The sequence below is a fragment of the Peromyscus eremicus genome, chromosome 16_21 (genome assembly GCF_949786415.1).
Source record: "Peromyscus eremicus chromosome 16_21, PerEre_H2_v1, whole genome shotgun sequence".
Lineage (NCBI taxonomy): Eukaryota > Metazoa > Chordata > Mammalia > Rodentia > Cricetidae > Peromyscus > Peromyscus eremicus.
Window position 1 is genome coordinate 51684503 of NC_081432.1, and position 68501 is coordinate 51753003.

Here is a 68501-nt window from a genome sequence, read left to right on the forward strand (position 1 = left end):
GAAGACGTGAGTTCAATCCCCAGCACCCATGTAAAAAGCCAGCCCCAGTAGTAAAGACCTTTAATTTCTGTACTGGGGAGAGATGAAGATGGACCTTTGGATTCTAGCTGAACCAGCAAGCTCCATGAGTTCCTCTTTCAAACATCTAAGGGAGAATGACCAAGGAAGACACCAGACATCAACCTCTGCCTTCATATCTACATGTGCACATGTGAATGCTCACCTGCACACAAGTTTAAAAAAAGTATCAAAGACATAGTTTCCAGTTTCACTTCTTCGAACTTTCTATTGCAAATGACTTTTTATTATTATTATTATTGTTGTTGTTTGGTTGGTTGGTTTTTGCTAGTTTAAGTCTAGCTTCCTGGCTCTTTTTAGTGATAACTTCAAGTTGTTTCAAAAAACAGAGAATGTCACCAGTATTGTATCCAGTATACTCATAAAGAGTTATAGCCGATAAAGACATTAAGTTAATAATTATCTCTTACTATATAGTTTCAAACAGGACAAAACCTCATTCTTTACCCCTCCCACTCAGCATGCCCACTAGGATGACAAAAAAGCACACTCAACATAAACTGAATGATCATAATTAGAAATATGTATGCACATACAAAGATGGCCTATATGTCTTGTTTAGGCAGATTACACTTAGGATTTTTATCTGCACACAAAGAGTCTCGTAGATCTTTAATGTAAAGCAATGATGAATTGACAGAAATTTTAAACATGAAGTTACCAAACGTCTTGCTGGACAATCTAGCATTTTAGCTTTCTGTTCAATAAAATTAAAACACGGCCGGGCGGTGGTGGCGCACGCCTTTAATCCCAGCACTCGGGAGGCAGAGCCAGGCGGATCTCTGTGAGTTCGAGGCCAGCCTGGGCTACCAAGTGAGTCCCAGGAAAGGCGCAAAGCTACACAGAGAAACCCTGTCTTGAAAAACCAAAAAAAAAAAAAAATAAAATAAAATAAAATAAAATTAAAACACATGCTAGATCAATGTATGAAATATGTGGTATTATTACTAGTATTATCATTATCATTATTATAATTTTGAGACATAGTTTCATGCATTCCAGGCTGGTCTTCAAATCAATACAATACAGAACAGTCAAGGATTCTCTTCTGATCCTTCTGCCCTTACCTCCTGAGTGCTATTATAACAGATATGCACTGTAGGCACTGTAGGACTGGTCCTATGTGGTGCTGGGGTTTGAATCCAAGGTTTTTTGCACACGAAGCAATCACTCTACTAACTGAGCTATATCTCTGGTTCTACCCATTATTTTATAAAATTTAATATATGCTAATAAAAAAGGGAAAAATACATGCTGGGGCAACAATCATGTTCTATTGTGTTCTGAGTGGTTACATAAGTGAACATTTATTGAATTGTACTTCTGTACATCTTAACTGTATGTATGTAAATTATACCTCATAAAATAAAACTATCACTAATAAAAATGATGGTCATGACTCACTACAAACAAACAAAAGCCCCTTGGGTGTGAACAGACCTTTTAACAATTATAATTTCAGACTTTTATAGTATCTTAATTATTAGTTGATATCAACTGTAGGAGGAAACATTTCTTTCCTATGTTAATCTTTTGGTAAACTAAAACTAAGTTACTTAAAGGATTTTTTAATAAATGTGTTGGAAACCTTTTTATTTGGTAATCATGTGGTGGTTTGAATAGATGTCTTCTATAAGTCTTGGACATTTGAACACTTGGTCCACAGTTTATGGCTGTGTGGGGAAGTTGGGGGTTATGGCCTTGTTAGAAAAAGTATGTCACTTGGGGGCAGGTTCTGAGGTTTCAAAAGACTCACCACCTCAAGTTAACTCTCTCAGCTTCCTGTTTGTAATTCCAGATTTGAGCTCTCCACTACAGCTCCAGCAGCCTGCTGCTATAGGTGGATTTTTTTCTTTCCCACCCACCAATTCCAAATAACCACTCAGAGACTTACTATAAATTATAAATGCTCAGCTAATAGCTCAGGCTTATTACTAACGGGCTCTTACAAGTTAAATTAACCTATTCCTATTAATCTATGTATTGCAACATGGTTTGTTGCTTTACTCATCCTCCAGTATGTTTTGTTCCCTCTATGTCTACTGGTGACTCCTCTCAGACTCCATCTCCTTCTCGGCATTCTGTCTGCCCTGAAAATCCTGCCTAGCTCTTGGGGCCAATCAGCTTTTTATTAACAGTGAGAGCAATACATACTTACAGTGTACAAAAAATTGTTCTATAGTATACTGCCTATTACCTCTACTCTTCCATCATGGACCCTAGCCCTCTGGAACCATAAATAAATAATAAACTAAATAAAAATAAAGCCTCTCTTTTGTAGTAAACCAAATAAATAATAACCAAATACCATAATAAACCAAAATACATCCTTTCTTTTATAAGCTGCCTTGGCCATGGTGTTTTATTACAGCAATAGAAAAGTAATTTAGATAAATAGCTTCTTTGTCTTCTTCTTCTTCTTCTTCTTCTTCTTCTTCTTCTTCTTCTTCTCCTCCTCCTCCTCCTTCTTCTATTTTTAGATTTCCAGATTTTAAAAATGTGATTTAAAATTTAATCACATCACTTTCCCCTTTCCCTTTCTTGCTTTTGATCCATCTCATGTCCCTTTCCTTCAACTCCTTCCATGCTGCCTCCCACTCCCTCTGAAGTTAATGGCTTCCTTTCCTTTAATTATTATTTTTCCATCATCTATATGTATAAATAAATGCATAAATACATAAATAAAACTTGTTGAGTCCATTTAGTGTTGCTTGTGTGTATGATTTCAAGGCTGACTAGTTCATACTGGGTAACCAGTTGTGGGGGTCACCTTCTTTCAGCAGTCATCAGTTGCCTGTAGGTCTTTGTGTAGGGGTAGGACCCCATGAGATCTCCCCTGCCATGTTAGCATGTGTTTTCATAGTTCAGGCTGTCTTGTTTAGGCAGTCATATTGTCGAGGTATCAATGAGTGTAGCTTCCTTACCATTTCTAGGAGACACAATCTCACAGCAGACTTCATGGTCCATTGGCTCTTACAATCTTTCCTCCTTTTCTTCTGTGTATTCCCTGAGCCTTGGGTGCAGGAATTATATACATGTCTCAGTTGGGGCTGGGTTCCCCACAACCAGTTGTTCGCTGCATTCTGACCAGTTGTAGTTTTCTGTAATGGTCTCCGCCTGCTACAAGAGAAGCTTCTTTAGTGAGGGACGAGAGGTACGTGTATATGTGAGTACGAGGGTAAGTATTTAGAATGTAGTTAGAGCTATGTATCTCTGGTAAAGTGGTCGTGGTAGGTTCTTCTCTAAGATCCATGACCTCAGTCACCCTATAGTTGGTTAGATTTCTAGTACCAGGCACAATCTCCTTTTTGTTGATTGGGCCTTATGTGTTGTTGGTTGTTTTTTACTCTTTACTCTTTGGGGGGCCCACAACCCTACTCCCTAATAAATAAACACATAGGCTTATTCTTTCTTATGAATGCCTGGCCTTAGTTGGCTTGTTTCTAGCCAGCTTTTCTTAACTTAAATTATCCTGTTTATCTTTTGCCCCTGGGCTTTTACCTTTCTCTATTCTATATACCTTTCTTTATTTCCTATTCCATGGCTGGCTGGGTGGCTGGGTGGCTGGGTGGCTGGGTGGCTGGTCCCAGGTATCCTCCTTTCCTTCTCCTTCTCTTGCTCCCCATCCTTTTCCCCCAGATTTCTCCTTCTATTTAGTTTCTCTGCCTGGCAGCCCCACCTATCCTTTCTCCTGCCTCACTACTGGCTGTTCAACTCTTTATTAGACCAATCAGGTATTTTAGACAGGGAAAGTAACACAGCTTCACAGAGTTAAACAAATGTAACATAAAAGAATGCGACACATCTTTGCCTCATTAAACAAATGTTCCACAGCATAAACAAATGTAGCACATCTTAAAATAATATTCTACAGCCGGGCGGTGGTGGCGCAGGCCTTTAATCCCAGCACTCGGGAGGCAGAGTCAGGCGGATCTTTGTGAGTTTGAGGCCAGCCTGGTCTACAGAGCGAGATCAGGAAAGGCACCAAAACTACACAGAGAAACCCTGTCTCAAAAAACAACAACAACAAAATAATATTCTACAACCCTTTTTGTAACTCCAAGTGGCTCAAAGACCTCAATTTGAAACCTGAAATACTAAAACTGTTAGGAGAAAACACAGACAGAAAACACATGATACAGGTGTAAGAAAGACTTTCTAAATAGGCCTCCATTTGCCCAGGAATTTAGGCCAACAATTGACAAGCAGGACCTCATAAAACAAAAAAGCTTCCATACAACCAAGGAAACAATCCATCAGTGAAGCTGAAACCCACAGAGTGGGAAAGAATCTTTCTTTGCCAGCTATATATCTGACAGAGGATTAATATCCAGAATAAAACAGCTCAAAAAACAGAGCCAAGAAAACAAATGACCCAATTAAAAATGGGCTTTGGATCTGAACAGTGAGTTCTCAATAGAAGAAATAAATAGCTAAGAAATGTCTCAAAAAGTGTTCATCATCCTTATTAGCATTTGGGGAAATGCAAATTAAAAATACTTTGAGATTTCAACTCACCCAGTCAAAATGGCTAAGATCAACAAAGTAACTGACAACAAATCCTGGCAAGGATGTAGGGAGAGGGGAACTCTCATTTACTATTGGTAGGAATGTAAATTGGTGCAGACAACTCTGGAGATTAGTATGCAGGATCCTCAAAAAGCAAAAATAAATCAACTCTCTGACCCAGCTGAACCAATCCTTGGCATATGTCCAAAGGGTTCAATATCTATTCCACAGACAATATTCACTGCCACCTGATTCACAATAGCCAAGAAACTGAAACAACCTAATTATCCTTCAACAGATGCACAGATAATGAAAAGTGGTACATATACATAACGGAATAATACTATTCAGCTATAAGGAAAAATAAAGTCATGGAAGTTGCAGGTAAATAGATGGAACTAGAAACTATTAAATCAAGTAAGGTAACCCAGACCCAGAAAGACAAATGTTGCGTGTTCTCTCTCGTCTGCAGTTCCGAGCTCCCAATCTTCAGATGTGAATATGTATATGAGAGCAAACACAGAAACCAGGGATGTATAAAAGGAGTATGTCGGGGTGAGAGGCTAGAGAGGAAAATACAGGACATATAAAGGGGTAATGGGATAAAAGGGGAGGGGTCCAGTGAGGGAGGGGAGGGAGGTCAGTACAAGAGAGTGAGGGACAAATAACATAGGATGTTTAAGAAAGCCAACAGAATCAAATTATTTTATATTTATCCCAAACGATATACATACATGTGTGTAACACACACATACACACCTCTTAGATGAAGTTACACCATTTGGGCCAGCAATGCTCCCCACAGGAGCTGTAGACCATCTAACAAAAACTGCCGTACCAGGCATGAGAAAACTCCTTTGGAGTTAATGGTGGAGTAGCCCAAGAAGTGACTCCTAAAATTATAGGCTATTGCTGGTGCCTTTTGTTGCCTGTCAGAAGTCGAAGGTACGTCTCTGTTATTGAAGAATGCACACACTTGAAACACAGGACTTGGAAGAATCCAGCTGGATCTAACCTGAAAGCCTCCTTCCTGTGGCATCGCTTTCTTAATACCGGAAAGTGTTAGCACAAGCAGACAAGAGAGGGAAGTAATCAATAGTCCTATCCATCTGAGCCTCCCACCAACCACAACGACCAACATGGCAAGATATCACTAAAGGTAAAATAGTGGCATTCATATCTTCGCGGTGACCAGTGTTTTTTTTATAAGGTGAGAAACCTTTAACATACCTGTGTGGAACATGGTGTAGTATCCCAACCTTTGTGGAATAGCAGGAGATGGCCTCTAGGGTTACACACCCAAGAGATTCCTTTTACTTCAGGCTCCTCAGTGGCCTGATATTTTTACAGTGTACTCAGGTAAGAAATGAGTCTTCTATGAAGTAACATTTTTCCTACATTCGATTTCATTTTTCGTCTGAAAGAATCTCAAAAGACAATTTTCTGGAAAGATGCTGTTAAGGCCAGCAACTTGGATACATTTTAAAAATTATTTTCTTTTATGTTTTAACATTTTGTGGTTAAAAATTCTCTTTCTCTAACGTTTACTTCATTTTCCATCTAAATCCACTGGGGCGCAAAACTGGACAACTCTGTAAATCCTAAATTCCCACCTGACGGAAGGCCTACACTCAAAAATGCAGGAAAGACCACAACTCCCAGAATGCAGTGCTTCCTAATTTTCCTGTTGCTCAATGATTGGGGGCGGATCTTGAGCCTCTCCTCTGCCCCATTGGACAGCCTTCCTATTAGGGCGGAGAAAGCGAGGCCATTCTCTTCCAATCCAGGCAACCGAAGGGAAGGCCGGGATAAGAAGAACCTGGCTATTGGACAGTCACATTCCGGACGTACGAGAAATCAGCCAATCGTAACGCGTCTCGGCTCCCTGCGTCCTCCACCGTAAACTTCCGTGGCGGGAAAAGTTTTCGCGCCAGGGCGGAGTCACGCGGGTTTCTCGGCACGGTTTGGCGGCCGGCGATTTCGGGGTAGCGGCATGGCGGGCACCGTAGTGCTGGACGACGTGGAGCTGCGGGAGGCGCAGAGAGACTACTTGGACTTCCTGGATGACGAGGTGAGGCTCGGGCGGCCGGCCCGGTGCTGGGGTCCCTGGGGGTGACCCGGCCCGGCAGCTCGGGTTTCCGCGGGTGACCCGGCCCGGTGCTGGGGTCCCTGGGGTGACCCGGCCCGGCTGGTGGGGTCCCCGCGGTTAGCCTGGGTTCAGGCCCCGAGATCTCCGCGGAGGGTCAGGGCCATTGGTGTTTCTTTTCCCTCCGCAACTTTCTGATATCTTTTCCTCTTCCTTCTCCTTCTCCTCCTCCTCCTCTTTCCGCTCCTCGACTTCCTGATATCTGCTTCTAATTCTTCTTCTTCCTCCTCCTTCAAGTTTACCTCAAAATTAAAAAATTTTTTTTTCATGTCTTAAATTAGTATACGTTAACTATGCATATGGCTTTCACAAACAACGCATTTTGACCATATTCACTTCTCATCACTCCCTTCGTTTTCTTGCTCCCGCTGATCCCCTTCTACTTCCATGTTTTGTTTTTGTTTTTGTTTTTTTTTTTTTGAGTCAATTAATTTTCCCGTGGGAATTTTTAATTATTTTTTTTAAATTTTTATGTTGTGGTGTAGATGGTTCCCAGGGCTATGTGCTTGTGCTCTTCCCCTGAACTGCCTCTTTTTCTTGAAACCTCTCTTGGTTACTCGCTAGAGGTTTCCTCAGAGCCATCTAGTTTGTGTCTAAATGCATGTGATGACCCAGCTTGCTCAAGGAGACAGGTGTAAACAAATGGTTAAGCCCGTCTTAACTCTTACTTAGATAGAAAGGAGGTGCTGCCCCCCCCCGGGGGGGGGTGCACCGAGATCTGCACCAAGAGCTGCTGTAACTGGCTCAGAGTGCTCAGATTTTAGTTACTGACTTGCTTCCACCAATTTGGCTGCTTGTTTTATGTCAGATCAAAAGGATTTTGTGTGCAGGTAAAGTGGGGTTTCTGTGCAACCCCCCAAAAAGCTATAGGGTATTGTTGAGCACTGAAAGTTTGTTGATCAATGCAAAGCAATTTAAATTTGAGTTTTAAGAGTACTTAGTTTACATTTTTGTGTATTTTTGAAGTCTACATCATGCCTTTGAAATAAGACTGCAGTCAGGCATGTTAACATCCAGTTTTTAAAATGAAATTTTCATATTAGCAAGGCTTTTTACTTATTGCTCTTTAAGAGTTAAGTCATTTTAATTCCTAATCAAAATATAAGCATATAGAAGAACTGTTGCTGATCATGGTAGCGTGTGATAGGTGGGAAGAAAGGGCTCTTTGCAGCCATGTGCTTCCTGGGTACCATTTGAGACATGTGAGTGCCAATATGCTGGCATCCTCATGTGTAAGTGACATAATTGGTATTCAGTATCAAGTCAGTGTAGACTTCGAGTAGCTCCCAAGTCCCCAGGTAGGACTTTTGAATACCTTCATGTTGACGTCCTCTGATGTAAAATAGTACCCCACGGTCAGTAACCGCTTTACAAATCGGATGGCCAGTGGTCACTAATGCTCTGTTGATGTAGACAGTGGGTGTTTTTTCCTTGTCTGTAAAGGCCTAGATCTCATCCCAGGATGGGGAAGGCCTAGAGAAGACCATCGCACAGCTGAAAGACAGGAAGGAAGTATGTCACACCAGAGGATAAGAACTCAGAAATGACCACCCTTCCTTCAAGTGTTATGTCCTAAGTATCCCAGGTTGGAGACCCAGCTGCAGATCCCGTTGCTGAGTCTGTCTGCTCCCTAACTTCTGACTTTTTCAGCTACCTTCTAACACATCCCTGAATCCTGAGCTGGCTGTCCCTTAGATTCAGACCAGTCTTACTCTCACTGAAGACCACACCGTCTACCAGTTTTTACAGCTCCTCACTGTGAACCTATCTGCTTACTTGTTCTTCTTCTTGTTGCTCTTGATAGAGTCTTATTCTGTAGCCTAGCTCTGAACTGAATGGTGATCCTCCTGCCTCAGATGCCTGAGTGCTGGAATTATAGGGTACCTCCAATACCCCACCTGAGTTCTAAACAAAACTTTTCCTCTTTGTATCTCCTTCCTGGCAGCTTTGGAAATCCAAGCTTGCTATCAGGAACCTGCAGAAAAGGAACCCTAGGTATCCTAGGTTCATAGTGACTTTATGATTCTTATAGTCTCCTTATAGGTTGTAGGTGAAACCCGAGACTAGTGAATGAGAGAAATTGGTGGTCACAGATTTTGAACTGAGCTGTTCTGAAACACTGAGTTATGTAGCTGTTTTGATATGTCATGATTGATCTGCAGGAAGACCAGGGAATTTACCAGAACAAAGTTCGGGAGCTGATCAGTGACAACCAGTACCGGCTGATTGTCAGTGTGAATGACCTGCGCAGGAAAAATGAGAAGAGGGCTAACCGGTAAGTGACAACAGGGTTTGGAGGGGAATACTCTGTGTTTGGGTGAGAAAGGCATCATCTTGGAACAGGCTTCCCTGAGAGAGACCTGGATTGCACAGTTGTCCTCTCACAGAGAGGACGTGGTGGGCATTTTGCTCTCAAGTGCTCCCATCTTCCAAGGTTTTGCTGAGTATCTATCATTTTTACATCTTTGATGAATTGAAGTCAGCCTCAGTTCAGTAGAAATGGGGTTTTCTTTCACTGATCTTAGTGACCTAAGACTGTTTCTTCTTGTCTTAAGGGTCGTTTTCCTGAACTCTGCCTAATGGTTCTTTGTTGTGATCTTACTCAGCCTCCTGAACAATGCTTTTGAGGAGCTGGTCGCCTTCCAGCGGGCCTTGAAGGACTTCGTGGCCTCCATTGATGCAACCTATGCCAAACAGTACGAGGAGTTCTACATAGGCTTGGAGGGCAGCTTTGGCTCAAAGCACGTCTCCCCCCGGACCCTCACCTCTTGCTTCCTCAGCTGTATGGTCTGTGTGGAAGGCATTGTTACTAAATGTGAGTGGGTTGAAGGTGGTGCCAGGGTCCTAATGAAGTGGTAGGATGTAGATTTAGGAGGTCCTGAAACCCAGAGAGTTGTAGCGGGTCTGGGGAACTTGTAGTTTGAGAGAAGTGAAGCATTGGAGTTAAATCGTAAAATGTGGAGGAACTCGGGGTCCACAGCAACTAGGGGGACTGGCAGTGTCCACCAGCAGTAGCAAAATGGTGAATTTCCAAAGCTGGAAGAAGAGTCCTGCTCTTCTAAACTTATGGCAACCTCGAACTGCCCCTTAATTGACATCAGTGTTACTTAAAAATTTTACGTGAATGCACTGATACCCTGTGTATGAGTGTGAAGACGAATAAATGACAAGTGTTACTGAAACAGGTTAACCTAGGTGGAAGAATCCAGTGTCCAAAGTCTTGGCATGGTTTACATCCCTCCTGTGTCTGTCATTGGGTGTCTTCGGGTGACTTTGTACGTGCCTTTGCATTCCTAGGCTCTCTAGTTCGTCCCAAAGTCGTTCGCAGTGTTCACTACTGTCCTGCCACTAAAAAGACCATCGAGCGACGCTACTCTGATCTCACCACCCTGGTGGCTTTCCCGTCCAGTTCTGTTTATCCCACAAAGGTGAGGACATGAGTCAGTCGGAAGTGAATCAGCCTTGGGGGCTTGGAATCAAAGAAGACTCTTTTAATACTAGTAGTTGTATAATATCTAGAGTCATTGTTCTAAAAGTAAATAATGTAAGGTAAGGATAATTCTGACGAAAGGTTGGGTGCAAGATAGTTTAATATAGAAATTCCACCTTTTTTTTTTAATACTAAAGTTAGGGATTAGAGAGTTGGCTTAGTGGGTAAGAGTTCTTGATCTGCAAACATGAGGACCTGGGTTCAAATCTCTAGCACCCAAGTGAAAGGCTGGGCATACCTCCATGTGCCTGCTAACCCAGCTGTCTTTGGAGAGCAGAGACAGGTGGATCCTAAAAGCTTACCTGCTGGCCAGCTAGTCTAGCTGAAACGAAGAAGATACCTGATGTCATACCTATCTCCACACGCATAAGAGCAAGTATTTTCTATGTCACAGACAAGGACAATGTCCTAAGAGGTATCCTGTGTGTGCACCACACACACAGAATAAAATTTAGAACAGTTGGACTGTAGAAAGCCAAAAAGAAGGAGAAACATTGGATGGCAGGTATTTTAACAGAGTTGTAATCAGTTATATAATATACTTTCTAAAAGTAAAATGGGAAATGCTTCTGTTAGGTGATCCCATTGTATAATCTTTGCAGATATTTCCGTGGATTTGGGAAGAGACAGTAAAAAGCTTTCTTGATGGTGTTCAGGGTGAGAAAAATGGAAGATAACTTTCTTAGTGAGACAAGAGATCGTTAATACTGATTACTTGGTGTCTGTACTCATTTAGTCAAAAGATACCTCTTAGGACATTGTCCTTGTCTGTGACGTAGAAAATACTTGCTCTTATAAGATGATAATTACATGAGATTGTAGCACGGTCTCTGGCACATAGTGAGCACTCAGTGAATCCACAGTGGCTTGTGTGGTTTTAGGAAATTCACATGTAATGGGAGCACACCTTAATGTTTTTTATGGAAGCTTAATATATTAATATAATATTATATTATGGTTATAATATATATTTGTAATACATGTTAATAAACTGTATTATATAGTTTTCATATTTATATGGAACTCCTAAGTGTGTCGTTTGAGTTTTTACAAGCCGAATATACTCAAAATCAGCATCTAAAGTGGGAACCAAACTTACAAGTGTGCAGAAGTCCCTATTGAAGGCTGTGCTATCTTGGTGTCTCTGTATAGCCATTGCTGTCCTGGAACTTTCTATGTAGACCAGGCTGGCCTTGAACTCACAGAGAGCCACCTGCCTCTGCCTTTCGAGTGCTGGGATTAAAGGTGTGCACCACCATGCCTGGCAATCCTGGTGTCTTTTGTCCAGTGGTTCTCAACCTTCCTAATTCTGCAACCCTTTAATACAGTCAGTTCCTCGGGTTGTGGTGACCTGCAACCATAAAATTATTTTCGTTGCTACTTCATAACTGCAGTTTTGCTACTGCTATATATTGTAATGTAAAGTTACAATCTCTTTGAGTTCAAGGCCAGAGTTCCAGGACAGCCAAGGATACACAGGGAAACCTTGTTTTGTGGGGGCGGGGGAAATGGAAAAACTGCACCAAATTGTTATCACAGATTCAGCATCTATACGGGGAGTCAGGATTTTAATAAGGTGTTGGTATAGTCATGGTCCCATCATTAAAAACTGACCCTTCTGTTGGTTGGTTTGTTACTAAGTCAGGAATCAGGCTAGGAAGGCTGTAAGACGTGCATACACTTTTATTAAGATTCTACATGGTAAAGTTTCAAAGTCTCTGAAAGATAGTTTTCCATATTAGATGAATACTACAGTTTTGAGACAAGACTGAAATAACTTCTTCTGTGGCTGGCCTCTTTTTTAGGATGAGGAGAACAACCCCTTGGAGACAGAGTATGGCCTGTCTGTCTACAAGGACCACCAGACCATCACCATCCAGGAGATGCCAGAGAAGGCCCCCGCTGGTCAGCTTCCTCGCTCTGTGGACGTCATTCTAGACGATGATCTGGTGGATAAAGTGAAACCTGGGGACAGAGTACAGGTGGTGGGGACCTACCGCTGCCTTCCAGGAAAGAAGGGCGGCTACACCTCGGGGACCTTCAGGTAAAGGTCTGCTGGGGAACGTTTGGAGCACTGGCAGTTTCTAGCCTAGCAGTGCTTTGCTCCAGGCCGCCATATACAGGAGGGCACTAAGTGGTGGGTGATGTGAACTGCCTGCCAGTGAGGTGCTGTGACTCTTGTACCTCCTCCTTCTCATATAGCACTGGGAATGTTGGCCACCCTAGGCCAATCGTGGAGTCACTGGTGACACAAACAGCCTCATGACCAGCCCAGCCTAGGATTCCCACCCCGCCTCTTTTCCGTACACACTTGTTCATTGGGCATTGTGTCCTCACTGTGGCTCATGGCCCGAGAGCTCAGCTGAGTTCAGGAACCTCCCCTTCTCCCATTTTCTGGTGTAGTTTGTAGACCAAGAACACCTAATGCCGCTGGGCGTTCAGCAGGCTTCCTCCTCTTTCTGTGCTGCAGGACCGTCCTGATTGCTTCCTCTTTCTGTGCTGCAGGACCGTCCTGATTGCTTCCTCTTTCTGTGCTGCAGGACCGTCCTGATTGCCTGCAATGTGAAGCAGATGAGCAAGGACGTGCAGCCTGCGTTCTCCGCTGACGACATAGCCAAGATCAAGAAGTTCAGCAAGACACGTTCCAAGGTCAGTTAAGAGGGGATGCCTTTGGTTTGAAAGGGTTGTGGGGGGCTGGAGAGATGGCTCAGAGGTTAAGAGCACTGGCTGCTCTTCCAGAGGTCCTGAGTTCAATTCCCAGCACCCACTTGGTGGCTCACAACCATCTGTAATGAGGTCTTTGCCCTCTTCTGGTGTGCAGACATAATGCAGGCAAAATACTATATACATAATAAATAAATAAATCTTAAAAAAGAAAGTGTTGTGTCCTGTGTGTGGCCATCTTTGTGCTGCATCTGGAGGAAGTTGGGATTTTTTTTTTTCCCCTGAGGTATGTGTTGCTAGTGTCCATTTTCATTCCAACTGGCAAATTAAGGGTATGTTTGCCATTTGATTGGTAACACTTGTTCTGTCTGCTGGCTGGGCTGCTCAGGTGAACCTAATGCAAATTAGAGTATAGGAGTTACAGTATCAATGTACCACTTAGCCTTACTTATAACTGGTCCAGTTCTGCAGAGACAGTCTCATGTAGCACAGGGTCTCCCTGAACTCCTGATCCTGCTGCATACACTACCATCTGGGTTTCCACCTTTTATTTTGAAATAAAAAGTGCATATTTTTTGTGGGCTCGGGAAACCCCACTGGGTCTCACTAGGCTTTTTGCTCTGTTGGTTCTTCCTCCTTTAGGATGTCTTCGAGCAGTTGGCCCGCTCACTGGCCCCTAGCATTCATGGGCACGACTATGTCAAGAAGGCAATCCTCTGTTTGCTCCTGGGAGGGGTGGAGCGAGAGCTGGAAAACGGCAGCCACATCCGTGGAGACATCAACATTCTCCTCATAGGTACAGTGCTGGGGGATGCCTTAGACGAGCTTTTACCTCAAGGAGTGGGTTGTAGGAATATGTGTATATACCTTCTACAGCTGATCATATTTCAGCTCCATCAAAGTGCAGAGGGCTAAAATGGGTGTTTTTAAAAATCATCCCTGGAATTCTTGATTTATTATACCTAGACTGTATTCTGAGGATGGGAAAAGGGAAAGAAGTGACAGTATCAGATTACTGTGTGACTTGTGCCAGGAAGTATGCTGCAGAAGCAGGATTTGTTGGGGTGTGTGGGGACTTTGCTGGAGAATCACCACTGCCCTGTTTTGTAGGTGACCCATCTGTTGCCAAGTCCCAGCTTCTGCGGTATGTGCTTTGCACGGCACCCAGGGCCATTCCCACCACCGGCCGGGGCTCGTCTGGAGTGGGTCTTACGGCTGCCGTCACTACAGACCAGGAAACAGGTAAGGGCGGGCGGCTTCTTGGCAGAGGCCCAGTGTGAGTGTGACCAGATTCTTCAAGCTGGCTGTAGACGCTGGCTTAGGTTTGGAATATTTGAAAGGTTAATGAGGTGTTTTGTAAGACTGAATGCTTTGGCAAAATGGGTCAGTTAGTGAAGGCTTTAGGTCTCTGTTACTAAAAATGTGTTCTAGAAGATGGTTTGAATGATGGCAAAGGGAAAAACAGCAATTTAGGAGGGAGGTAAAAATGAAATTGGGGGAAAGGTTGGAAGAGCAGGAAAGGAGCTTTGGTTGGCTGTCACTGAGGGTGATGAGGAAAGTGAGTCTAGATGTGAGACTCCTGGGAGGGCTCAGCAAGACTGCAGGGTGGAACTGAGAAGTAACACTTCATATTTTCCTATTAAAGCCTCTTTACTGTGTTCTCATGCACTGTGGTGATAAGTTGGAAAGAGACCCAGATCCTTCCTGTCCTTTCACTTAGCCCGTGGCATGTACTTTACTACCTCCTCTGTTCTAGGGGAGCGTCGCCTGGAAGCCGGTGCCATGGTCCTGGCTGACCGAGGAGTGGTTTGCATTGATGAGTTTGACAAGATGTCTGACATGGATCGCACAGCCATCCACGAGGTGATGGAGCAGGGTCGAGTGACTATTGCAAAGGCTGGCATCCACGCTCGCCTCAATGCCCGCTGCAGTGTTCTGGCAGCTGCCAATCCGGTCTATGGCAGGGTAAGCAGAATTAGGTCTGTGACCGCTATTCTGGAACTGATTTGGTTTTGCCTAATAACTGAGCTAAGAGGTTTATTGTAGGGGAATTATAAGTCAAAAACTTAACTCATCTTGTTACTGTCCTTGGATTATAGCAGTTAATCATCACAGTTCTATAGAACAGAATAACTTGTGTATGTGTGTGTGTGGGGGGGGTATAGGCCAGAGGTCAAGGTTGAGTGTCTTCCTCTATCCTTCTCCACTTGAGATAGGGTCCGTAAGTGAACCTGGATTTTGCTGTTGGGGCGACTGGCTAGCCAAACAGTTGATGTTGGGAAACCATGAAGTCTGTAACTGGGCCATTCTGCTTCTCTAGTATTAGGAGACTTTGTATGTTCAGTAAAAGTACCACAACTCCTAAAATGCTCTCAGATCTGAGCCTTGGACTTTCAGGCAGTGTTGGTGTTGAGTCATGACAGCATATGCAGTGAGAATGCACATGTGTGTTCCGAATAAGGCTTTATTGAAGTTGTCACACTCTCTATATGGCTGGTTTGAATTAGCTTACGTCATTGAGCATCCAGAACCTGCTCCTGGTGACTCCCTGATGCTGGGTTTGCAATCCATAGTTAAGGAAGCTGTGATATGTGTGTTTGTTTGTTTTGGTTTATCAGGACGGGGCCTCTGGGAACCCCTAGCTGTCCTAGAACTTAGCTGTGTAGACCAGGGTGGCCTTGGACTCAGGAGGCAGAGGCAGGCAGATCTCTGTGCATTCAAGCCTGTTCTTGTCTACAGAGTAAGTTCTAGGATGGCCAGGGCTACACAGAAACCCTGTCTGAAAATAGAAGGACAATTATGTTTTGTGTGCATGTGTGTGTGTGTGGCTGTGCATGTGTGCAGCCTGCATATGAAGGTCAGAGGGCAGCTTGAAGAAGTCATTTCTCTCCTACCATATTGATCCCCACTGATCCCTGAACATTGAACCCGGAACCTCACACATGATAGACAAGGACTCTACCACTGAACTATACTCCAGTCCACATTTTCTGCTGGCCTGTTGTACTTTATGTGGCCTAGCCTTACATTCTCACCCCCAGGATTGATTTGGCCCTGATGTCCTTCCTACTGATGTTGCCTCTATTTAATTGTCTTCTTGTGTTCTCTAGTATGATCAGTATAAGACTCCTATGGAGAACATTGGGCTTCAGGATTCGCTGCTGTCACGATTTGACCTGCTCTTCATCATGCTGGATCAGATGGATCCTGAGCAGGATCGGGAAATCTCAGACCACGTCCTTAGGATGCACCAGTACAGAGCCCCGGGGGAGCAGGATGGTGATGGTGAGTACATGGGACAGCAGGAATGGCCCACCCATGTCTTCGGGCCAGACCCAGGGCTGTTGCCGTTCTGTGTCTGGGTTAATGTTACAGGTGCCCTCACCTCTCCATCCTTCTCCCCTTACATTACTGCTCACTGGAGGTTGAGTGTGTGTCCATTTTGGGTTCTGCTGTATCTCTTAGCAGCGTTTTGGCTTCTTCCTATGTGTGAGGTTCATATGTCTGTTTCCTCCTGGGTTCTGGCTTTCTAAATCTTGGTCTTATCTCTGTGCTGTAGAAAAGGCAAGTTCACTTGGCTTAAACTCCTTAATTTCCTGTGTCTCAACTTGTGTTTACCAGCTTTGCCCTTGGGTAGTTCAGTGGATATCCTAGCCACAGACGATCCTGACTTTGCCCCGGATGACCAACAAGATACCCGGATTTATGAGAAGCATGACAACCTTCTACATGGGAGCAAGAAGAAAAAGTGAGCATCCCTTTTCTCTCTTAACAGAACCTGAGACTTTTGTCACATTAGATTTTCTTTTCGGGGTCGACAGGTAAAACATTTGTCCTCGCCAGTTGCCTTGCGTATGTCTAGGCTTGATTTAGCTGAGAGTCAGATGTTTTTCTAAAATAGAAAGTTTGACAGAGCTAGGCATGGTGCACCCCTGTAGTCTTAACACTCGAGGGGTTGAGGCAAGAGAATTCCTAGGAATTTGAAACTAGCCTGGACTACAGATAACCTGTCTCAAAAGTTTTTTTTTTTACAATATGCCCAAATGCTAGTGGTGTGTGATCTGTCCTCTTAGGTGCCCTGTGGTTCTTCATGGTAGTTTTTGGTGACGGTTAGTAGGTAGCGATCAGTAGAGTCTTGGAGAGTGAATTTGAATAGAAGAGACTTAGATCGGAGCTCAAAGTATGTGTGAACTCTGGTACCTCTGTTTGGCCATGCTGTAGAAAGAAGCATAATTATACTGAATTTGAGTTGATGTTTTTTTCTCTGAGCCAGTCAGTATTCCTACCTACAAAATGTGGCTGGTGTCAGGTGTGATCTCAGCACTCGGGAGGCAGAGGCTAGTGTATTTGTGTGAGTTCGTGTATTTGTGAGTTTGAGACCAGCCTGATCTACACATGAGTTACAGGCCAGCCAGTGATAGTGAGACCCTGTTTCCAAAAATGGGGGGCAAGGGGCTGGAGAGATGACATAGCACGTTAAGGCCAGTTCTGGAGGACCTGTGTTCACTTTCCAGCATCCACATGGCAGTTTATAATGGTCTGTAATTCCAGTTCTAGGGGATCCTCTTCTGGCCTCCATGGACACAGGCATGCACATTGTGTACAAACATGCATGCAGGCAAAACTCCCATACACATCAAAATAAATAAAATCTCGAAGAATAAAAAACAAGAGCTGTAATACTAGAGTTTCTTCCCTCCGTTATAGGAGTGACAGATAACCCCCGAGGTTAGGTAGAGGATGTTAGAAACGCTTTGTGTGTGTCCCTGTGAGAGGTAGTGGCGATGGTGGGTTCCAGGCTTCATCTCTGCTCTGTCTATGGTCCTTGCTTTCTTTGAGAGGTTAGACCATTGCCCAAGATGGGTTAGGAAAATGACACTCATCCCCTTGGATCCAGGGAGAAGATGGTGAGTGCAGCTTTCATGAAGAAATACATCCACGTGGCCAAAATCATTAAGCCCATCCTGACACCAGAGTCAGCAGCCTACATTGCGGAAGAGTACTCGCGCCTGCGCAGCCAGGACAGCATGAGCTCAGACACTGCCCGGGTGAGTGCACAGCGGGTGTGGTCCCGAAGGCCTCTGGGGACATGAGGGCTCTCTGGGAACGTGGGAGGTTTGGGGTTGTTTTTTTCATAATTTATTTTTATTTTATGTGCATTGGTGTTTTTCCTTTTGTCTGCATGTGTGTCTGTGAGGATGCCAGATCTCCTGGAATTGGAGTTACAGACAGTTGAGAGCTGCCATATAGGTGTTGGGAATTGAACCTGGATCCTCTGGAAGAGCAGCCAGTGCTCTTAACCACTGAGCCATCTCTCCAGACCCCAAAATACATTTCTGTGTCTGTCTGTCTGTCTGTCTATCTATCTATCTATCTATTTTGGTTTTTTTGACACAGGGTTCTTTTGTGTATCTCTGGCTGTCCTAGAACTTGCTCTATAGATCAAGCTGGCCTCGAACTTGGAGATCCACTTACCTCCACCTCCCAAGTACTGAGATTAGAGGTGTGTGCTACCACCAGCACCACCCTACTACATTTCTGTTCAGAACCTGGGGGGTTTTAACTTGACTATCCTTTCTGGTCTGAAGAACTTTGTTAACACACATTTAATTATCACTTTTCTGAAGGAAATGAAAACTTAGGACCTGACAGATAGTAAGAATCTCCCCCAGTGAGCTATGAGTAGGTTCCAGGGAGTGACCTTGTTTCCGTTCTCACATACATGAGAAAAGAACTGACAGTTGAGACTTGAGAGGAGGAGGAGGAGGAGGCAGAAAGGTAGATGGAAGACCATATACTTACCATGTACCCAGTGTGGTGCTTGGAAGAGAATGGATGTGAGGGCTCTTTTGAGTACAGATGTGAAGAGAAGAGAAATCTTAGAGGGGTGTGAATGTCAGTCATGTTTGGGCAGACTTGGGCCAATAACTAGGAGTGACTGATTTTTAGTGTGACTTAATAGAGCTGCCCTTGAATTTATCTGCATCTTCCAGGGACAGTATAGTTCATACGGGGTTATAAGGAGAGCCCACAGTTCAAAGCGCTGCTTATATGACAGACTTTGAGATCACCTAACTGTCCCCTTATACTTGTTCTGTCCCTGGGTTCTGTTGGTCCTTTACTTCCCCTCTGCCTGTGATAGATCCATGCTCAGGACATCACTGCATTGCAGTCTTAGAGCAAGTTCTTACTCAGCTCAAACCTGCTCTCCACATCTCTACCCATGGATTCCCTAGGATTCTGTATCACTGGTTTCCATACGAATAGCTCCCTTTCTTTAGCACCATTCTGCCCTGTACAGACTGTTCCGTTGCGTCCATGTTGAGGACTTGCTCGCTGGAGCAAGAATTGAGTGAGAGAGGCCATTGGAGATACAGTCCTGGTTGGTCCCTCAGTTTGGATCATCTAGCTCTGTTAGTGCACATGGAGACTTTACCAGCTTCTTAGGAGTGTGCTCTCTGGACTCAAGGTGTTCCACATGAGCACATTCAAGCACCCAGAGATTTGCTTCCGAAGATCGGCGTGGGTGGAAATTGGAAGTTAGATCCACAGGTAGAAAGGAGCTGCATACGGCACTGAAAGTGTGTGTAAAGGGAGACAAGGAAGTGTGCTAGAGAGTGACCCTCTGCCTGCAGAGCTCTGTGGCTGGTTTGCAGCCTGGCACACATCCTTTCACTGTGCAGGCCAGTCTCCTTACACCAGTGAGCAGGCTGGGTAATAGCAGGGCCCGTGTGAAGTCCCTGAAACTTAAAGTCAGCACAGTGTGATTCATGTAGTAGCAGCTGGAAAAGACACTGGTCCTGTTTGGTTTGCAGCCTCCCTGGGAGCCACGTGGTAGGGATGGGTCAGGCTCCTCTCTCTGTAAGACTACACTACTCACAGGAACCTGTCCTCAGAGCTCCACTTTTACACAGGTGGCACCTTATGTGGCCTTTGACACATTTGGCTTTTGGATTCCCGTGTCCTCGTCTGTAAAGTACTTAGTTTAGAGGAGTGACTTTCAGAGGGAGTACCCAGCTCCCCGGGGCATTGTGGGCCTGACTAAGGACTGGTTTTCCCCACTTCACTTTTGTGCTGTCTCACCTTTCTCAGAGGTTGTGGGATGGCTCATTTCTTCCTCTCTCTCACCTTTCCTCTCCCTGAATACCCTCCCTTGGGTTCCTTGGCCCTTTTTCTTACCTTCCTGAATTTCCAAAAATTCATTTAGTTCTTGACAACTTCACACAGGTATAATGTGTTCTGATTACTCCGCTCCTGTCTCACATCCTTGGCAGCCTCTCCTCTGCCCTACCAGTGTCTCACAGACTCGGGAATTTTGCTTTCCACGTAGTTGAACCAGGATTATCTGTGTGACTCTAACCATCCATTGGCACTTGGTGGGGTCACAGTGGATAGACATGAAAACCATGACTCCCCGCCTCCTTGAATCTTCTGGTAACAAACAGTTCAGCAGTGAGTAGGGCCTCTTGAGTCCCTCCCCATCTGTGCCTTGCTGTCAATGACCTAGTCTTGTCATTGACTCAGTGCAGGCATCCGCAGATGCTGTGACTTTGGGATCGTAGTGTCTTGTGTCACGTCCAGAAGATGGCGTTTCCCAGCTCTACGGCCTGTCTTCCTGTTCTTCTATTCTTTTTACCCTCTTCCGCTTGTTTCCCGCACCTGACGGGGATGGTGTAGATAGTTTGGGACCGAGCACTCAACTGCCACTTACTCTCAGCACCTTGGGCAACTGTGAATCTTCTCTTTCCCCACTGCTCACTGGAGAGAAACTGTTATGACTAAGTGAGGGTCACGTTAGTTGGGTACTGGTGACTGTCTGAACTTTCCATGGTGCCCATCTACAGAGATGCAGACCTGGGGCTTTCTGAGCGTTTCTGTGCAATGAGAGGGAGACACACATTTCCTCAGAAGTCACTCCCTCACGTTTCCTTCCCTAGACATCTCCAGTGACAGCGCGAACACTGGAGACGCTGATTCGACTGGCCACGGCCCACGCGAAGGCCCGGATGAGCAAGACTGTGGAGCTGCAGGATGCAGAGGAAGCCGTGGAGCTGGTTCAGTATGCTTACTTCAAAAAGGTGAGCCAGAGGGGAGCCCCTCAGAAGAGGAGGCAGAGAGTGTAAGAGCCAGAGGGGATGGAGGACCCCAGGAGAACGAGGCCCTCGAAATCAGCTGTGCAAAGGGCATTTGAACTCAGACTGAAGCAGCAGGCACAGGCCTGCAGGGGGCTGCACCAGGTCCTCTGCATGTATAATACAGCTTTCAGTTTAGCGTTTTCATGGGACTCCTTCCTGAGTGTGGGAATGAGTGGGTCTCTGACTCTTGTGCCTTCTCCTGGACTCTCTTCCTTCTGTTGCTTTGCCTTGTCCGACTTCGATGTCATGGTTTTTGTTTTATGTTGTTATGTTTTGTTGTTACCTCTTAGAGGCCTGTTCTTTTCTAATGAAAGACTGAAAGGGAGTGGATCCGATGGGAGGAGAGGTGGGGAGGGGAAACTAATCAGGATATATTGTGTGAAAAAAAGAATTTATTTTTAATAAAGGGCAAGAAATAAGAAAAACAATAAGGGGAGCCTTGTGCCCGTCGCCTGCTGCTCATCTGAAGAACTGTAGACCTTGAAGGTCTAGAGCTGTGGTTCCACCGTGCTTTTCCGGATTCCTTCTCTTCCTGAAGTTGGGAGCTGTGTTGAATTTCAACTAAATACCTGATCTATAAAGACCTGATTGTCCTCCACTTAACCATAACGGTTTGGACACCTCCCCAAACATGTTTCTTTCTCAGTAAACATAGAGTACCTACTGTGTGAAAGGCCTCCCTCCCAGCGTTGGTGAAAGATGGCGAATAGGCTTGCCCTGCCTCTGGTCCTGGACCGTGGACCAGGGAGCATAGAGATTAGTCTTAGAAACTTGGAAATGGTTTCTACCGGCGATGCACGAGAGACTCGAGGTTCCTGACTCGGTTTTGGCCCCAGTGACAAAGTCCTTTGGCTTGGTTCTAGGTTCTGGAGAAGGAGAAGAAACGTAAGAAGCCAAGTGAGGATGAATCAGACCTGGAAGATGAAGAGGACAAGAGCCAGGAAGACCCCGAGCAGAAGCGGAAGAGGTACGGGGGCAAGGAGAAGTGGGATGAGAGGCTCTGTGGGGGCGGGAGAGCACTGCTTGTTGGCGGGTTCCTCGGGGCCCTGTAGGGTTTGCAGATGACCATGGTTGGGCACAGGAGAAGGGGAGAGCCTGTGTGCTGTTCGGTATGGCTTCCTATAAGGGGTGCTGAGTAGCAGAAGTGATGCTGTCATTAGGTCTTCAGATGTTCTGGGGCTGTTTTTCCCTCCTGCTTAATCGTTTGTTAGGCTGGTGACGGACACAGCACTGGGCAGCGGGGCCTGGAGAATGTCTTCCAGGAACTTAGTGGTTTGTTCAGACCCCTGCCTGCTGTTTGGTTTTGGCTATACATTGTTCTGGGGTGCGTGTGGTCAGAGCCCCCCAGTGGAGCTCCTGAAGCCTCACGGTTTCTTGACTGCTATGGTTTCTTCAGGAGGAGGACGGATGCCACAGAGGATGGGGAGTCCTTTGACCCTTACGACTTCCGTGAAGCAGAGAAGGAGATGCCTCAAGGTGAGTGAGCATGTCCCCATGACCCGACCAGTTGCAGTTGGTGCTGCCTTTCCTCATGAGCCCCTGAGACCAGGACCTTTGTCACCTTGAGAGCCTTGGGAAGCCACAGTGCGCACTTAAGAAGGAAGCGTGGCTCGCTGCTCATTCTATATAACTTTGTCATGCCTGGTGGAAGCATCCGGGTAGTGCCTTGAGGGACTCCCGCCTACTCAGTCCCTCTGTCCACGGGGGTTTCCCTGTGTTATGCTCCTGGCCCTGTAAGAACCATGGGAGACAGTGCTCACAGGCTCGGCGAGGCGGGAAGGGGCAGCTTCTCCGGGGTTGGTGGAAATGGCTTCACCGTGTTGTCTCCCCCACCCCTGAAGTGCACACTCCGAAGACCGATGATTCTCAGGAGTCCAAGGAATCTCAGAAGGCGGAGCTGAGCGAGTCCAGGTGAGTGTGTCTGCTCATGTTTGGGAATTGCTGCTGCTGAGAGACCCGCTCACTTCCAGGCAGAGTGCCACCAGCCACCTCTGATGAGCTGAGAGCTGGAACTCCAAGGGCTTTACAACACCCCACACCGATTCCAATGCCAGGCTCACCCGGACAGTTGCAAGCCAGTGTCCGAATGCCTGTGACAGTTTTGCAGGTCTCTGCCAGGTTTCTCTACTTTCTTTGTGGGAATTTGAGTTGTTACTTTTAAGTCAAGAGGAAGTGGCCTAATTTCCCAAGGGCAAATTTGAGTTGTATTTTTTTTTTAATTTCATAAATTGTGTCTACTTGATTTGAAGTGGATTTTCACTAGGGTTTCAGAAAACACTTTCCCCCTGAAATTTGTGTTTACCGGACACCAAGGAAATTCCATAGCTAAGGTTAATTTAAAGATACAGAACACAATGCAGTCAAACATGGAAAATGATTTAGAGAAAAACACTAAGCTCATTGTGATTCTGGTCTCCAGAAGCAGTCACCGAACCCTGTGCTTTTCGAATCAGCTCAGCTAGATATCCAGGAGGGGGCCCTGTATAGAGTCTTTGGTTTTTAAAACATCTGCTATACAAAGCAGACTGGCCTTGAACTCAGAGATCTCCCTTCCCTTGCATCCTGAGTGCTGGGATTAAAGGCGTGTGCCCCCTCACCCAGTTTGATGTATAGATTTTGTTTTGTTTTGAGACATGGTTTCTTTGTGTAACAGTCCTGGCTGTCCTGGAACTCACTCTGTAGACCAGGCTGACCTTGAACTCACAGAGATCAGCCTGGCTCTGCCTCCCAAGTGCTGAGATTAAAGGTGTGTGCCACCACCGCCCGGCCAAAATACAGATTGTTAAACAAGCTCTTGAACGGCATGAGGTGGCTCCATGTCCCTGCCATTCACAGTGAAACATTCTTAGGTTTGTCACATGGCACACAGGAGGCATTGTAAGGTTCCTAGGCTCTGGTGGAGAGGTGTGGGCTTCCATAACTACTGTGAGTACACTGTCCCCAGATGCTGTGCCAACTGGTTTACTGTGCCGTGTCGAGGATTTCGGTCTTTTTGACAGCCTCCAGGCCTCACAGGCCCCCTCGTGCCTGAATTGCAGGAAGCTCTGTGAGCAGTGTAGGTTAGCTTTAAAGGGGGATGCTTAGAATATGGGGAGAACACTAATGTTAATGCTCAATCTCTAATCTTGCCTTAGAGCTTCAGGTTTGTTTACTACTATTTTGTTTGGTTAGGACATGGTCTCACCGTGTGGTCTAGGCTGCTTGTGAGTTTGGGGCTTCTTCCAGCCTCAGCTTCCTTATGCTGGTGTTATATATGTGCTGCAGTGTGCCTGAATCCTCCTCTGCTCATGTTTCTCCTGTCTTGGGCAGGTTGAAGGCTTTCAAGGCGGCCCTCTTGGACGTGTTCCGAGAAGCTCACGCGCAGTCTGTGGGCATGAACCAACTCACAGAATCCATCAATCGGGATAAAGAAGAGCCCTTCTCCTCAGAGGAGATCCAGGCTTCCCTGAGCAGGATGCAGGATGACAACCAGGTCATGGTGTCTGAGGGCATTGTCTTCCTTATCTGAGCGGGCGTATCTGAAGTCGCTCCTGCCAAGGACTGCCCTGTCTCTGCCTTTGGCTGCCTTCTCCAGTGAACTGTTTCAATGATGGAAGTGGGGAGCTGGGTGATGATGATCAGGACTTGGTGGAAAGCTTTGAGAATGACAGCTGCTGGGGCCAAGAGCTCTGAGGGAAGGCCTGGACTCTGTCAGAATGCCTGGGTCACACCCCTTCCAGTCCTCAACGATGGAAAGAAAGTTATTCTATGACTTGTTTGGGGGCACAGCTGTTTTCTGCTTATTGCTTGTGTTTTTAGTTCCTCCCCCACCTCCCCCCCCCAAGCACTTTAGTCCAGGAAAAGCCTGAGGTCTGTTGTGCCAGAGCGGCTCAAGCAGATCACAAAGGTGGATTGGAGAAAGCTTTCTTTGCAGTTCAATTAGACTAATGTGTAACATGTATTGTTGACCTAAATATCCAAGACATGACGTTGAGTAAATATGACTATTTTATACATGTGGACTTTATACTCTGCTTTAAAAAATAATTTTTATTTATTTGTGTGTGTATGTGAAGGTTGGAGCTGGGACACTGGAGGTCAGTGAATGTCTTGTGGGAGTTGTTCCTCCATCTACCATGAGGATCCTGAGGATCCAACTCAGGTAGCAGGCCGCTTTACCTTCTGAGCTGTCTCTCAGGTCCAGGCCCACTTGGAAATTTTTTTTTTCTTTTAACTCATTGCAAATAAAATCCCACACTGACTAGCCTGGTTTACAGAGCGAGTTCCAGGACAGCTAGGGATATAAAGAGAGACTTGTCTTGAAAAACCAATATTCCCCCCCACCCTGACCCACAAGAAAAGAAATCCATATACTGAAATTAACCAGACCCAAAGACTATACAACTCTGTGAACTTCTGTACCTTCAGAGTAGCCACTGGAAAGGGAGACAGTGGAGTGTCAGACGAATTTTATACTTTCACTGTTCAATTTATGTTTATGCACTTATCCACCACCAAAAAAGGGAACTTGATGACAGAGTTAGAACTAGAAAGACAAGTAGCTATATGTCTGTTCTTCATAACTCGTATCCATTAGTTCTTCCTCATGCCCCGGTGTCCAGCCTTTTTTTTTCTCTTGTCTGCATGTTACACTGTACCCACATGTACATTGGCTAGGTTCCACATACAAGGGAGAACGTGTGTTTATTTTTTTCTTTCTGAGATTGTGATGTCGCTTAATATGCTCTGTATGTGTTCCTATAAATTTTGTGATTGCTTTTTTTCTTAGAGCTGAATACTTACCATTTTTTCTAGGTCTCAGATTTTCATTGTCTGTTCATCTGTTGATGGACAACTGAATTGATTTCAGTTCTTTGCTACCATGAGTAAAGTAGCAATAAATGTGGGGTACAGGTGTCTCTAGTAGGGTGTGGAGTTCCCTGGGGGTTGTGCCCAGGATGGAAAAGTTAGGGCCATATGGTAGTTTTAGTTTTAATTTTTTGAGAATTCTCCAAACTGATCTCCCCAATGGCTGTATTAATTTGCTGGTACTTTTTATATGTATATTTCATTTCATTTCATTTGCAGGACTAGCCTCTGTATTTACATCAAGTCACCACAAGGTGGCAGCAGCCCGCTGTGATCTCTTTGGGGATTTTATTTCTGTCCTGTAGTTTTCCTCAGTAAACTATTTGTCAGCTGAAACTGCTAACAGATTGTGCACACCAGGCCCTGCTGATTTGGAAAAGCTAAATACACAGTGGTCACTGAAAGTTCAGGGAAACGGACTCTGGCTTAGTGACTCAACAAAGGTCCCTCTTGGAGAACTGATAATTTATTTGAGAAACCCTTAACATAGTTCTTGTCTGTAGAGGGATCCCCTTGCAGGGTACTTTTGTAGTTACTTGGCATTGAGACATTTTGTTTTGTTTTATATGTTTATATATATATTATATATATATTTTACATATATATTATATATATAATTTTTTTTTTTTTTCTTTTTTTGGTTTTTTCGAGACAGGGTTTCTCTGTGTAGCTTTGCGCCTTTCCTGGAACTCGCTTTGGAGACCAGGCTAGCCTCGAACTCACAGAGATCCGCCTGCCTCTGCCTCCCGAGTGCTAGGATTAAAGGCGTGCGCCACCACCGCCCGGCTATATATATATTTTTAAAGTGTGTTTGTACAGAAGTTGGCAGGGCCAGCACAAATTTCTCTGTGTATTGAGTAGCTTTCAGAGAACTTGAGTTTACTTAAATAAGGGTGTCACAGACCTGAGCTGTGTCCTGGTGACAGATGTGCCCTGAGTTGTGCCAGTTTTCAGCTGTAGGCTGATGGGGGTACGTCGTGTTGATTGGAGATTATCCTTTTTCCTGAAGCTACAAAACAAGATTCTGTAGCTGTTCATGACAGGGTTTTATTTTGGTGTGCGGGTGAGGACAAAATTATTGGTGAGTTGAGGTTCGTCTTAAAAGACACACCCCCCACCCCCACCCCCCACCCCACACACAGGTAACATATACACAGATCTGAACTCCTAGGTCTTACTAAGAGTGTTTGGAGCACAACAAAGGAAGATGTGTGTCCTGCAGGAGGGACTGTGACACTGAGTACTGCCAGTGAGGCAGAAGGCAGGCAGTGGGGGGCAGTTGGTGCAGGAAAAGCTGGAGGAATAGAGACCAGGCTGGAGGGCAAAGAGCCTTCATTCAGTAAGACCACTCTGGCTGTCATCTACTCAGCTAAATAGAAGGTAGAAAGGAGATGGGGTTTGACTGCCAGAGTAGATAGATGTTAAGTGTTTAAAATAAGCGGGTTCTTAGGAATTCAGATCTTTATATTGAGTTTCAAGAAACTTGGATGTGTAGTGTACCGACTTGTGACATGGAAGATGTGAGTAAGTATTAAGGGCACCGTCTTGTTATTGTCTAGAAGCCTTGTGGGACCCATGGCAGACACCTGAAGTGCTGTGTAGGGGACCAGCAAGATGGCTCGGTGGATGAAAGCTGGCCATGTAAGCCTGATACCCTGAGCTTCATCACCAGCGGCTATATAAAAGGCCAGATTACCTATCTGTAATCCAGGTGCCCCCCTGGTGAGATGGGAGGTGGAAACAGGACTGGAAGCTGGCAGGTTACCTAGTCTGGGGTGCATGGCATGGCAGAAGTGTGGCCCATGTGAGAGAACCTACCTCCAAGTTGAAGAATCAAGTCAAAAGCTTTCCTCTGGTCTATACACATGTACCGTGACGTGTATGTGCACACACACACACACATCCACAGAGTGCTCAGCCTGTGACGAGATGCTCTTCACATAGCTATTGCAATATACTGACCTGGACTCATCAGAAAAAACATGCCTAAGTTGTTTGGACTGCAGAGATAATGGCTCATGGTTAAGAGGGCTCACTGTTTTTGCAGAGGATGTGAGTTCAGTTCCTAGCACCCATGTTGGGCTGCTTACAACCTCGTCTGACTCCAGCATTCCAGAGATGCGCAGACACACAAAAATAAAATAGTAAAAAATTTAAAAAAAAAAGATTGCTTTAAAAAACAAATCTGCATTCCTCATTCCGAAGAAGCCTGCTTACATTTAGGTCTGCTATCTAAAGTAGCTAAGCAGTTTCTGGGACTTTGAGGAGTAAGGTTTTCCTACCTTGAGAAATTAGGGCATCATCAATAGGGTACCTGGATGAATGGAATGTTGCTAGGGAAGTGATGCTCAAAGTTGTTAGTTTGGGAAAGGTGCTGGGATTGAGTCTGCCACTTACCAGGTAACTAGAGAGAAAGCTTGCACTGCTTGTTAATAAGTTGTAAATGGGGCTGCATACTGCTTTGTAGGTTATTTAGGAGCCAAGCGGGCCACTGTTTCAACAGAACGAAAATCACTAGGGGTTGGGGGCATCGCTGGTAGAATGCTTACTTAGTATGTACAAGGCGTTGGGTTCAAATCGCCAGCATCCCCTTGGATTCATCCCCTTTTTCTGTCCCTTGGTAGTTCCTGTTCTGCAGGCAGTGTGGGCCTGGCTCCAGCACCTAGCCCCTCACCTGTGATAGGGCCTTTAGCGATCCCCAATGGACTGCAGTTTCCTGTAGTGGCAGGCAGGGTTAGCAGCCCTGTGAGGTAAGTCAGGGAAACCTGGAGAAGAAAAGGGAAAGACAAAATCAGAATTGGCTGGCTCATTCCTGCACGTTTTTTCCCTGATGACTATTCAGTCTACATTAGCTGTCCTAATGATTCTGGACTTTGAGATCTTTTTAAAGTCTGTGTTTATGGTGCCTGTGTTTATATGCATGTGTATATGGGCACACTTACCCACATGTGTGTGCGTGTGGAAACCCAGAAGGCAACATCAAGTATATTGCTGTTCCCCACACCACCATCATCATAATGTTTATTATTGTTATCATTATAGTTATTGAGACAAGCTCTCTCACTGACCCTAGAGCTGGGTATCTTCAGCTTGAGTAGCTGACCAATGGGCACCCTAGAATATATCTGTCTCTGTCTCCTCACTGGGCTGGGGTTATACCCCACTTTTATATAGGTGCTGTGGATCTGAACTCAGGTGCTCATTGTGCAGTGAGCATATTACCCACTGAGCCATCTCCACAACTGTGGGGAGAGTTTGTTCCAGGAAACCTAGTAAGTCCTTAGGACAGACCAAAGGGAACCTGGGAAACCAGAGGGTTTATTGGGCTTCCTTACAGTGCAGGGGGAAGATATCCTAGCTGTGTTCTTGAAGACCGCATTCTACAACACCAGCCCAGTGATGCCAGACTTTCTGAGGTAAGGTCAACTCAGAAGTGGTCAGTCCGTGCGTGGACTAAGGTAGGTAGGTGGGAGTTACCTGTACGCTGGCTGCCTCAGCTCTGCAGTCTTCTGGACAGCTCTGTGTGGTTGCTCCCCTACTCTCCTCTGGAACATGGTGACACCACTTCTGTTTTCTGGATGTGGAGATGGGGGTGGGACTGGTTACACAGGAAATGTCACTAGCGAGCTACAGACTGCTCCAGGGAAGTAAGTCTGCATTCATGTGTTCAGGTTCCTTTCCCTGACCCTGGCTTCCATCCTGAGTGAAAGGCCAGCCGCATCCTTAGAGGAAAGTGCATGGTTTCTTAACAAAAGTATTTGTTATGTGACAAGACTTTTCCTGGGGAGATGTAGAACATATGTATGTCTTCACAACTCAGGTTGGGAGCCCACAGCAGACCAAAGTACAGATAACCACCAAAGAACTTGATGAACCAATGAGTTGTATTGGGTGCTTAAAGGGACATGGGTGAGGGGTCACTTACAGGGCCAGAGATGACTTAAATGACAGCTGTATCCCCAAAGCCCACCCCAGCATGGATGACAGCTCACAGAAGCTGGGGACCTGGGGCACACTGCACACACTGCTCAACAGATTGGAGAGTGTTATCTCCAGCTGACTCGGTTGGTCTAAACCTTGCCGGCAGCCCAGCTGCTCTCTGCTTCTTCCAGGCCTCTAGGCTGCCCTGAAATCTTAAGAGCTTGAGTTGTCTGCTCTGGAGAAGAAGGGGCCTGGTCAGTTTCAGGGACTTCCTGAAGCCATTCTGAGTTGTTTACCTTCTGGCTTAAGGAGCTTCCTTGCGGAAGGGAATGCTTCGATCTCGAGGAAACTGCTACACAGCAGTATTTTAATACCTGGTTACGTACAATCATTCTAAGGCTGTGAGTGATACCAAAATCTGAGGACACCCACGTCTCAGATTCTCTACATATATCCTGTTGCACACTTTAAGTCATCTCTAAATTATACCCAATTCCATAAAAATGCTGTATAAGTAGTTGTTATAGTGTATTGTTTAGGAAGTCAACGATAAGTCAAGAAGGTACCCATTTGGAGAGTATTTTCAATTGATTGGCTGTGGACACAACCAGTAGACATGTAACCCCATGCCTTCCAGCAACAGTGGTGTCTATGCCTCCATATTCAGTGAGAAGTATCCAGGATATTTGCAATGATCTCAAGAGGTTTTACTTAATTCCTAGGAAGATCTTATCACAAAACTAATTTTAATTCCATTTTAACTTGCTGAAATATAAACCTAGTTTACGCCTCACCGAAGAGTCTTGGATTCTAGCTCATTCATTATTAAGCAGCATGGAATCCTAGCTCATTCTCTTCAGTCTCCTCAGGGGAGGGAATTAAGATTCTGAATTCTTTCCTTGAACATTTTTACTATTAAGTCCTGAGTATTCTCCCACAGCCTGTAGGAGGATATTAGCTTCTGCTGAGATTTGCCATCCTGGTAATAGCTATCCCAGCAGGTATGTTTTGGAGTAAGCAAGCCAAGCCTTCCTGCCTTAAGTGCCACCATTTAATCTTGCAGTAGAAAGGTCAACCTATGCCTCTTGCACGTGTGTCTCTGGAATCAAAGCCAGAATCAACTTGATAAAGGACCCCCAAGCAAAAACAAGATTTGATTTTCTGTGTATGGTTTTATGTTTAAAAAATATTATTTAGAAAGGTAGGCAACAATAATGGCAGAGCACCCTAATGCACCTACTATATATATATAATAAATTTATTTTTGGTGAACTTTAGAACCCGTTTAGAGACTGGCAAGATGGGTCATTAGAGTAAGAGTATTGACTCCATAGACCCATCACTGACCCCCACATGCATACTGTAGCATCGCTCTATGGAGTTAGTTCTCTCCATCCACCTTGGGCTCCAGGGACAGAACCCAAGTCATCAGACTTGGCAGCAAGGGCTTTCACTAGATAGTTTGTTCTGGGTCCATAGCTGGTCAGTGGTGGAATGGATCCACACTCAGGGCTGGCTTGATTACTAATTATAGTTCTTTACCTGGTGTACTGTGATGTTCTCCTCAAAGGGTTCGGAGGACTCTGTTAGCCAGAGGGGGTCAGAGCTTTATCTATGAATAAGTATTGTAGACAAGATCATAGAGTTCTAGTGTGATGGGGTGACTGGGTACCACTGTTTGGAGATGAAACAAGAACTTTCCCCAAGGGCAGCAAGGCCTGTGTGGCAGTGATTGGCACGTGCTATTTCATATGAAGCTGATGGCTGTGGTGGGCACTAGAGTCACTAGGAAACTTGCTTTTGGGAGCCCGCTAAAATTTCTTAATTATGAGAAACTCCAATATGTTTCTTTTTATTTCTAACCTAGAATCTTTTCATTAGTGGAACACTAGAAAACACCCATAATTATCAAGCCAAATATATGGTTGATGTGCTGTCCTAGATATTTATATTGCCTGCATCGCTGGATGTTGTCAGTTTTTCATGATTCAATAAGGCTGTGAAGAGCATCCTTGCTGTAAGTTTTGGTGCGCACACTTATTCCTTAGGACAATCCCCTAGAAGTACAATTATTTTACATAAAATATGACTGCTTTACTGCATTTACAGTATGTATTTCTACATGTATGTATGAGGGATATATTTTTGTCTTGTACCCTTGCTGACACTAAATACCATCCCCCACCTCCATCTTTTTCAAATGGTCATTTTTGGCATGGTTGAGACTTGATGTATATTTGTAATGTCCTGTATTTCTCACCCTATACTTTCAGTAGTAACTGAAATTCATATTTGTGGAAGTGGTTTGAGACTGTTTCCCACCTTAAACACACAGGATGTATAGAGAAGACAAGCCTCTCCCACTGTTTATTTCTTAGGACTACATGTGACACGCAGCAGAAGTGACCTGGCCTGATCCTGTGTTTACCTTGTTAATTCAAAGGCAAAATGCCCGGAAAATAACGTGCAACAGTTAAATAGGGTTCCTAATAAAGCATGACGTAGACCCAATCAAAAAGCAGGAAGTGAATTCACCACCCTTTATCTTCAGAGAGCAGGCAGAGTCCGTGAGATGTCTTCGACCTCAGTCCTAGACATATGAGTGGTCATCTAAGCACCAGACCGTATCATACCATAATACCATACCATACCATACCATACCATACCATACCATACCATACGATACCATACCATACCATACATATAATCATTTTTGTCAAAGAGCTGATAGTGCTGGCACAGAGAAAAGGAGCCCTGAAGAGTTTTAGAGAGAGAGATCCCTTCGTCTGTAGATAAATATTAACAAACCTGTAATCCTAACACTTGGGTGGTAGAGGCAGATGGATCAGGAGTTCAGTGATAGCATTGTCTACACATGCAGCTGTAGTCCAGATAGTGCCTCAGAGATCCTGTCCCCCCCCCCAAAAAAAACAACCCTCTCCCTACATACAGAAGGGTGGAGGAAAAGGAGTCAGAGAGAGATGGGAGGAAGGGGAGACAGAGAACAAGGGAGATTAGAGGGAGTTGAGAGGCTAGGGACCTTGGGCCATATGTGTGGCCACTGGCAGCAGGACCGGGATTTATCCCTAGTGCATGAACTGGCTCTTTGGAACCCATTCCCTATGGAGGGATGCCTTGGGAGGAGGGGAGGGAGAGGGAACTGTGGTTGGTGTGTAAAATAGAAAAAAAAAAAAAAGAGGCTAGGGACCACAATTCTTCAAGGGTGGTTAGCTGTAAGAAAGTTGTGCAGTCTCCACGAGTGTCTGTGAGAGCTGGAACACGATATTTCTAGAGTTCTGGGGAGCTCCTGATGTCTCTAGTGAGGAGGCAGTACGGGCTCATCTAACTTGGGTGCCAGGTCTAGGGGTGCTCTGGATGGTGCCCAGGTACCACAGGATAACAGACAGTGGAAACATCCTTGGGTCGTTTGGTTAAAATAAACTCTTCATAAGAGACACCAGCGTATTTATTTAGTTTTTCTTTCTCCTCTTTCACCCCCTCCCCCCCCATGTCACATGTCACAGGGCCCCAGCTCTCTGTGTTGTGAGCCTGGGAGACAGAAAGGGGAAGGCATGCCCTGTTTCCTCTCCAGATGCCTCCTCCCATCCTTTCTTCTTCATCTACCTTTCAAGTTCTTGTGTCTGCAAAGATGAAGTGCCTCACAGGAAACCTTTGCATCCTGTCTTCTACAGCCTTTCTACCCAAATTAGGAGAGCCCAGGGCTACTGGCCCGAGTCATGGCCATGCAGGGTGAAAGTGATACATGTCCCAAATGGGGTCATTTGAAACCTCCCCCTCCCGCCTCTTACATTCCCATTTTCCTTGTATTTTCATGGGGATAGAGTTACAGCACATAAAATTTCTAGCATTTGGAGTTGATGTTATTGTTTTCCACACAAAGATGGGAGGAATGAGCTGACGAAGAGAGCAGGGATACCGTTCCCTACATGCAGGTACATGCCTGTGTCCTCCCTCATACATGCTCCCACTTCCCTGACTGCACCTGGGAGTATTATTAATCCTAATATTCCTTAACATTTTGCCACATTTATTTATTTACATATTTAGCATGTGTGTCATGTGTCACGGTGCTGATGTAGAGGTCAGAGGGGTCTATTCTTTCCTTCCATCGTGTGGGACTCAAGGATCGAACTCAGTTCGTCAGGCTTGGCAGCAAGCATCTTCCCCACAAAGCCATCTTGTTGGCCCCAATTAGTCTTCTGTTTGAGGGTCCCATAGGGTCCTAAAGTACAAGCAGCTGTGGAGGAGGTTCAGTCCAAAAGCTTCCCAATTCATGACTCCCCCTGAGCGTCACTACCAAATGCTCATCAAGACTCATGACTCCCCCTGAGCGTCACTACCAAATGCTCATCAAGGCTTGTGAAGAGCCAGCTGTGGAACTGTGTGTTTTAAATCCCAGCACTATGAGTGTCAAGCCAGCCTGGTCTACACATTGAGATTCAGGACAGCCAGGGTTATATAGTGAAACACTTATATATGTGTGTGTGTGTGTGTGTGTGTGTGTGTGTGTGTGTGTGTGTGAGAGAGAGAGAGAGAGAGAGAGAGAGAGAGAGAGAGAGAGAGAGAGAGAGACTTGGATAGAAACCGGTCTTTCTCCATCTTAAAAACATTTACAAATATTTGAAAATAATATTCTGTGTCTTCAAGCTTTCTCTTCTTCAAAATGCCCCATTTAAGAATTTAAACTAGATGAAGGAGACATAAAATAGAGTCAAGTATTTACTGAGCACCAGCGCTAGGCCAGGAGTGTAGGCATGGTGGAAGACTAAAATGCGGGATTCAAAGCGAGCCCCTTCACAGCATTTAAGATTCAGAGAACAAATTATGAATGCACACTTGAGACCCTTAGAAGTTCAAAGCCCACACAAATAGCCGTTCAAGTGGCCAATACGAAGGTCACCTCTAGTTGTTTTTAGTTAATTGTTTTGTGGACTGGCACGAGAGGAAATAGATAATTTGAGAGTTTTCAGGAGGAGGAGGAGGAGCTGGACGTGGGAGACTGTGAGTTAGGGTGGAACTCGGAGAAGCAACGTGGTCAATCACTACAGGAAAGAAGAACAGATCAGAGAGCGGGAGCGCAGAGAAACACAAAACTCAAAAAAATGGAGTTTGCTTGGTGAAAGTTTTGAGAATTTGATACGTACATGCGATTTTGAGCCAATACATGAGAAATTAGTGATTGAGAGGTAAGAATGGGGCGGAAGATCAATTTTTCTGCACTCTGATTTACCATGCAGAAACTTCGTTTCTTGTCAATGATGAATGGGGGGAAAGTACAGGGACGAAAATCGCTGATTCCTGGTTCCTTCATAACCCTGGTAGAAATGAGCTGAGGAGCGATTTGGTGGGAGGAAGGCAGGAACATTTCGAGGGTGTTTGACCTTGAACCGGCAGACGGTGTGCCGGGCTTTCCCCTGGCGCTCGCTGTGCTTGGGCAGTGTGCTGACTAATTCCATCCAGCTCAGAGCAGGAAGTCTGCCTGCAGCTGGGCAAGTGAAAGTCTGCATGGAACCTGCAGAGCATGGCTGCTGACTAGCTTCCAGGACAGACCACAGTCCTGGGACTCAGAAACAGCCTCACTTTCCTATTAGATCTGTCCCACACTTGCCAAAGAAACCGCCCAGAGTACAGGAGAAGAGGTGGGCTTCTTAGCTGTAAAGATGTACAGGAAGTTTAAGATTGCTCTTTTTGGGGTGGATGGGAAGCAGGAGGAGGGATAAGAAGGGGATCTGTGGTTGGTATGTAAAATGAATTAAAATTTTTTTTAAAGAAGAAAAAAAGATTGCTCTTTTCGTATCCAACAGACTTCCAAGGACATTTGATTGTCCGTTTCCCGGTTTCAGAACCCACTGCACTGTTTTGTGTGTTGATTTCGCTATGCAGTCCAGGCTAGCATAGTCATGGTCCTCTGGCCTCAGTTTACAAGTGCTGGGTTTACCGGTGTTGGAAACCACAACACATCCGGACGTAGTTTTATGGGACATGCAGCAGTTTCTCCACTGGGCTTTAGTTTGGGGAACCTCAGACTTCCTATGTGATGTGGATACTTGAGGTAGCTGATGAACGTGAAGTCTCTGCTGGACCCGGTGATGCTCACCTTTAATCCCAACACTCACGAGGCAGAGGCAGGCGGATGTCTGTGAGTTCAAGGTCTACATAGCGAGTTCAGGACTAAGAGAGACCCTATCTCAAAAAAACTAAATAATAAATAAATAAATAAATAAATAAATAAATAAATAGAAAAGAAAATGAGAAAGAAAATGGAGTCTTCACTTTCAAATAAGCTCACTGGGGCTAATAAGTTAGATGGTTCTGAGACCTGATGTTGGGTAGCAGGATCCTTCTAGACAGCAGTCTTGAGGTAGCAGTGTGAGCCTCTCATACCAAATCTTGGTGCTTGCTGATGCCCCCTGAGGAGATCTTGTTTTCTGCATGTCGCTTTGCTCTGTGTGGACATCATAAGACTGTTTTGTGTTTTGACATGTTACCCCCAAACCAATGAAAGGCCAATGTAGACTTGGAAACTTGTGCCTCAAAAGCTCCCTTGTCAGCTCAGCCACTAGGGGAGTGTTAATGGACATCTCAATGCCCTTCCAGGGCTAACTCAAATTCCTCTTATTTTCACGCACAATGACTTCACGCTGTGCCATCTATCCTGAAAGAGGCTCTGTCTTTAAAGCCCCTAAAGGACCCCAGGTAAATTCTCCCTAAAGCAGCAATGCTGTCTGATCTACCACAAAGTACACAGCTCCCCTGGATTTAGAAGATGTCTGTATTCTTGCAGTATAACACCCCGCTGGTCCTCCTTACCACATCCCAATTTTATCAACCTTTCCATTAGAGCCAAGCTTGATTTGGTGCAGTCAATGATAGAGCACTGTTGTTTATTTAAATGGTGGCACACAACCTTTTAAATGACGTATTCATTTTATTTTACATGCATGAGTATTTTACCTGCATATATATGGGCATGTGCACGACATGCCTGCCTCGTGCCAGCAAAAGGTATATCTTTTAGAACAGAAGCTATGGATGGTTGTAAGTCATTATGTGGTGCTGGGACTTGGACCTGCATCATCATGTGGTCCTGGGACTTGAACCTGCGTCCTCTGTAGAAGCAACCAGCTCTCTTAAGCACAGAGTCATCTCTCCAGCGCTTTCTTGCTTTTTTAGCTAGTGCCTTTTTATTTTTCTTCTTCTTCCCCTGTCCAGAGTAGATGCTTAGTAAATTGCTCATTTACGAGGAAACGGAAGGGTGATGCAAACGTCTCCACAGACCCTTATAATCAGTTCAGACTTGAGAGAGCCCTAGGTCACATTGGACCTTTCTCTAGTGACATATAACCTCTTCCACCCAGGGTTCTCCCTGCGTTCTGGTGAAACCCTGTTCCTGCTTTTCTTTCTTATTCTTCTTTCAGAGCTTTTGCTTCCTCCCTTCCATCAATTCCTTCCTTCCTCCTCCCTCCCTCGGTCCTCCCCTCACTTTCTCCCCCTCCTCTGCCCCCAGTTCCTTTCTTCTTCTCTCTCCCCCACTCTCTTTCTCACTCCTGACTTGGTCTCTAGCTCCCTATGCAGCCCAGGGTGACCTAAAACTAAATCTTTGTGTCTCTACCTCCTCAGCGCTGGGGCTGTAGGCATGAACCCCCACACCCCATTTATGGCCATGCATGGGATAACCCAGGGCTCTGTGCATGCTAGGCTACCACTGTTCCAACTGAACCATATCGCCAGCCCACCAACCCTTTCTCAGAGAGGAGAGGGAGACTAAGGAAAAAAAAGGCGCGAAGAGAAAACTAGAGCCATAAAGGCAAAAGGGAAAGCAGGCTTCTGTAGTTTCATTCTGTTACTTCACACCCAAGTAATTCCTAGTCTCATAAATGCCGGCCTATGGAGACCCATGCACAGCTCCTTCATTTGACAAATAATCATTGCGTTTAAAAAGAAGGGTTGGCTGGGCACGGTGGTACACACAGAGGCAGGCAGATCTCCGAGTTTAAGGCCAGCATGGTCTACGTAGTCATCTGAGTTCAACTTGACAGAGAAACCTTGTTTCAACAAACAAACAAATGAGAGAAAGACAGAGACAGAGAGACAGACAGACAGACAGACAGAGACAGAGATACAGAGATAGAGACAGAGACAGAGACACACACAGAGAGACAGAAAGGTTAGTTAGCCACTATGGATTATGACCTTGTGTTGCTTTTAAAAGAACACATGATGGGGCTCATTATTTATTTCGAACAGATACGAAACAATGAACAGATTCAAAATACCCTGAAACTGGGGCTATTCTACTGCATCAAACTGGGAAAAAGGATCATGTTGACTCAGTGGGGTATACAGCTGCCTGGGAGGGTATGCTGTCACATTACCACATTTTTATTCTTCAGTAGGAGACCCAGAGCTAAGATGACTCCAGGAAATGAAGCCTGGATTCCTTGTGCTAGGGACTAAACAGACAAGCTGTATATTTAATTAGCTCAAACAACCTAAAGGAAAGAAGAGTCTTTTGCTTGAGGGAGCAACAAGCTGTAAGAAAAACGGAGTTAGAGAATAAAATCCAGGATCTTTGATGTTATTCTAGCCTGGTATTCTCATACTCTGTGCCTGACTTCAACATAAATATATGACACTTGGGGATAAACGCAGGGTTAAAATAAATCATGTACTAAAAACTTCTGTTTGTGAATAAGATAGTAAAAAAAAAAAAACAACCCTCAGTTTAAAGTCTGGATTTAATTCTAATTTATAATACTCTTTAAATGTGGTATATGATAAAATACTTTCTTAACTGTCTTGTTTTATGAGAAATCAGAGTTGAGATAAAAAGCAAAACTAAACAGAAAAGACTGTGAAATCCTTTAATGTGTCCACCAGTCTGCTTGGATTAGGATATGTAACAAATAAATAATGCCCTAATCCCAGTGGTTTGCAAGACCAGAAATGCCCTACTGCCGTGCCCAATGTGGGTCAGTCGGGAGACAGCTCATTGAACTAGCTCAGAGATGCAGACTGATGGGGAGTCCGCCCTCTTACCACATTATCATTTCCCCACACAGTTCCATAATCCCTGAGGCAGAAGAAGAAAGTCATGGTGAATGACACATGGGTTTTACACTCTTCTGCCTGGAAGTGACTCACACACATTTCATGGGCCAGAGCAAGACAAAGTGTAAGGAGGCAAGAAAAAAAAAAAAAAAAAGCTACACTCTGTTCCTGGAAGCAGAGAACAGCTTTCTGATGAATGTATTTGCTCCTTCCAGTGTCTACCTCTCTGTTTCCATCAAATACTTTGTTCTCAGTTCTCACAATGCTTGTTCTTCTTCCCTAAGGAAAAGCACCCTACAGTACCGACCATCCAATCCGAGTGCCAATCTAGGGTTTATTACATAATGTCTGGGCACTGGCTGATACTATAGCTCATTACCTGAACAGATAGACTAGAAGCAGGAAAACAACAACTATTTCTATTTAGAAAGAAAAAGAATCGGAGCCGAGCAGGTATTTGTTTGGGTTTGTGGCTTTGACATTTTGCTCGGCTGGGTCATGGGCACCTCTTATGCTTGACATACAAATTATCGCACGATTGGAACTTAGTTCTGGATTTGGAAGGAGCTCACTTTAGCTTTACTCTGTGATTTCTGGTTGCACTTGGAAGTTAATTTTTTCCCTCCTAATCATCTCTTTGATGTATATAAAATAGTGTTGGCAAAAAATATTTGCTAGGACTTTGCTACCTGCCCCTTGATGATTAAGGTACAAGGATCAGTTCCTGGGTAATTTTAAGCATACTCTTAAAAGCTGAGTAAATTTCTTATGTAAGTCAGAATTTTCTCTCAAAGCACAATTTTCACAACACCCATGTTTCTTTCTGCATTCCTGGAACTCTCTGTTCCTCTCTTGACTTAGTGGAAGGTTGCTAGAGTTATATTCATACATGTTTCATTCTGAATTCCTGCACCTGATTATTTCACGCTTCATTCTGCTTTTCATCCTTGGGAAATTTATTTGGCTGAAAGATGTGTCTGAAGCTTTTTTGTGATTATTGTCTTTTACTTTTGGTGGGTAGAAATAGATGTTTCTTTCTAGTCTTGCAGGACTCTGGAACTCTGGCCTCAATTCTCCATTTCATTTGCAAACCTTCAGTTCTGTTCTAAACTCAATTTCTTTGTGTAGTTTTTGTCAATTCAAAAAATCTCACATACACGGATAGGTTCTAATCTCCTTCTCTAAGGATACAAATTAATTAGATACAATATCTGCCTTTCGGGTTATTGCAATTTTTTGTCAAATGGATTGTGTTATATAACATAGATCATCATTTATCTGACCAGTAATTTAACTGCCCGAAGTACAGTTAGATTGTTGCTGTGTTAGCACCTCACTTTCAGACATTCATTTTTGTGTTTTCAGATATACTGCTGTGCTGTGGCAGTCTCTCTCTCTCTCTCTGTATGTGTGTGTAGTGTAGTGTATGTGCACTTGTGTGCTTACACACACACACACACACACACACACACACACACACACACACACACACTCAGGTCAGAGAATGGCTTTTGTTCTCTATCATTCTCTACCTTGCTGTTACTATTATTTTGAGACGAGTCTCTCTCTGAGCCTGCAGCTTGTGTTCTGGCCAGGCTGGCTGGCCAGCAAGCTCTCAGAACCAATCTGACTTTGTCCCTCAGTTCTGGGGTCACAAGCCTGCCCAGCTTTATGTGAGTGCTGAGGATCTGAACGTAGGTCTTCTTGCTTTCACAGCGAGTTTTCTTACCCACCAACCATCTTCCTATAGAGGACTAGACTCACCTTTATAGAATGAGAATAACGTCTCTGGAAGTTGGATTTGTAAAATTCAGTGTTTTTATTCATGCCACCAAGATCCCTAAGAATTTCATGCTGTTATTTTATTTGTTAATATATGTGTGATGATTTTCACTATGTAACCAGATTTTGAACTTCTTGATACACATTTATAATAGTACAGACTATTACCTGGAACGGTATCCCACGGAAAACGTGGAGTCTGGCTCCAAGCACACAGTAGGGCATATTGGCTAAAACACTGGCTAATCTGGATGCTTTGCCAGCTACACTATTTTATCATACATGAGGCTATGTGTAAGCCTATTATGAGAAATCCACGGAGACTGCTTAAAGGGTAAAGGAATTTACTAGGAAGGAAGACTCACTATAGAATAGGAGATTTTTGTAGGGTCCTGGAAGGCCAAGGTACAATGCCACACTGTTCTTCTGCCTGAGTCTGTCCGAGCATCCAAGCCCAGGAGGGAGAGAAGAGAGTGGCCTACGTGTGTCTGAGGTCTTAAAGGTAGCCCCCAGACCACGCCCCAGGGGCAGGTACTTCACGGTCATTGGTAGATAGGACAGTAACTCGCTACATCTCTAGGGGCAGTGCTCTAAGGTCATAGACAGAACAGCTGCCCACTACATAAGCCACTCCCGGGATTACAGTTGTCTGCTGTTTGCTTTCTGTGTGCTTTGAAGCTGAGTGTGGCCTGGGTGCTGGACAACCGCTCTAGGGTATTTCTGAAAGTCTCAAGGCCGGTGATGACGCAAGGTCAGAGAAGTGCACGCACCAGAGTTGGCTGTCTGCTTATCATACATTCATTACTGTGTCCATAGTGTCAACACACCTGGTTGACATGGGAAGAAATGCTGAGTAAATGCGGGCTAGATTAATGATCTGGACCCCTTGGTTCTGGGCAGTTACCAGTTTGTCATCTTACCTGATGAGTGGTTTTCCCTCTGCAGCAGACGGCGTTTTTGACGGCGGCCGTGAAAGTCAGTGCTGCTTCCTTCGCATGGAAGGTGCCCTTTCACTCTTCCCAGCAGCAATCCAGCAAACCCTCCGGTACCGAGTCTGGTGTTTTGAGACTCCTTTCAGGGTGGTTCTTGTACTCTTCTATGCACTGAAGCACAGCCACGAGGAAAGAGTCTACTGAGGAAAGCGGGGATGCTCACAAGCCTTCTGTGGCTGTGGCAACGCCCCTAACCATCAACCTAAAGGGTACTGAGGCAAGCGGGGATGCTCACAAGCCTTCTGTGGCTGTAGCAACACACCTAACCATCAACCTAAAGGCTACTGAGGAAAGCGGGGATGCTAAGCAGCTTTCTGTTTCTATGGCAATGCCCCTAACCATCAACTCAAAGGCATAGAGACTTATTTTGGCTCATGGTTGCAGAGGTCTTAGTGTGTATGGTCATGTGACATCATACTTCTCGATCAGGATGAGACAAGAACTTTGTGTGGTTTCCTTGAGTGCGAGGTAGGGGAAAGCTGTTTGCTTCATGCTGTCTCCAAAGGAAAAGGTGAATGAAGAGAGGCATGGAAGCAGAGAAGGAAGGACCTGGAACGAATACATTCCTTCAATCTATTTTTCCAATGACCCACTTCCTCTTATTAGTCCCTATCTATCAGAATTTCTGCCATTTTTCTAATAGTCCATTAAGTTATAAATTTAATACATCCATAACAATGGCACACATCTTTAATTCCAGCACTCAAGAGGCAGAGGCAGGCAGATCGCTGAGTTTGAGGCTAGCCTGATCTATCAAGAGAGTTCCAGGGCAGCCCGGATTGCGCGGAGAAATGCTGTCTTGAAAAAACAAAAACAGAAACCCCAAACAAACAACAAACAAAAGAATGTCATAGTGAAATCTATTATTTTATATGCTAGCCAACAAATTTATCTGTGTGTGTAAAATATCTAATGATCAGAGTTCTAAATAATTGGCATTAAAGCTAATAAGTAAAACTAAAAAAAACCCTATAAATCTATAAAAGGTTTATTCTATTGATAAGTAGTTGTCTAATGAAAAGTTGTCAGATCTACCTCTGAAGCTCCTGCTTCTGAACCCTGCTGCAGTGGACAGACAGCCACCAATGTACAATCCTTCAGCAGACAGTGCAGATCCAGAAGTAGCCCCATTCATAGATTGCTTTGGTATTATGAGGGATACAAACAAAGCTGAAATCTAAAATCTAGACTTCATGAAGGCAGCTTCACCGTGTTCCTGAGCTGCCCTATGTGATGAGGCCTTAAAATTCTCTGTGAGATAAGCATGGGGATTTCAGTCTGGCTAAAGCCCTTGTATTAAATCCATGTTTGCCTAAAAAATATACTGTGTAGGCCAGGCGGTGGTGGTACACACCCTTAATCCCAGCACTGGGGAGACAGAGGCAGAGGCAGGTGGATCTCTCTGAGTTGGAGGCCAACCTGGTTTACAGAGCAAGTTCCAGGACAGGCTCCAAAGCTACACAGAGAAACCCTGTCTTGAAAAACCAGTATATATACTGTGTAATATAGATTGCATATTTGAGGATGTTCCTTTTGGGATGGGCTGAAGATAATCCATATTTATTAAGAGCCTAGAGAACCATCCTGAACAGAAGCAGGCAAAAGATGACAGAATTTGAGCTTACCAAGAATGAGGAGAGAGCAATGCCCGAGAGGATGGTTGGAGAGTCTTCGGGTATGAGTTGAACTTCTGACAGCTGCAGAGAAGGACCAGAAGCTTCCACAGACAGAGAGGAGCTATGTGGTGGTAAGGCGTGTCATGGCAGAACTGTGGTCAGTTTTGGATGCTCTTTGGTTAAAGAAAATGGAGATTTAGTCAAATACGTCGACGACAGAGGATGGCAGCTCTGAGCTCTGCACTACACTCTGGAAGGAAAATGTGCACATTCACATGATCTTTAAAAAACTTTTTTTATTTTTTATTTTTTATTTTTTATTTTTTTTTTTGGTTTTTCGAGACAGGGTTTCTCTGTGTAGCTTTGCGCCTTTTCCTGGAACTCACTTGGTAGCCCAGGCTGGCCTCGAACTCACAGAGATCCACCTGGCTCTGCCTCCCGAGTGCTGGGATTAAAGGCGTGCGCCACCACCGCCCGGCCAAAAAAAAAACAAAAAAACTTTGGTTATTAGAATTTTATACATGAATATATAGTGTTGATCAAATCCACCCCCACTCCCGACATTTGAGGAAGCTTCATTTTGTAGGAGATGGTAATGGACACAGAGACTCAAAGCCGGTCAAAGTGTAGAGGGTTTTACCTGCTCATAATAGAATTTTTAAAATTTACTTATTTTTATTTCATATGCATTGGTATTTTGTCGGCATGCATGTCTGTGTGAGGGTGTCAGATCCCTTGGAAGTAGAATTACAGATTGTTGTGAACTGCCGTGTGGGTGCTGGGAATTGAACCGGGATCCTCGGGAAGAACATCTGGTGCTCTTAACCTCTGAGCCACCAGACCCAGTAGTAGAAATTTTTAAGAAGTAAGCTTCTGGTGTTTTTGAGAGAGGGGAATGATTGTGTTCATAAATGCGTGTGCCTGACAAATGTTTTAGGGACAGGATCAGGACAGAGACAACTGAATGTTTTTTTGAAATGCACCAGAGCATTTAAAGTCTTCTATTTACTAATTCACTTTGGCCAACAAAAATGATCCTCAATCAGCTTAGCCAAGACAACAGCCACATATATTGTGTGAATGATTATTTGGTAAGCACAGTAAGGGTTTGGTCAGAGCATTAGAAGAATTAGTTTAGGGAAACCACAAAAAACTACCTGTGGATGTAATTTCTGAATCTCTCAGACACCAGTCATTTCTTTCGCTTCATTTTCCCATCCATGGTGTTTAAAAGGAAGCCTTGGTAAGGATGACTTACCCCCATGTCAACCAGGGATTCTACTGTGTGACCTGAAAACAGAACGCACGGTGCGTGACAAGAGTGTCCGCAAGTTGTGGAAGAATTAGAGACTGTGACAGGAATCTGTGACTTGGTTCATCTCTGTAGTGAAGATAATGGGAGAGGAGGTGGGGAGCAGGAGGAAAGGAAGGTTGGGTCCATTTTCCGTCATCTCCTTTAGGGTCCCCCCTTTGATTCCCCTTCAGGAAGTGAAGTAGAAAAAAAAAAAAAAACCTGCATTCGTCAGTCACTCTGGGTCAACCACAACTTACAGACAGTAAGGAGGTCAGTGGAAACAGGGACAGTGATTGCTATAAAAGTGACAGGTGCTGTCATTGACATACCCAGGGAGACACACTCAGAAGAAAGAGTTTCCTGAACAAAGCAGCAGCTAGCTGGAAACAAGCATGAAGGGTCCATGTGAGACAGCCATGGTGAGTGATGCTGATGTCTAGGGTAAGGGTAAATGCGTCTAAGCGGTAAGGAAGGGAGATTTCTAAGGCTTCAGACCTCCTAGGAGTCTTTGGTGGATTAGTTCTTTAAAAAATGAAGTTAAGTTTAATTTCTGATTTGTCTGGTGGAGAAAAAGAAAAAAAAATCAACAAACCAACAGCAGCAAGGTTATAGGGAGTGGAAAGCATAGGATCTTACCTGATGGATTTTGCTTAGGTGAGTTAGTGTGTGTATCTGGTATCACAAGGGACCATGATAGTCTCTCTTAGCTACTCATTATAGACTCAGGTTGGCCAAAAACATACTTGATGGTGAGAGTCAAGCCGAGCTTTTATATATACATACATACATGTGTATATAAATAGTGTATATATATATCTCTATCTCTATCTATCTATCTATCTATCTATCTATCTATCTATCTATCTATCTATCTATCTATCTATCTGTGTGTGTATAAATTCTAAGGAAGGAGTAGCTATATAATATCACATATAATAATATCTAATATACATTAGGTATTAATATATAATTTATACCTTAAGGAAGCAGGGAACCCAAGGTTTGGTTCGTCCAAGACTATAGTAGTACTTTGGGTGGAGGAAGTAGAACCACCCAGTTAAACTTTGGAACAGCTCCTGGAGAAGCTTTTCATGTCTTTGATACCTGATCAATTAACTAATTAATTTGCTTCGTCTTACTCCTTCTAGAAGCTAGTGGAATGTTAGTATGATACAATTCTACTCCTCACTGTCTACAACTAGAATCATGCCCAACATTAATCGGATACACCTGGGAAGCGTTTAACATAGAGGCATATGGACCAGGCATAGGAAATCACACACTGTGTAACTGGTTCAGATAGTCTTCTGATTTTCCTTGTACGAGCCTTGTAGCTTCAAAGGGCTTGGCTTTTATAAAGGGCTCATGCTTTCTGACAATGGTGATATTGACTTGATTATTAGTATTTTATTTTAGAGATTACAACAAGCCGCCAAAGCACAGTATTTAGGGATGTAAGGCTTTGAAGTCAGACAAGTTTGGCTCCGCTATCTGCTAAATGTGGGATTTGGCATTAGTCATCACCCTTTGTGAAATTAATTTTCTCAGCCGTGCAGCAGCATGATAATAGTGTCTCCCTTACAGCGTTTTGGGGAAGGATTAATTGGCATAGTGGGATGAATCTATATTTGTGAGGTAGATCATGAATGCTTAGTTTCTATTTAGTTTGGACACTCTAATTTGCTGTAAGAGATAAAGGTAGCAAAAGCATGTAAATGTTAATTCTTAATGTTATTGTTTTTGCTTTTTGAGACAAGATCTTTCTGTGTGGCCCAGGCTAGTCTTGAGTTTGCTACTTGGACCGGTCTGGAACTGGCAATCCTTCTGCCTCCCTTTCTGAGTGTTGGGTCTCCAAGAGTGTGCCACCAAGCCTGGTCAATGCTATTATCATTACCTCTGAGACTCTCATCAACCCACAGAAATAGACAGTTAATATTCTGCCCATTACACAGTGAAATGGAGCTCAATCATCTGGTTTTTGTTTGCTGTCATTGAATAGTGTAATGCACAACTGTGACCCGAATCATCTGTGCGTGATCGAGAGGCAAGATTCTTAACCTGACACCATTGTATCCAAGCTAATCCTTTGGGTAGTCTATGCTCCAAATCATTTCTAATTCTTTGAGAAAAAAAATCAGTTGGATTGTCAGTAAGAAGCGTGGCAGTGAACGTGGCATGGAAATGGGATTGGGTTAGGAGGGGCCAGCGGAGAAGACACACTATGGTAATTGAGGTATATTTGGATGGAGCTTAGAGCTGACCAGGTTCTGTAGCCCATTCCTGAGTGAGGAGGTCACAGATTACAGGTAAGTGTAGGGGCAATGTGCAGCTGGGCTCACACCAGAGTAACGTACAAAGCTAAGCGGAAAAGGTTCACATTCTGTGATTGCTCACCTATAGCTTCAGTATTCTCCTGCCTGTTTCCCATCCTACAGGGTGAGAATTATATCTATTAATCTGCTTTAAAGGTGGCATATAAGAATTCAAGCCTGTAAAACACTCTCAGCTTCCCTGGGAAGTATTGTTTGCATCATTCTTCAGACTCAGCACCAGCCTTATCAGAGCTCCAAAACACTAAAAACGATACTGTCAGGAAGCAAGCAGTGATTTGATGATTATTATATGATTTCCTGATAAAGGCCCTGTGGCTTTCAATACCTCTGGTTTTTAGATGCAGTGGATAGGATATTTAGAATTCTTGTGTCCTGTAATGACACACAACTAAGATTGATGTGGATAATAGTAGTGATGACCTTCAGTGGCTGGCTGTGACTAAGCATTGCCATGGAAAGTGGAGCCTGTAGACTGGCATTAAGAGGCTAAAAATGCTGCCAAGTTCTTGATTGCCTCTCAGACTAAGTCCTTCATCTAGCTGATTAGATAATTAAGATGAGTTCTGTCTGCTTCATGAGACAGTGGGTAGAATCTAGTGTTTAAAGAACCATGAAAATGGGGTTTTCTAAAATACCCCAAGAATATTTAAGTATTAATAAAAATAGTAATGACTTGTTAGGAGCATGGTAGTTGTCTTAGTTATTTTTTTTCTATTGCTGTGATAAAACACCAGGAACAAGGCGACACGTGAAAGAAAGTGTCTAATTTGGTACTTACAGTTTCTGAGGGTTAACTCCATGATTATCATGGCTGCAGGCAGACAGGCATGGTGTAGATTCAGTAGCTGAGAGCTCACATCTTAAGACATAACCATGAGGCAGAGCTAACTGGGGATGATGAAGGACTTTTGAAAAATCAAAGCCCACTCCAGTGACACACTCTCTCCAACAAGACTGCATATGGGCATTCTCATTTAAACCACTACAATAATTATCATGAATCACATAACCCAAGCTATAGTGACTTTCAGCCTCGATAATGAAAATTAGAAGTGAGCCAGTGAACATGATACACAAGAGGAAGGAGAAGACTCAACGGAGAAATCTACTTAAGAAACCTAAATAAGTGGTTGATCGGCGAGTGACTCTGTTTGCTAAACTTCCAAGCACTTGTGAAGACTACATTCCACATCCATCTCACACGCAGTGAGTGTCACATCTGTACAGCGCCAACAGTTGTTACCTGCCTCAAATCCTTATCACGTGCTTACAGGGGTCTTTAGGACTTTTGTGGATGTAGGAAACCAAGTCACTGTGGCGTGAGTCCTAGAATTGAGTTATGGACGCCAGACAGTTGGCTCTAGAGATAATGCCCCAAACAAACCACAACACTGTGACCCCGAGTACTAGTTACTGAGTGAACTAATGACTGTGGAGGTGAAAACATACATGACTGCTGATTATCTGGAGGCAAATCTGCCTCATCCTGCATCTTGATTTCTACTTATTATCAGTGATCTTGGTACGGCAGGTTGATACCGTGACCTTTCTGTGTGTGCTGCGCATTTCTTGCCTCCAGTGTGTATAAAAGTAGCAGGCTTGTCTCTTAAACCAACACACACAATCACTTTCCCTACCCACACAGTATGAACCCGAACAACATGGAGCCCCGAAGTTGAAAGTTCAGCTTCAGTTCCTCTGTCCATCCCCAGTGATGGTCAAGCAGGGATGGCTGTGTGGGCAAAGGATAGTCACAACAAAGGGAAGCTGTTGAGTTCCTAGCTCCTCTTGTGGGTAGGTCTTCACTGAGTACTTTCTTTGTGTGTTCTTGTAACAGCAGATAAACAGACATTTCAACGTGAGTGTAGAAAATATATATATGCCACAGCTTAAAGAAATGGCTTCTATCCTTTGCTGTTGTGCGCCATTAGTGCCCCTGCGTCTTTCAATTAGCATCGATAATTGGAAGTTTGCTGTGGTTGGTTTTGCATAATCTTTTACTCAATGAGCTGAAGTCAACTCTATTGTTTTGCCCTGCCCTGTTCATTCATTCACTTACCCATCCTTTCATTCATTCAGAAAGCTTCTATGGAACATCCTTGCTGTGCATGTTCTCATACAGGAAGTTTTACTTTAACAGGTCTATGTCTGATACGAACACACATAATACCTTTCTAGAAAACATAAAGAAATACTTCATGAGTGATAAGTGATAAAATCTTTATTATTTATTGTTGATAAATATACTTCTAATTGAACTATATATGAACGGGGCCCTGATGATAGGGTGGGATTTGGAGGGATGTCCTGGAGGAAGCCTTTGTGGAATATAAGTCAAAGATTAAATTCAAGAGGCTTTTAATGACCAGTCTTTCTGTTTCACACTTTGGTAACATTAGGGATGACTGTTCTCATTGCCAGTGACTACCTGTAGAAAGAAAGAAACCTTGATCCAATAAAGAGACTCCACGTACAGAGTTGGAGTTCAGCTACATCACACCACCAGGGCTCTTCTCTATTTTCCAGGTCAAGTCCCTGGTACTGTTGGTGTTGGGCCTTGCCATCCTGAGAGGTGTAGCAGCACGGAAGAACCCCAAAGCTCCTGTCCCTCAGAAGGCTGGGAATTGCCCTCCCCTGGAGGATAACAGTGTGAGAGTTGACATCCGCATCTTCAATCAAAATCAGGGCATTTCTGTCTCACATGACTTCCAGAATCGCTCCAGTTCCCCATGGGATTACAAGTAAGTCAGGGGAGATAGATATCCATAGTCCATTGAAAAATGTACTAAACCAGATGTGGTGGTACATGACTTTAATCTCAACACTCAGAAGGCAGAGGCAGGTAGATCTCTGAGTTCAAGGCCAGCTTGATCTACATACTGAGTTCCACGACAACTAAAATTAAAGAAAAATGTTCTAAATTATCTAATTATTATTGATTATAAAGCCTTATTCTTCTCCGTACTCAGGACTCACATTCACTCTTTTTCTGAGATGGAGGTCTCACTCTGTAGCTCAGGTTGCCCTGGAACTTCCTAGGTAGCCCAGGCTAACCTCAGACCCATGGTTATCCTTCTGCCTCAGCCTTCTGAGTTCTGGATTTACAGGAGTGATGTATTATGCATTATTTTCACTGGATGAGGGTAAGTGGAAACCAGAAGTCAGTTTAAGGATGCACTCAGATTCGATGTTACTCTGAGTAGTGAGGGTAAGAGACAGGTGTGGAAGAGAGGTCAGCTTGGGATGTAGACATCCACTATGTAGGGTAGAGTCTTGTGATTTTATCTTAAGATATAGGTTAAGCACCCACTTATACTCTTTAAATACATCCATAAAAACAGATTCCAGGTACAAAGCAGTGCTTTGGGGGCACTTCCTGAGAGGTTTGCACATTGTGGCAAGCCCACGAGGCTGCCTGTCTCCAGGCAGAGGTGAATATCAAGAGAGAAACTGAGAGAGGCTTTGGATTCATACATTTCTAGGGCTTTGATTTTCCTTTCTAAGCAGTGAATTTTTATGGATTGTATACTGGGAGACCTATTAGTGATGTTTACTTTCTGCTTAAAGGACGTGTAATAATTGTAATAACAACACAAATAAACTACAGGTCTAAGATGAACTGAACCCTAACGTCATTTATGGGGTTGCTTTACGTGCCTTCATACTATGTAAAAATCCTCAACAGTCCCCTGAGAGAATGATATGGTGAGAAGCCCCATTTTATGGTGGAGGCATTTGGGACATGGGGAATTACTTAGCAGCTAGAGCTTGGTCCAAGAATCTAGAGACGGTGCTGCTCCCTGTGTGACTCAGAACCTCCCCTGGAGGGGAACACCCAGCTGCCGGAGCCCTCCTCTCTTCCACTCCCCGGCCTCAACATCCTTTGTTGCCTTTTTTTTTTTTTTTTTTCAGCATCACCCGAGACCCCCACCGGTTCCCCTCAGAGATCGCCGAGGCCCAGTGCAGATATTCAGGCTGCATCAATGCCCAGGGGCAGGAAGACAGCTCCATGAACTCCGTTGCCATCCATCAAGAAATCCTGGTCCTCCGGCGGGAGCCCCAGGGCTGTTCTAATTCCTTCAGGCTGGAGAAGATGCGGGTCAAAGTTGGCTGCACCTGTGTCGCTCCCATCGTGCACCGCGCAGCCTGACGAAGCTCCGCAGCAAGTGCCTCTCTTTACCCAGGGCTCTGCCTGAATCCTGGTCTCAAGTCTTTCTGCTTCCTAGGACTCTTCGTAAGATGTGCACGGCATTCTTGAAGCTCTGTACTGGATGTTGTGTTAACTTTCTGGCGTGCTTTAGAATTGTGACCAGTTCTGATGTGTTCCAATGCCTTAAACTTCTGAAAATCAAGGAGAATTAAGACACCCTTGGCCCAGCCCCTTTATGTTACATGATGGCCGCATTTTTTTTTTTTTTTTTTTTTTTAGTCAATACTATCACTTTGATACAGTATCATTCTTGTAGAGTTCAATGAAATGCTCTTCTTTCAGATGGAAATTTCAGCATGTATGGGAGGGGGCTTTGTAGTGTGGGCTGGGTCAACAAGGATGGGGCAAGCATCTGATAGGTGTGTCCATAGAAAAATTTGCTAAATATAAATGAGGCGGCATAAACTATTATATATTTATATTTGTAGAACTATACATATATTTATGACCTATTGATTATACAAAAATTTAGCAGAAATTAATATATCCACTAATTATATAATAAAATATTTTTAATTAAAAATATTTGAAGTATGTGGTGGTTAGTTTTTGACAACTTGATACAAACTCGAATGACCTGGTAAGAGGGAACCTCAGCTGAGGAATTGCCTGTGGCAGGTTAGTCTCTGGGCATGTCTGGGGGCATCTTCTTGATTAATGATTGTTGTGGGAGGACGCAGTCCATTGTGGGTGGCACCACCTCTGGGCAGGCAGTACTGGGTTGTATCGGAAGGCAGGCAGGGCAGGCTGCGGAGAGTGAGCTATTGAGCTGCATTCCTGTATCATCTCTGCTTCAGTTCCTGCCTTGAGTTCCTGCCATGACTTCCCTCCATGATGGGCTATAACTCACAAGCCAAGCAAATCCGTCCCCCTCCAAGTTCCTTTCGCTTGTGGTAATTAACATGGCAACATGGAAATAAAGGAAGGCAAAGTATTTGTTTCTGCTTCCAGCTTGCACTCCAAGACCTTACAGCCCTAAAGATTTTGAAATTCTATATGTATATCATTTGTTTATCATATTTCCTCCTCAGACCACTGATGTTAGAGTTATTGTTATTAATGAAATCGAAGTTCCGTTACACTTACATGGACAGTTAAGGGAAATGATGCAAGCAGAATTCAAGTGTGGGGGGGGCAGCTTGTTACTCGTCCACTCTTCTGGCCACATTATGTTACAAAGCAAACATTTACTGATCGCTGTGTTAGCCACTAGAGGTACAAAGTGGAGAAAGATGTACAGAGAATGTACAGCAGCCAGCCCCAGAACCCTGTCATTAGGGCCATGTGGTTCCTTTGCCTCCTTCTCCCTGTGACTTCTAGACCTTATGGGGTCACCAGGAGTCTTTTTGTCAGACTCCAATACACAGAATGCAGATCGCAGTCTCTGGGAAACGTGTGCCTCCGTTTTTCTAGATAAAGCATATCACATCTCTCTTTCATGGCTACCATGTCACCGGCTTTAAGAACATCCACATAGCCGGGCGGTGGTGGCGCACGCCTTTAATCCCAGCACTCGGGAGGCAGAGCCAGGCGGATCTCTGTGAGTTCGAGGCCAGCCTGGACTATCGAGTGAGTCCCAGGAAAGGCGCAAAGCCACACAGAGAAACCCTGTCTCGAAAAACCAAAAAAAAAAAAAAAGAACATCCACATTGCTGCTGCATTCCAGGAGCCAGAGGAAGTGAGATGTAAGGCCTTTCTCCTATCTGGGATTTGGTTTATGGGTCGGGCAGATAGTAGGAGCTTGGGGCTTCCATTTCTAACTTGTGCATGATCTAACAACAGGAAGGATGCTCCAGCATGCACTCTTCACTTATTCACAAATGAACCCTGCAGCAAACAACAGTAGGGGTCTTTGCCTAATGAGCCACCTGTGGCTAGTTCTGGGCGCTGGATTGCAGGAATGACAGAAGCCTGGCAACGTTTCCCAAGATAGCTCTGGTGATGTAAAAAACAATCTGAATTCTGAGGCTCAGTTAAAGACTGGAGAGAGGTTCCTCTTGATGGCAGTCTCATGGTGAGGGCCAAATAGACCACTATAGCCCCTGGTTCACTTGCCCATTTATGAATGTAGCCTGGAGGAATTAGGTGACTTGTTCAAGGTCACTCAAGCAGTTACTAGCAGGAACAGGTTCACAGGCTCCAAGTTTAACACCGTTGCATTTTGGTTTTCCAGTATTACCAGAGTGTATCTGATAACATGTCAGTTATCATGTTATCCGTGATAACATGACAAGATCCATGCCAGCCACTTCTCTGTATGGATTTGCATTGGCTGTGAGAGAGGATACAGAAGTACCACATCCTGTGTCTCCAAACACATTGCTCACTGAGCCTCCAGAGGCTGAGCAAGCTTGCCTTCTTGGCTTGCGGCTAAAGCTGAAACTGCACACCCTCTTCTACTCAGGAGGTGGCACACTGCACCCGTGAGTTCTCGGATTCTTCAGCACAGATGGACAAGAAAGGAATGGCTGGGTGCACCTGCTTGCTCAGGTGATGTGAGACACCACGGAGCAGAATGAGGATGCTGTGGTCATCGGCTTTGCCAAGCCGTCTGAGAGGCAGAAGTCCCTCCATATTTTCCCTGAAGATACAGACTGAGTTGAATGGCTTAGGTTTTTGAATAGAGAGTTTCCGTCATAGTGTGTGGGGAGATTTCCACATAGAAACTTGAAAGCACATAGCTATTTCTGTCCTTTCCTTTTCTTCCCTCCCTCCAGGCTTTGCTTATTTGCCGCCCCCTCTCCAATGTCTCCTACAGACCAAGCTGTCCAAAGGCTTGGACTTCTGATCCTCTGGCATCTACCTCCCGAGTGCTGGGATTACAGGTGTGGAGCACCACACTCAGTTTTACTGGGCTTCCTGCATGCTAGGCAGCAACTGAGCTGCATTCCTATCCCACACATAGTTGCTTATTTTTAGTTACTTATGAAGGTCTCAGCTGAGAGGAAAAATAATGCCCCTCTCCCCCCCGCAACCATGCCATTGTCCTAAAAACAATAAATAACAAAAGCAAATGTACCCCTTGTACCTAACGTCAAAGTTCATTGTAATCTACTCTGTGGGTGTAATTTGGATAAGAAACAATACATTTCAGGAGTGATATGTGACCCAGTGGATAAATGTACATTTTACGAGTTGTGATAGCCTTACTCGTTAGTGGGGATCAGTTTTGCGTTTTGCTCAATAATGAAGAAGACTATTTTAAAATTAAGACTAAGACAGAGAATGACTATGATTGTGCATTAAGGGGTTTTCACATGGAAAATATTTGCTTCTTCCTTTATGCTGTGCAAACGTCATAGCAATATCAGAGACCACCGCATGACGGCTGAGTGCAAGGATGCTGGAGCCAGACGCCTGGGTAAGATGCTTGTTCTGGGTCTTACTGCTTCATGCTGATTACTAGTGATTTGAACAAGTTACTCAGACTTGCTCCGCTTGCCTTTTCTCGGTTGTAAGAGGAGCATGCTGTCAGTACCAGCCTCATAGAGTTTCTAATAAGATGTTTTAGTTTTTAAAATTATGTATGTGTGTGGGTTTGTGCATGTCAGTGCAGTGCCCATGGAGTCCAGAAGTGGGTGTCAGAGCCCCTGGTGCTTGAGTGATGGAGGTATAGGTAGCTGTGAGCTGCTTCATGTGGGTGCTGGGAATTGAACCTGGTCTTGTGCAAGCAGCAAGAGCTTAACTTCTGAGCCATCGCTCCAGCACCTCCCCCTTGAACCTCCCCCCCAAACCCCCCCACCTCTGGCCTGGTAGAGAGAAAGAATAAGGTAATTGGTCAAGGTGCTTCAGACAGTACCTGGCAACTGGGCCATGGTGGCGTACACATTTGATCCCAGCACTTGGTAACAACTATTTATAAAGAGAAATTCTTAGGCTACAACTAAGTCTATAACTGTGACATACTACTGAGCTATGCCAATCCTTGGCATACACCTAAAGTTCCCGGCATCCTACTACAGAGACACTTGCTCAGCAGTGTTTGTTTCTGCTCTGTTCCCAATAGCTAGGAAATGGAAACAGCCTAAATGTCCTTCAATCGACGAATGAGTGTGAACATCTGATATATGTCCACAATAGAGTCTATTTGTCTGTAAAGGAAGAAATGAAATCACGAAATTCTCAGGGAAATAGGTGGAACTGGAAAATACGCTGAGCAAGGGAATCCAGACCCAGAAAGAGAAATGGCGCATGTCCTCTCTTAGCTGCAGATACTAGCTCTGAATCTTTAGATTTGAGTGTGTAACCTGTGTGACTGCAGGGCTAGGGAAGTGGAAAGGGACCATGGGGAGAGGAGGGAGAGGAAGAGGAGGCAGTAGGACACAGGTACCACGGAAATGGGATAAACAATGGCAGAGGGATTTTGAGGGGAGAGGGAGGGCAATAGAGAAGGAGAAGGGGGAAGAGAAGATAACACCAAGGATGTTTGGAAAACTCACAGAGAACTTTTCTTATAAATTTCCTTGCCGGGTGGTGGTGGTGCATGCCTTTAATCCCAGCACTTGGGAGGCAGAGCCAGGCGGATCTCTGTGAGTTCTAGGCCGGCCTGGGTTACCAAGTGAGTTCCAAAAAAAGGCACAAAGCTACACAGGGAAACCCTGTCTTGAAAAACTAACTAACTAACTAACTAACTAACTAACTAACTAACTAAATTTCCTTAAACATACATATGATATCTTGTTATACACACACACACACACACACACACACACACACACACACACACACACACACAGAAAGAGAGAGAGAGAGAGAGAGAGAGAGAGAGAGAGAGAGAGAGAGAGAGAGAGAGAGAGAATCTTTTAAATAGAATTACACATGAGGTGATAATGCTTCCCCAAGAGACATAGACTACCTAACAAAACTCCAGTGTCAGGCATGGGGAGTCTCCTTTTGAGTTGTGGATCAGGGGTGTTCAAGAGACCCCCAAAGCAATCTAGACAGATGCCATTGCCCTCGGGTCTTCCAGAACATGGAGTTGAGACCCCATTGCTGAGGAGCTCACACACTTTGGACACTGGGCTTGGAGGAACCGAGATGGAGCTGACCTGTAAGTCCCCTCCTTGAGAACTAAGTCTCAGAGGACAGGAAGGTGCTATATTAGTGGTCAATAGGAAAATCAACAAACAAAACCAATCAACAGCTCTATCTAGCTATAAAGCTTATAAACCACAACTATGACCAGCTCAGCAAGATATTCTGAATGTTCCAATAGTAGCTTTTTCCTCTTGGGAGCAACTAATAACTGTCTATTGGGCTTAAGGCCAGCTAAACAGGGGGTAATTATGCCAAGTATTATAAACCTATTCAACTACCTATGGCTGGAGAGATCATGGACCCTTGAAGAAAGTCTATTCCCATCACTTTTCCTAAACCAATATAATTTCTAACTATATTCTAAATACTTATCCTTATACTCACAGATAAGCTCTCACCCCACCATCAAAGAAGCTTCTTTTTGCAGCAGCTAGAGACTATTCTAGAGGTCCACAACTGGTCAAACTGCAGAGAACAGGTAACTGTGGGAATGTAAGTTCCAGCCAATACATCTACAATGAAATCTCTATCGAGAAGAGGGATAAGTCATGTTGTAAGAGCCAGAGGACCAAGATGCTGCTACAGCGTTCTATCTTTCTAGACAAAGCAGGGGAGGAGCATCCATGAAATTCAACAAGGTCTGCATAACAACACTCGTGGACCCGACAATATGAATAGAGAAAATTGCACAAGGCCTAGCCCTAGATGAAGCCCTACCATGACTACTACTGAGGGAGAACTGATTTCTCCAGATGAGCCCCTCTGATAGGTCCAGCCTATCAGTCATCTCTGAATGATGTACATGGGAGCAACACTAAGTGGACTCAACAGGTTTTGAGAGGGGAAGCAGAGGGCTGGAAATGGTGTAAATATAGTAAATACCCATGCATGAAATTCTCAAAAAAATTAAAATAAAAAAATAGACAATGCTTATAGCTATTGTAGTTATTTTAAAACAAGTTATAATACAGACAGAAGAGACTCTTTGTCCTCTCTCACTATATTGCATGTTAAAATTCTGTGTACATGTGTTTCCACATCAACAGCTTGCCTTGGACATGTTACTTCTTTTTGTCTCGGTTTTCTTAACTATAAACTGGGTGAGAATAGTATCTCCCACTGAAGTTGGGAGACCCATTAAAGATGTATTAAATGTAAAACATTCAGAGTAGTTCCCAGCTACTCCAGGCGGCTACCAGTATTGCAAGGTGTGTGGATTGTAATTCTTGTTGTCCAAGTTGTTAAGTGAATCAATGAATTAAACCAAGGTGGGGTTATGAGTTGTCACAAAATCCATAGACTTTGGAGTCTGCTGGCTTACTTCTGTGGTTTCCTTTTGTGCTGTTCATGGTTGACATACCACAGCCCTTTGTATGTCCCGAGGGTGAGGACCAGACCTTGTTTGTAGTGGTGACAACACTAGAGGTCCCATAACCATGTCTTACAACCACATTCTCATGGCTGTGGGGCTGTCAAGATGGCTCAGTGGGTTATGGCACTTGCTACTTCAGGGCTATGGAGAAAGCAGCCCTGTGGGAGGGCTGCCCTGGAGTACACCGGAGTGTACTGAAGGCCAGAGCTCATCCTGTTCAACTGTAGCTGTCCCCTAGGAGGGGATGCCATGCTCACATAAAATACTTTGTTTTTTTAATATCAAGAGCTCCCCTAGATTCTAAGTTCTGCTGACACCACACTCCCGGTTTCTCACCACCTAAGAAGACAGAAACCCCAGATGTCATGCAGACCACTTGTCAAATGCCTGATTGCCTTCTGTGGTCACCTGAAACCCCAAGTGAGAATCTCTTAAGGAAACCAATGCTTGCTTCTGTCTCTTGCTGTTGACGACGTCTGCATGGAGACACCCGTCTTCAGGATCGCATGCTTGAAAATAAACCCCAAATAGAATTAAGTATATAAAAAAAATCAATATTTTCTTTTGGGTCCATGTTGTTTAGCTTATTAACATCTGTTCAATGCCATTATTTGCGTTTGAGGATTTGGGTGAATTACTAATGAGCCGCAATTGTCAAATGGGAATGAATTTTATTGAGCGGAACAATGATGCAATCATTCCCATTGTACAGTAGGATCGCCGTTGTTTTTAGAAGTAGCAGAATGCTTTGTAATGTAAGCTGACGCTTGCTCGGTCATCACAATAGGATGATCTTTAAACTCTCCATGCATTCAGTCATCACAATAATCTTGTGAAGGAGGAAATATTAAGCAGCCTCACTCTGCAGATAAGGGGGTTGCTTATATTCAGGGCTGGGTTTGTCTATCCAGGGTATGGGAAAGATCTAAGTAAACTCTCTTGTTCTGTTTGCTTGAGTTTTTTTTTTTTTTTTAAACATTAATTTTAGAGGTTCCAGAGCCCAGAAATGCTGGCTTCCTACTGGCTTATTCATAGAAGATGCCTCTGATTGGAGCCAATGAACAGATGGAAGGCTGAGGTCCAGAAAGTGTTCTCTCCCCCTGTCCTCCACAGGAATGTTGGCTTTTTTTTTTTTTTTAAATCTCCTCAGGTGCTCTGGGAAAAGGCAGTTGTTTGCTATCTCCTCCTGATCTTGAGGAAAAGTGATGTCTCATGTATCCCAATAATTAATTGCACACAGTTAACTACTCCCAAAGGAACTAACAAGACTTGGGTCATAGAGTTTCTAGTCAGTAACTGTGCTCCAGAACCTCGAACATGTGGTGACACGGACGGTAACAGCTCACGAGTCTCGAGAGCACACCACTAGACACTTAACTACACAAGGCCTGCCAGTCTGATATGCCCTCCTCAGCGCCTAACAGAAGCCTCGCACCTCTTAGAGACATCGCCCATCTTCTTCAGTCTGCTGGCATCCCACCTGCTACTTCGTGGGTACAGAGAAAGCAGCCCTGGGGTGGGGGAGCAGCCCTGGATGAGCTTTCCCACTTTCTCCAATAACTTGTTCTTTTTTCTACACACACACACACACACACACACACGTATGCAATATATATCAACACATGTATTTTATTCTGAACACCATCTCCCTTACTTTCTATTACCTCCCTCCCACCACCATTCCCCATCTCATCCTCTCTACAAGTCCCTTTCCCACATTCACATCTTTTTGTTTGGTACCCCACTAAGTGACCACGGGCTTGGAACTGTCCCTTCAAGTATGGTGAGCTCATTTGTGGCTTTATAACTGAAGACATGTCTGCCCCTCCTCCGGAATGTGTCAGTTATCTAGACTTCAGTAGAGAGGGGCAGGGCCACAGGAGCCCCCTTCCTATCTCTCTTCACTGTTGACAGACCCTGTCACGTACAGAGCCATTGTAGGCAGCAGCTGCCCCTATGACATCGCGTTGCATTGATGCGTCATTCCCAGGAGACAGAATTTCACAGTTCTTTTCCAAGACATTCTGACTCATACATTCCTTCTGCTCGCTCTTCTATATCGTTTCCTGAGCCTTAGATGGGGTGGTATTTAGAAGGCTCAGCATTCAGCTGTCACTTATTCTCAGCACCTGGAGCAGCCATTCATCTCTGCATTTGCTGACGTCATTTGTGAAGAGAAGTTCCTCTGCTTAAGTCTGAAAGCAGTATAGGTCTTTGGGTATAAACAGAAATATTTGGAAGGCAGCTTGGTACTGTGTCAATTTATCTACCATAGGGCTGAAAGCATCCTCAACCACGGGTTTTTAACCAAGTATCAGGCATGTATTGTTTCTTGAGGAGTGGGCCTCAAAACCAGAGAGTGCTTGGTTGTCCATGTCCCGGCTGTGCCACTGTTGTGCCAGAGGGCACATCTTGTCTGGCAAGTTGGTATTGTGGTTGTAGGGCTCTCAGTTAGGTAAGGCAACTGATGCCTTTCCTTGCCTGGCAGCCTGCATTTCGTCTCCCAGTAGTACGAAAGCGGGCGAGTAGGGAGAAAGTTGCCATCTCAGTTCCGGTATCATGTCTTCAGCAGTAAGGTTTCAGCAATGGTGGACAATAAAGAGAGATGGAAACTGTTAATCAAGCATAGAGACACCATATGGGCGAAAAATTCATAGTCAGCTATATCTCCGATGGGAGATTAATATGTAAAATCAGAAAGAACAAACAAAAGCCCCCTAAAAAACAAATCCAAAAACCAAACCCAAACCAAACTACCACCAACAAAAGCCCAACTAAACATCAAGAAAACAAACAACCCAATTAAAAAATAATGGTCCATGGGTCTGAACAGAGAATTCTCAAGGGAAGACATACAAATGACTAATAAACAATTTTATATGTGTTCAATATCTTGGCCATTGAGAAAATGCAATTTAAACTACTTTGCAATTCCATCTCATCCCAGTCATGATGGCTACCATAAAAAAATCAAGTGGCAACAAATGCTAGAGAGCATGTGGGGGAAGAAGAACTCTTTTTTTTTGTTTTATTTTGTTTTTCGAGACAGGGTTTCTCTGTGTAGCTTTGCGCCTTTCCTGGAACTCACTTGGTAGCCCAGGCTGGCCTCGAACTCACAGAGATCCGCCTGGCTCTGCCTCCCGAGTGCTGGGATTAAAGGCGTGCACCACCACCGCCCGGCGGGAAAAGGAACTCTTATTCACTGTTTGTGAGAATGAAAACTGGTGTAGACACTGCAGAAGTAAGAATGGGGGGGGGGTCATAAACAACAACAACAACAACAACAGAAAAAAACCAACTAGAAACAGAGCTACTATAGCTAAGCACTCCCGGGCATATACCCTAAGGACTCTGGATCGTACTACAGAGATTTTGCTCAATAGTATTCATTGTTGCCTTATCCACAATAGCCAAGGAACTGACTCAGTCTATTCCACACACACAGTGGAATTTTCTTCATCCATAAAGACAAATGCAATTCTTTTTTTTTTTTTTTTTTTTTGAGCTAAATCCCCAACCCCAAATATATGGAGCTTTTTTTTTTTTTTTTGGTTTTTCGAGACAGGGTTTCTCTGTGTAGCTTTGTGCCTTTCCTGGGACTCACTTGGTAGCCCAGGCTGGCCTCGAACTCACAGAGATCCGCCTGGCTCTGCCTCCCGAGTGCTGGGATTAAAGGCGTGTGCCACCACCGCCCGGCTTAAATTTAAGGTAAATGAATGAACTTGGAAGAAATTATACGGAGCAAGGTAACTCAGGCTCAGAAAGACAAACACTGCCATGTTCTCTCTCATGGGTCAATCTTAGCTTTTAATCTTTAGATCTGCATGCTTAACCTGGAATACCTGTGGAAGACAGGAACTAGAATAGACTGGTTTGGGGTGGGGGATGGTTCAAGGGGAGGGGAATAGACAACATATGTGATATGGAAACAGAGAGGGGAGATACTAGGGTGGAGCACTTAAGCAGGGATGAGAACAGAGATGGGGAGTTACGGGGAGGGAGGGAATGCTAACCAAAGGAAGGGATCATGAAAAAGCCATACGCAGACCGCCTACCCTGTAAGTCAACTAAAACATATGAGAGCCAGAAAGATGTAGCCTTTATGACTGAATTAATGCTGCACCTAACAGCTGTGAGTCATTAAACAAAATCCCAGGGGCTGATATGGGATATCTCTCTCTGAGTTGTTGGTCAGGGAGGCCACAGAGGTTCTCAGTGTAATACAGGATCTTCCCATTCCTCTTTTTTTTTTTTTTTTTTTTGCATGCCAGATCTTTTTTTTTTTTTTTTTTTTTTTTTTTTTGAGTGGTTAGCAATGGTGTGGGTTTGTGATTACAGAACCAGCCTATTCACAGGCTCCCAAGAACGGCTGTCCCGATGAACATTTCCTGATTTGTAAAACCAAAAAGTGACAGTGATTTTGCATAAGGAAATTTCTAGTGGATTCAACATACAATAATATTAATCACATCAATAGAAGAGTTATTTTAGTATAGTATCCCAGTATTTTTTTTAAAAAAGGTTTATTTTTATTATTGTTAACCATGTGTATGTGTGTTGTTTATGGGTATGTGCACATGAGTGCAGGTTCCTGTGGAGGCCAGGGGCATTGGATCCCTTGGAGCTAGAGTTACAGGTGTCTCTGATTCCCCTGAAACAGGTTCTGGGAACTAAGCTCCCATCCTCTGCAAGAGCAGTGTGTGCTCTTAATCACTGATCCAACTCTCCAGCCTCTAGCCCAGCATTTTTACTTGTTATTTCTAAATGTTCATTCTGCCTAAATGTTGTGAGTTTAGATGAATATGAATTCGATTATAACTGGTCTGTTTGTGTGTGCGTTTGTGTATGTGTGTGGTGTGTGTGTGTGTGTGTGTGTTTCTAGGAATTAAATGTATTCTGGGCAGGTGCGCTCCACCACTGAGCTATAACCCCAGCCCTCCAGTTACATTGTGTGTTCTATCATCCACCAGGAATTGATCACAGTACAGTTACATCTTGGTGGTTTTGACCACTACAGCTACACTGAGATGCACACAGTGCATACTGGTACTGCAATAAAAGTAACAATGTATACCAGTACAAAAGACTGAAAGGTGAAAAGGTATCGTTACAAAGTGCACAGTTTGTAGGAATGCAGTTCTGTCCACAAGATAAATGACCTTTGGGAACACCTTATGCAAAGAACAGGTGAATCCCCAGAGACCCAGCTACCCACAATGCTCTATTTTGCATTTACATGATTAAAGAACCCAAATGTGTGGATTTCTCATTACAGGAAAAAAAAAAAAAAAGGTTTCAAGATACTTTTATGCAAGACAGAAAAGGTTTGCCTTTCAGAAATCCTGAATCAGAGACAGCCAAGCCTCGGGCTTTATTTACTAGCGCTCTATTAGCCAGCCTTGCAGTGCCTCTAGAACACGGTGGTAATTCCACCATTGTGTTCAGTTTGTTAGAGCACTGTGTGCATGGGTTTCTTCTTTAAAGAGCATTTGTGCATGATGGATTATGTTATTCCCACTAAATAGTCCCCAAAGATAACTATACCCTAAAATGTGTACCTGAGAATATTACTACATAAGAAAAACAGGACTTGCAGATATAATTAGGATTTTAATATTGAGAGGTTATCCTGACTTATCTGTGTGGGTCCTAAATATGCCCGCCAGTGTCCTTGAGACAGGCAGGATGACCGACAGAGAGAAGAAAATCTGAAGACAGCACAGGATGTAACACAATTGGCTTTGAAGATGGAGGAAGGCACCACAGCAAGGGACTGGACAGCTGAAGCTCTGTTACTCATTTTATTTTATTACTGTTTTTTGTTTGTCCTTCAGTGCTGGGGATTGAACTCAGGGCCTTGCAACTCCTAAGCAAGTGCTCTAGCCTGACTACAGCTTCAGACACTAACATAGACAAATGATGGTTCTCAAAGACTGGAGGCAGCATGGCACCAATGATAAGGATTTGGGTCCAGTGAACTATTTGGGAATAGTATGCTGTGTAATTGGTAACAGCCCCATAGGAAACCAATAAAGTGCTATGTGTACCCAAGTGCCATTGTTACCTCTTCCTCCTCCTAATGGAGTGCAGGCTGGTCTAGAACTTGCTATGTAAGAAAGATGACCTTGAACTTCTGACTTCTGTGTCTACCTCCTACATGCTGGGATCACAGCTGTTCAACATCACACTGGGTTTCATGTGGTGTTAGAGAGTGCGTCCAGGGCAACCACTCCACCAACTGAGCCATATCCCCAGCCATCTTCTTTGAAAACTTTTTTTTGCTGAGGTAATTCGTCCTCAATTTGGATTTATGATTAACTTAAGCATTCAGTTTCCAGGCCAGAAGAACATCCTTCTGGAAATATTAGTCGTTTTCCGTCTATGTGTAATCTCTGCGCTTGGTCCCTTGTGCAGAATACTAACTCATGTTCATGTGTTCAGGCAGGCACTCAATGCTGCTTGTTTCTTACAGGTGGTTTTCTTCATCCAGTGGTCAGTTTGGTTGGGTGACATCTTTGAAAGCAGCCAGCAGCCCAGGCTGGGAAATGTCTCTGACTCACCCATGTGGTAGCTTCTGAAAGAAAGCAGTTCTAAGGATGCTGTTTCAGGTTGAGTGCTGTATGCTCTGTGTGGGAGACGATGAAGAGCATTCTGGGACCCCGAGTTGGCCTCTCAAGATCTGCCTGAAATAGGCAAATTCTTACAGTAACCTCAGGGGAAGGAAGTCGGTGTTGGTAGAGCGCTCCTTCCACGAACAAAAACCAAGATGCCTGACCTATATTGTAGGCCTCCAAAATGACCTTCGCTGTTGCCCTAGAAGTTCAAGGTTAAGTACATAAAAATAAACATTGAATGACAATCATACTCAATACATGGAGTGCTTGGAATCCATGGCTTCATGCGTCTTTGATTTTTTCCAACAAAAGGTTGATAAGGCAGCAGGATTGAGTGGACAGTTATGTGGCTGTGGGGGCAGCTGTTTCACATCTATAGGACAATCTTCCCCTTGCATTTGCAAAGCCTTTCAGTCTTAATTCTCTGGCTGGGTCTCAACACCAGGGAAAGAGACCATCTGCTCAGTTGTATGATCTGTGGGACTCCAGGAGGAAACTCCGTTAAGGTTTATCTCTGTGCTCTGCTGAAAGTGATGCTTTTTTCTTTGAGGCATCACTTTTGACAGCTGTTAAAAAATATGCTTTTCTAGGGAGTAACTCATCGTCCAGGAAAGGGAAGTTTAATTTCTTAGCCCTTCTTTAGAAACTTTGCTCTTAGAGACAGAGAGGTAGCTCAAGAGTTAAGAACACTTGTTGCCCTTACAGAGGACTTGGCTTCCACTCTGAAACTCATGTTGGGTGGCTTACAGCCAACTATAACTCCAGCTCCAGGGGTACCAAAGGCACCTTCAGGCCTCTGGGGGTACCAGCATATGTGTGCAAACACACACACACACACACACACACACACACACACACACATTTTAGAAAATTATGTTTTCAAAAAACCTCTAGCTCATAAGATTCAATCATTGTGACACAGATCAATAATGAAGCATTCTTAACATTTATGCTCAATGTCTAAAAAGGCAGCCAGAAAATGATAGCACCTGGCAGCTGGATTACCATGTTGAAATTGATCCGAAACCACTGGATACATACATGACAGGTTGTCCTCCCCCATCCCCGTGAGGATTTCTGTAGGAACCTTACTTGCCTTGGAGTCTCTGGTTTCTTCCTTCTTTTCTTATAATTATCTGAATATATAAATTCATGTGTGTAGTGTGTGTGTGTGTGTGTGTGTGTGTGTGTGTGTGTGTGTGTGTGTGCACGCACATGTTCAGGCTATAGCACACATGTGAAGGTCAGAGGACAATTTTCAAGAGTCAGTTCTCTCCTTCAACCGTGTCGGATGGGGGTGCACTCAGGTTGTCATTTGTTAGCAAGGGCCTTCAGATGCGGAGCCAACCTGCCTGCCTGTCTCACGGTTTCTTAAGACACAGTGATCCAATTCTGCTTTCATGGTCCACCTCCTACAGGATGTCTCTGCTTTGAGCTCCCTGGGTGCCTTGTTGAAAACCTCACTGGACATGACCGCATGTGCTAGGTGTGCCTGAGTGCCTGAAGTTGTAGAATGAGGATGGGAGGGAGCAGCATACTGTAACCATTTCACCGCCAATACCAGACACTCTTATTCTTTAGGAATTTTAAAAAGATTTCATTTTTAACTTTTGTGTGTGGGTTCCTGAGCACACCTGTGCGCACACGCACATGAATGCAGTGCCCATGGAGGCCAGAAGATGCTGTCAAACCCCTAACGGAGAATTACAGCCAGTTTTGAGCCACCCAGTGTAAGTGCTGTGAACCCAACTTCAGTTCTCTACAAAGAGCAGGATGTGCTATTGGTTGTAGTATTTAAGGCAACTCCACGTAGTTAAAAGGGAGGTTTATTTTGTGGGGTAACTTACAAGTGAAGGGATAGGGTCCAGGGTCCAGGAAAGGTGTAGCACAGTCCAGCGGTGTTCTCTGGAGAACTCTGCTCGGTCTACCTCCAGCATCCAGGATCCAGGAACCAAGAGAGTCGGCACATCTGGATCTCGGGTCTTAAGGGCTCCTGTCTCGGCCTGGCCTTGTAGGTGTGATGGTTACCGAAGCCTCAGTGGGGGTGGTACTTCCAGGTAAAAGCTGGAACAGCTACCCACTACACCGTGCTTATCTCCCGGGCTATTTTCCCAGTGCGTTTGTGCCTAAGTACGTTCTTCAGCCACTGTTGCTGATGAAGCAGTACTATAACCACTTCTCTCAGGTTCCTGTCATCTGCTAGTAACTCTGCTCCTGAGCCCTCTCTTCCAGCTGTCATGGCTTAAAGCACCTTGGGGGCCGAGAGGAGGGTTTATAACTGGGCAAAAAGGTTCCTTAGTTGGGAAAGGTCTTCTGGGTACAGGAAGAGAATGAGTTTGGGTTTGGGACTCAGAGGAGAAAAAACATTGCTGCAGTGGATGTCAAGATTACTATGGCAGATGTTTACCGCATCTGTTTATGCAGATGCATTTACTGCAGATGTTTACTATGGTACATGACATGTACGGAGCTCCCAGGATTCATGGCTTCTGAGAGATGTGGATGGATTTTACCTTGCTTATGAGCACCTCATGTGTCTGTCTTCTTTAAGTTACATTTTGAAGGGCTCTAGTAGACCTGAGCATGGCAGATATGGCTCTGGCAGGCTTTGCCCTCCCTCCACCCCCTGTTCCCTTCCTTCTTTATTTCTAAACTGTGAGATTACATTCCTAAAGCTAGCCACCCAGGTCTGTTCCCTTATTTGGCCACTTCCTCCTCCTGAGACCGACTATCAAGGTCCAGCTCTCAAAAGCCCCCCCTTTGGCTCTTAATTAACATGCCCAATTAAAATGAACCAACTCACCCTAAAACAGGGTTTCCTCTTTTCCCTTTATAAACTGCCATTTGCCTATGGGCCACATCTATCTCTTCCCTACCCAGAGGCAGTCCTTTGTCCCTTTCCCCTTCTCTCTCGTCCTCCACCTCCTGTCTTTGTCTCTTATTCCCTGGTGTGTCCTGCGCCAATTCCAGCCCTTTCACTTTTTTTTAAAGCTATGTCACACTGGAGTGAATTTACATGCTATGGAAACAGTGCGTCACAAGTACCTGTAAGCTGGCCATGGCGGTACACACCTGTCATCCCAGCACTTGGGAGGTTAGGCAAGAGGATTGTGAGTTTGAGGTCAGCTTGGGCCCGATCGCAACAAACTGCCTCAAAAATAATAAATAAATAAATATCATTTTGTGAGATGGGGTAAAATTGCATGTGTCTGAAGTTTTTCCCTTTATGGTTGACAGCTCTTGACCTGACCAGGGAGGAGAAAGTTCCTGAGGCATGCTGGGTATCATGTTCCAGAATGATGGGCAGTTCTGCATCTCTAAGGTGTGCTGTTGACACAACTGTGGCAATTAATCTCATGATTCTTTAAGTCAAATCTGAATAGCCAGCACACATGTAAACAGTGCTTTCGGGTGTAAGCTGTTGAAAACTGGTGATCGGGCATTTAAGGAGCAATCCACAAGGAACGTTTAGTAACGTGGGGTGTCCTTACTAGTTCCTCTACTGAACCTCTCTTGTTGTGTAACAGTTTCCTCAGAGATGGAAACATTTCATCCTGCAGGGAAGCTCCTTAACCGGAAAGGTAAACAACACAAAAGAGCTTCAGGAAGTTCCTGAAACAGACCATGTTCACAAGCCGCCCCCCCTCCCCCACCACCGCTAGGGTAAGCAATAGACACTGAGAATCATGCTCAGACAACCCAAGCAGCAAAGAAGACTGAGACCCCAAGTAGCTGTCTGGAAGAAAGCAGAAACCAGCCGAGCTGCCTGGAGGAGCTTCAGACCAACTGAGGCACCCGGAAAGGACCCTCTCCAGCCTGCTGATCTGCCTGCAGGCTGTGCAGCGTGTTCCAGGTTCCCCAGCTTCTGTGAGCTGTTACCCATGCTGGGGTGGGCTTTAGTGACACAGCTGTCTTTGAGTCATTTCTGCTCCTGTAAGTTAACCCTCACCCATATTCCTGTAAGTGACCCCAATAAAACTCATGGTTCACCAAATTGGACTTTGGTGGTAGCAGTGCTTTGGTTTGTCGTGGGTTCCCTGTCTGGGGTGAGTAGACATGTGTGCTGTGTCTCCCCAGGAAAAGTTTTGTCATACAACACTCTTCTCTTTCTCTAGTCTTCTTAAAAAAAAAAAAAATTATTGATTCTTTGTGAATTTCACATCATACATTCTGATGTTACTCATCCACCTGCCCCCTTGCTTCCACCCTCTGCCCTCACCACCTCCTCCCAAAACAAAATTTAAAAGTAAAACCAAAACCAAAACAACTCCCCCCAAAAAACCCAAAACCAAACAAACAAAAAAACCCACCAAAAAACAAAATAAAACAAACAAAAAACAAACAAAAAATCTTGGCATGTGGCATGGAAGCTGTACTGGGGCTCAGTG

The 68501-nt window shown here is 44.4% G+C and overlaps 2 protein-coding genes across 2 annotated transcripts; both read left to right on the plus strand.

Annotated features, from left to right (window-relative positions):
- The first annotated feature begins 6512 nt into the window (after nucleotides 1-6512).
- Mcm3 (minichromosome maintenance complex component 3) lies at nucleotides 6513-25028 on the plus strand. The gene is made up of 17 exons (XM_059281486.1): nucleotides 6513-6658; nucleotides 8896-9008; nucleotides 9340-9548; nucleotides 10031-10161; nucleotides 12029-12267; nucleotides 12764-12872; nucleotides 13530-13683; nucleotides 13998-14129; nucleotides 14644-14852; nucleotides 15998-16172; nucleotides 16509-16635; nucleotides 17785-17935; nucleotides 20825-20965; nucleotides 21886-21989; nucleotides 22419-22498; nucleotides 22864-22933; nucleotides 24332-25028. Exons 1-17 carry the CDS (start codon nucleotides 6581-6583, stop codon nucleotides 24528-24530), a joined length of 2421 nt encoding a protein of 806 aa, XP_059137469.1. The 5' UTR covers nucleotides 6513-6580; the 3' UTR covers nucleotides 24531-25028.
- An 11414-nt stretch (nucleotides 25029-36442) lies between these two features.
- Nucleotides 36443-51273, plus strand: Il17f (interleukin 17F). The gene is made up of 3 exons (XM_059281427.1): nucleotides 36443-36508; nucleotides 49407-49621; nucleotides 50793-51273. Exons 1-3 carry the CDS (start codon nucleotides 36443-36445, stop codon nucleotides 51028-51030), a joined length of 519 nt encoding a protein of 172 aa, XP_059137410.1. The 3' UTR covers nucleotides 51031-51273.
- Nucleotides 51274-68501: the final 17228 nt, after the last annotated feature.

Bases quoted from the DNA above. Each gene is read 5' to 3' on its own strand.
- Mcm3 (XM_059281486.1), top strand. From the start codon at position 6,581: ATGGCGGGCACCGTAGTGCTGGACGACGTGGAGCTGCGGGAGGCGCAG. The intron at 12,873-13,529 runs GTCAGTTAAGAG...TTCCTCCTTTAG, and splicing joins TCAGCAAGACACGTTCCAAG to GATGTCTTCGAGCAGTTGGC. The intron at 17,936-20,824 runs GTGAGTGCACAG...TTCCTTCCCTAG, and splicing joins TGAGCTCAGACACTGCCCGG to ACATCTCCAGTGACAGCGCG.
- Il17f (XM_059281427.1), top strand. From the start codon at position 36,443: ATGACTTCACGCTGTGCCATCTATCCTGAAAGAGGCTCTGTCTTTAAA. The intron at 36,509-49,406 runs GTAAATTCTCCC...TCTATTTTCCAG, and splicing joins AAGCCCCTAAAGGACCCCAG to GTCAAGTCCCTGGTACTGTT. The intron at 49,622-50,792 runs GTAAGTCAGGGG...TTTTTTTTTCAG, and splicing joins AGTTCCCCATGGGATTACAA to CATCACCCGAGACCCCCACC.